At 36.3% G+C, this 64131-nt stretch overlaps 2 long non-coding RNA genes across 2 annotated transcripts; both read right to left on the bottom strand.

Moving 5' to 3' along the window:
* Positions 1-6410: 6410 nt before the first annotated feature.
* Positions 6411-15390, bottom strand: LOC150103834 (uncharacterized). The gene is made up of 3 exons (XR_016548729.1): positions 15256-15390; positions 13655-13982; positions 6411-6610 (listed from the first exon to the last, which is right to left on the bottom strand). It is a non-coding gene; the product is annotated as an uncharacterized LOC150103834 (long non-coding RNA).
* A 21309-nt stretch (positions 15391-36699) lies between these two features.
* LOC150103833 (uncharacterized) lies at positions 36700-49215 on the bottom strand. The gene is made up of 3 exons (XR_016548724.1): positions 49064-49215; positions 47856-48127; positions 36700-36876 (listed from the first exon to the last, which is right to left on the bottom strand). It is a non-coding gene; the product is annotated as an uncharacterized LOC150103833 (long non-coding RNA).
* Positions 49216-64131: the final 14916 nt, after the last annotated feature.

Raw genomic sequence — 64131 nt, 5'->3', positions numbered from 1 at the left:
CGGGATTCGTTGAATCTCTATAGAAATTTGTGTCAGAAATAGACTCTCCCCGTCATAGAATAAGGTCAAGAAGGCAGTTGCCTGCTTGACCTTACTCTATGAGGTGAGTGCTTACTATTTTCTTACAAGTTAAAATAAGGAAGGCAATTGCGCATTCATCGAGAAGGGTAGGTCGTTACACATGTTGCTTAGTGTCAAGAGGTCTTCTTAACTTCACTAGTGACGCAGTTCAGGTGATAGGCAACGAAAACAAGCAAACAAACAAAAATCAGCCTACAAATACACGAACCCAGCAGACACAAATAGTGTACTTACTGATTTCGTTACTTCAGCGGTAAAATCAACCTAAACCCGATTAATAGGTGAACAGGACCATCCTCGGCTCTGCTGGTAAACATCTTCCCCTCCTAGTGGATCAAGTGCAGATTATTTCTTCCGATGACAAATACCAACTGTTTTTTTTTAGGCTCCACTAATAATAAACAAAACGATTGGATTTTCTCTGAGGTTGTAATTAACACTCACAACACGTTTCATGTTAAAAGTGCTTCTACATTACTTGGCATGCGGTTCAGAAGTAGTTTTATTTTAGACAGACAAATTAGAGAGAGCGAATACCTAAAGAAAGTCCAAAGACGTTTAAAGACATTGGTGTTCGCCCCCCCCCCCCCCTTCCTTTGTACGTGCCACTCTATACCCAAAACTAAACTTCACTTTTGAGGCCATGACAGAGACCTCTGTACAAAAATCAACTTGAAATATTACTCTGCTGAACCATTGTGCTCATTAAGGAGAGGTGGCCACGCCTAGGTATTAAATAGTAGCTTTTTCTATTGTTTTCACAAACTCAAAAAAGGATATCGACATTAGAAATAACGTTTTCTCGTTCGGTTAATGTTTCTCTTTAATTAGAGTGTTATGAAAAAGGGTCGCTTAAAGAGAGGGCTGAGAGAGAGAGAGAGATTAGTGTTAGTCAAAAGGGATGCCCTGGGTTAACTGTTGAAATGTGGAGATATTCGTTTTTAGTACACTCTTACTGAAGAAAATGAAAAGTATAAAACATGTGTAAGGAGAATGAACACACTGACGTCATCTCGCATCCTAAACAGGGATGAACGTCATCTTCTTCTTCTGCAGCTTTTCCCACTTAAGCAAGGTCGCTGTTTGTGGTGAGTCTCCTCCACAACTTCCTGTCTTGGGCGGTAGCCACATCCAAGTTCTTCATCCTCAAGTCCTCCTCCACTATCTCCCTCCATCTCTTCTTTGGCCGTCCGCGCTTCTTTCTCCCCTACACATCCATCTGCATGACCTCATTTCCCACATAGTCTTCCTCCCTCCTCATCCCATGACCAAACCATCTCAACCTTGCCTCCTGTATCTTTGCACCTAAGTTCGTAACTTTAACCGTTCCCTTTACATTCATTTCTCAGACGATCCTTTCTGGCCACACCGCACATCCACCTAAGCATTCTCATCTCCGCTACCTCCATCCTGCTGATATTATGTTTCCTCAGGGCCACAGTTTCCAAAGCATACGTCATAGCTGCTCTCACTACTGTCCTGTAAATTTTGCCTTTTAGATTGATCGGCACCCTCTTATCACATAGCACACCAGCCGTCTCTCTCCAGTTCCTCCATCCTGCTTGTATCCTGATTCACACTTCCATCTCAGCCTCACCATCCTCTTTCATTGTTGAACCTAAGTATATAAAGTCACTGACCTTCCTGATGATATTTCCTTTCAGCTCTAGATCTGTCTCCTGGCTGCCATCCACTTTGCAACACATATACTCGGTTTTACTTCTGCTCAGTCTCATACCTCTCTCTTCCAGTACTTTCCTCCAACTTTCCAGTTTGGATGTACTTCTCTTGATTCTGCACACAGCACGATGTCATCTGCAAACAACATAGTCCTAGGCGCGTCTTCTCTCACTTCCCCCCTTCACCACCTACATCACAATATTAAAGAGGAAAGGACTTAATGCAGATCCTTGATGCATGCCAACTGTCACGAGAAAACCTTCTGTCACTCCCAGGCAGGTTCGAACACTTGTGTTCACATTTCTGTACATCTCCTGCACTAACCTGACATATTTCTACAGTACCTTCTTCTCCCTCAGACACCTCCAGACTTCTTGCTTTGGCATTCTATCATATGCTTTCTTCAGATCAATAAATACTAGAGTAGCTCCTGTTGCTTCTCTCGAAACTTTTCCATCAAATGTCGTATCTCAAAGATAGTATCTGTGGCCGTTCGACCAGGCATGAAGCCAAATTACTCCTTTGCAATCTCCACCTCCTTCCCGAGTTTTCCATCAACAACCCTTTGTAGGATTTTCATTGTGTGGGACATCAATTTTATTCCTCTGTAATTCTTACAGTCTTGTGCATCCCCTTTACCCTTGTAGAAGGGGACAAGAGTACTTTTCCTCCATTCATCGGGTATATTTTCTTGTTGGCAAACGTTCATGAACAGGTCCCACAGTCCTCTTCCCCCAGAGCCTTCCATGCCTCCACTGGAAGTCTGTCTGGGCCCACCGATTTTCCATTCTTCATCTTCTTCATGGCCTCCTTCACTTCCACTCTACTGATGTTCTGCACCATCCCCTCAGAAGGCTGCCCATCTTCTCTGTGAGTCTTCGCATTTCCTTCATTTAAAAGTCCCTCAAAGTATATTCTAAGAAACAGATGTTCCCATCCCTCCATAATATTCTTCCTTCAGCGTCTTTGATCTGCCTCATATGTACGATGTCCTTTGAAGCCTTATTTCTACATTTTGCCAATCGATAAATCTTCTCTGTCCTTTCTTTGTTTCTAATTGATCATAAAGATCTTGACCATAAAGGTCCTGTGCAACAACTCTCTTGGCTTCTCGCGTTTTCTCTCTGCATTCCTCTCTGTCCTCTTCCACTCTTGACTCGTCCCACTTCTGCTTTGCCTTCCTCATAGCCGTCATTGCTTCTTGTACATCATTATTCCACCACTCTGCTCTGTAATCTTTCCGGATGTTTCACCAAGCACCTCAATTGCACAGCTTAGAATTACTTTTGAATTATGTGTCCACCAGTCTTGTACACTTTCTAGGCCATCCTAAATCTTCTCTAACACCTTCTCCCTAAAACAGTTCCTCACACTCTCTTTTAAGCGAAACCACTTAATTTTCTTCTTCCCATGGCTTCCAAAGGTTCTTATCTTCGACTTTATTTCAAAGTCTGCACACAGCAGCCGGTGTTGCTGCTCCACTTGATCTGTGGATTACTTTACAATTTGTTAGTGCCTTAAGATGTTTTCTTCTAGTCAAAACGTAGTCAATCTGTGAACTATTGTAGCCACTTTTAAATGTTATGAAATGCACTTACCTCTTACAGAAGAAGGAGTTCACAATTGCCAGATCAAACGCTACTGCAAAGTCCAAAATACTCTCTCCTTCGTTGTTCATCATTTCCGCTCCATGGCCACCATGCACCCTTTCACAGTCCCTATTCTGTCTTCCCATGTGTCTGTTCAAGTCTCCTCTGACAATCACCATCTCGGTTTCTTCCAGTTCCCTCATTTCTTCATCTAGCACGTTCCAGAAATCATCTGGAACGTGCCAACTGGATGCATATCATCGCGTACAATAATGATTTCTAATAATGATTGTATCCAGAGAAGTTAATTACAAGTAGATTGCGTGTTTGTTATTATACATGGAGTGTGGATTGCAGACTGTAGGCATTCTCCTCTAGAAAGTAGACATTGCACCTTTTAAGCGACTTCAGCCACCCCCTACACACAGTGAACAGCATTGTGGTTTCATACAGAACAAGAAAAGGATGAAACGATCCATTCATGGAATCTCAAAAATGAAGGAATAAAGAATTTCTAATTTATTCAGGTGTCGGCAGATTTAAAGCAAAATAGAAAAATGGTGCTCACATTCATTGAGGAGATCCTATTAAGGAAGTGGGTTCACTAGGATTCTTTCCATCAAATAACATCGGCGCTGAAAATTTTACTACATTTATATCCAATCGTAGTGTGCATTATCGTTCTTAATGATCAACGCTTTGAGACATTATACCTTAAACCAAAACGTTCATAACTGAAGAGAAAAAATAGAAAAAATCACAGAGTTCCTGACATTAGGAACTCTGTGACTAAATACTACAAAGAAAAAGAGATCGATTCTGATAGCAGGCTTTTCCCAAATTAGTTTAAAGTAGACCACTTGAATGAAAATCTCTCCAAATGCATAACGGGACCAGAAGTGCCCTTTATGGCTAACCCATTGATTTCCTGTGTTAGAATTGTTGATGAGGTAGATCCGCCTTTCACTGCCTTATTCGATGAGACGTTCATCCGAGAATTGGCGAATAGTTCTCTACAAATATTCGACAGATTCTAATGTTCTTCTGGTGTTTTATCGTAGAGGATATCTTTAATTTTTATTTCCAGAGAACCAACCAAATATTGTTTTAATATGTGAAGAGCAGTTTTTCACGTAGCAAAACATGAAATTATATTTCAAAAGAAGAAATATAATTTCTTCTCTTGATTGAGAAATGAAGAGAAGAATATTTCTTTCTCTTGAGAAGGAAATCCTAAAAATGTGTACAAAAGTGAAGGTCTTTGTACATATTAATACACTTATGTAAAAGTAAATTTTCTATGGATCGCAGAATCCCAGTGGATATAACAACACCTTTTCTGGAAGGTTCTTTCAACAACACAAACTTTGTTTGTGTATCCAGTTTGCTTTTTCTGTTGATCACAGGGTAGATCTGTGCAATTACTTTGTATGTATTCGAGGCTGTGTCTTATATGATTGCTGAGTTAGAGTTTTTTTTTTAATCAAGTATCAGTCCAAGATGTTTGAATAGTAAATAGTATTTACCATTTACTATTCAAATAGTAAATAGTAAATACTATTTACTATTTGAATGCTGAGAAGTTCTTCTCGGTGACGGGGTGAGCGTGTCATCGAGTAGAACAACGCTGAGTTGGGGGTTCTTTCGGGATCGTCTTATTTTTAGAGTCCGCTTCAGCTATACATAAGGTTGAAACCGGTCTGGGTAGTGACCTTCTACTCATAATGTAGAACAGTAATACATCTCTTAGGAGCTAAATTAACATTATGGGTAAATATCAAGAATAGTGATCGGCGTTTGCTACACCCAGCTTGCACTACCTAAGGGATCAGGTGCTGTAGTATCCAGGTGTTTGCTCACGCTTGGAATCGCCGAATTTTATATAGTTTCTATATTCGGCCAAGAAACAATATGGGATGTAATATACCTTAACTTAAATAGGTAGCTTTTTCTATTGTTTTCACTATTCAAACTCAAAAAGGATATCGACATTACGATAACGTTTTCTCGTTCGGTTAATGTTTCTCTTTAATTAGAGTGTTATGAGAAAGAGTCGCTTAAAGAGAGGGCTGAGAGAGAGAGAGAGAGAGAGAGAGAGAGAGAGAGAGAGAGAGAGAGAGAGAGAGAGAGAGAGAGAGAGAGAGAGATTAGTGTTAGTCAAAAGGGATGCCCTGGGTTAACTGTTGAAGTGTGGAGATATTCATTTTTAGTACACTATTACTAGTGAAGAAAAGGAAAAGTATAAAAAATGTGTAAGTAGACTGAACACACTGACGTCATCTCGCATCCTAAATGAGGATGAACGTCATCTTCTTCTTCTGCAGCTTTTCCCACTTTAAGGACGCTGTTTGTGGTGAGTCTCCTCCACAACTTCCTGTCTTGGGCTGTAGCCACATCCAAATTCTTCATCCTCAAGTCCTCCTCCACTATCTCCCTCCATCTCTTCTTTGGCCGTCCGCGCTTCTTTCTCCCCTGCACATCCATCTGCATGACCTCATTTCCCACATAGTCTTCCTCCGTCCTCATCCCATGACCAAACCATCTCAACCTTGCCTCCTGTATCTTTGCACCTAAGTTCGTAACTTTAACCGTTCCCCTTACATTCATTTCTCAGACGATCCTTTCTGGTCACACCGCACATCTACCTAAGCATTCTCATCTCCGCTACCTCAATCCTGCTAATGTTATTTTTACTCAGGGCCAGAGTTTCCATAGCATACATCAATGCTGGTCTCACTACTGTCCTGTAAATTTTGCTATTTAGATTATTCGGCACCCTCTTATCACATAGCACTCCAGCCATCTCTCTCTCCAGTTCCTCCATCCTGCTTGTATCCTGCTTCCCACTTCCTTCTCAGCCTCACCACCCTCTTTCATTGTTGAAGCTAAGTATATAAAGTTACTGACCTTCCTGATGAGATTTCCTTCCAGCTCCAGATCTGTATCCTGGCTGCCATCCACTTTTCAACACATATACTCGCCTCCCTTCTGCTCAGTCTCATACCTCTCCTTTCCCTTTGTAAAATTTCCCTTTGTAAAAGATAATACGAATTCTCGAGATTCAGCACACGCTGTGTACTGATAATTAACTCAATGTAAAGAGTCACTTTATTTTGCATACAATACAATGTGGAATGCGGACAGACACGTTTAATGATGGTTTTCCAGAGTTGCTTAGCGGATGTGTGCTGATTACCCACAAAAACCACTCCTCTGGAACTATGAAAAGATGCGACGAAGTTTCTTTACTTTCTGCATTACTAGAAAAAACAAACAAACGGTAAAATAGATGTTTTAAGGAAAAACACAGTATTTATTTAAATTTAATAAAAAGTATCATTCTAACTTATGTAGGGACTATTTTAATATGTAATGAAGAAAGAACGCTGCGATAACATAAATACTCTCTTTCTCTATCACCCTCTCTCTATATACTCGTCCCATTTTTCACAATCCATAATATTGTCTGCATGTCCCACTGTTTATTTTTTCTTCATCTTTCTTTCTCATCAATTCTAGTCGCACTTCTTCTCAGCTGTTTATCATCTTATACATTGAGTGGTCTATTGAGCTCACCTCACCAGGAATATGAAGCATAGATTGATGAGTGGGTTATATCCTTTCTAAGAATAATGCACGACGAAGTACCATTGAATTAAATTCTAAGTTTTAGCCAGTATGTGTCTGACTGCAGAGCAAGTGCCCAAGGCAAATCTGATTATACAACCTTCGATATCGTTCTGTTGATTAAAGTGAAAATAAATTGAATACACTTAAACCATCTGTCACTTTCCATATGAAACGTCTACGGATCGACGATTCGAAACGTTTTATTTAAGAAGTATACAACGTACTATGCTTAATGACATCAATATTTGCGAAGATTAAAACAAATATCTTATTATCTTCTTGGCTTGATTTGATTTGACCTTTGAGTGAAGGTCGTTCTTAAGTCTCAGTTTAGTGTGCGTGATTTAACCATTAGACTTCAGGTGTGAACGTTCTCCATAGATAAGACTAATTACGTAGGGTCGATCCCGGTCTGTTTTCAATGTTAATGAAAAATCCATTCCTACCCGTATCCGGAAATGAAACCAGTGTTAGCAATAAATAATTAACTTTCATATCGAGAACTGTATACACTCTTTAACTGAGATCGTCGACTGGTATTTTTCAATTGTTTACGAAATATCAAAAATATAATAAAAAATGAATTTCTTCCATTGCCATTATCATGATTTTTATGAACGTCTTGCCAATGAAAGATTACCAACTCTAGTACGGTACATCCTTAAAGGATAGATAGTCCATAAACTGTTATCTACAAACAAAATACACAACAATCTCAAGGTCTCGTAACGATGAGGCTAGTGAGACAGAGAAAGAAATCGTTGCAACCTCTGATAGCAATTTTGATTGATGACTTTTCAGAAGATAGGGAAGATTTCTCGGGAGAGAAAGATGACGATAGTAAAACAACGATATCAGCAAGCACATTAGCGAAATTCGTTGGGCTAAAAAGATTTTCTTTTCTTCCAATAATGTAAAAATGTTGACATTTCGTTTAAAATATTGTTCGAAAGGTATAAATCTTTGAAAACTCACTGCATATTATTTAAGTATATCTGCTGTGGAGAATCACAAAAACTATGCAGTTTTCACTTCCAACAAGCGACAGAAATGTGAAGAGCAAAATGTCTTTCCACGAAAAGGTATCCTTATTGAATCAAAATCAAAAGCACAGTAAATTATTACCTCCCTCCTCTGACTACTTAAGTATATTTCGTTATATGGCACATAATTTAACGCAGAAGTTGTTAAAGAAACCAGCAATACATAGTATAGTGCATTATACCTTGTTTCGACATTATGTCGTTAGAGGGCGCTGTAATCGAACTAATGTTGAATTTTTTAAAAATTTGCATATCACCCGATTAAGTTCTTATTAGCCTAGTTTGATAGATATCACTTCCATATGCCTATATAAAAAGTTTCATATCGCTGGAATTATTTTCCAGCGAGTATCAGCCGATGCGTGCTGTAATGGTGAAAACAAGCAGTTTTTGACTAAAAAAACACGAAAAAATGCACTTTTTGCAAAATTTCACGGAAACGTTATTTTCATATTTTACACACACAAACGCTATCAAATGAAGCTATTTGAGTGTATTTAAGTATATTTCGTTATATGGCACATAATTTAACTGGAGCCTCTTAGCGTTTGTTTTCCCTGTGGTTAACTGCTGTTTCACCACCATCATAAAGTTGCATTGACCTAATGAATCTAGAAGGAACGGTCTTTATTTAAAATGATGATTACTCGATGAGTCTCCGTAGCTCAGTTAGAATAGACGAAGTCCTTTGGCCGAACGGCCTGAATTCGATTCCCGTCATTGACGCGAGGAACCTTTCTTGTTTCTTTCGATGAAAAGTGAGTTAGACGGACTCGTACGGAGGTAGGGAGGTTTGTCACCTGGAAAGTCGGGTTTTTTGTCCCCCAGAAAAGGCAAACCGGTCCTGTAAATACACACTGATTACAGTCAGGAATACGACCCAGCCATATGCCGGTCCTTTGCCCGAATAAATTTTTTTTGGGGGTGGGGGGGTTGGATAAAGCAACGGTGAACTACCGTTGCTTTATCCAACCCAATCCAATCATCTTAGGAAGAATGGAAATTATAGCCTCGTTCTAAATTAGCTTTAGTTCACGTAAAACAAAATTAACAGTACTACATTAATTACGGACGTTACTCAGAGCATATAAACAATTTCTTCTTCTTCTGCAGCTTGTCCCACTTAAGCGGGGTCGCTGTTCATGATGAGTTTCCTCCACATCCTCCTGTCTTCGGCTGTAACCACATCCAAGTTCTTCATCCTCAAGTCCTCCTCCACCATCCACCATCTCCCTTCATTTCGTCTTTGGCAGCCCGCGCTTCCTCCTCCCCTCAACATCCATCTGCATGATCTTTCTTCCCACATACTCTTCCTCCCTCCTCATCACATGACCAAACCATCTCAACCTTGCCTCCTGTATCTTCGCTCCTAAGTTCGTAACTTTCACTGTTCCCCTCACATAGTCATTTCTCAGACGATCCTCTCTGGTCACACCGCACATCCACCTAAGCATTCTGATCTCCGCTATCTTCATCCTGCTGATATTATTTTCCCGTAGCATACGTCATAGCTAGTATCACTACTGTCCTATAGATTTTATCTTTTAGATTGATCGGTAACCTCTTATCGCATAACACTCCAGCCATCTCTCTCCAGTTCCTCCAACCCGCTTGTATTCTGCATCCCACTTCCTTTCCAGCCACTCCATCTTCGTCCACTCTTGAACCTAAGTATCTAAAGTCCTTCACCTTCGTGATGACATTTCCTTTCAGCTCCAGATCTGTCCCCTGGCCGCCGTCCACTTTGCAACACAGGCACCCTGTCTTACTTCTGCTCAGTCTCATATCCCTCTCTTCCAGTACTTTCCTCCATCTTTCCAGCTTAGCTGCCACTTCCTTCTTGAATCTGCACACACCAAGATGTAACCTACATACAACATTGTCCCAGGCGAGTCTTCCCTCACCTCCTCCGTCACCACCTCCAACACAATTTAAACAGAAACGGACTTAATACTGACCCTTGATGCAAGCCAACTGTCACTTGAAAACTTTCTGTCTGTCACAGACAGTCCCGAACTCTTGTCTTCACATTTCTGTACATCTCCTGCGTAAACCTGACATATTTCTCCTGAACCTTCTTCTCCCTCAGACACCTCCAGACTTCTTGCCTTGGCATTCTATCGTATGCTTTCTCCAGATTAATAAACACCAGATGTAGCTATCGTTGTTTCTCTCGAAACGTTTCCATCATCTGCGTAACCCAAAGATAGCATCTGTCGTTGATCGACCAGGCATGAAGCCAACTTGTTCCTTTGCAATCTCCACCTCCTTAGTCAACCTTCCATCAAGAACTCTTCCTAGGATTTTCCTAGAGATTTCCTAGAATGTTTCTAGCGCATATAAACAATGAAGTATACATATTAAGTACGCAATACACTATCAGTTAGTACTTTTTAAACAGCGTTTCTAATTAACGTTGATGTTCTAAGATTTTTTTTTTCGTATGTGTTAAATTGATTAACAAGTTTCGTGTTTCAAAACTACGCCATACTTTATTAGAAAGATGTCGAATATTTAATTTCGACGTTGTCATACCAGTTTATTTTAACATGAATAATAACCATGTTCACTATCTTCAAAAATTCATAAAATTTATTCCACATCACTTAGCATCTTATTCAACTTCGACCAAGTCCAATATAACTTGATTTTTATCCTCTCAAGTTTGCGAACAACATTCTTTTTTCCATAACGTAGCCTCTGATACACTCTATCTCTCTTATTACTCTCCATTTTTACTTTATATCACGTCATTTCTCAGAAACAATTCCAAGAAAATGTCTAAATATAGTTTTTACTATTCCTGTTGTCATCCGTATAACACCAGGAGATGTTCGTCCAGATGACAACAGTATGAACTCTATTGCTCAGGTATAGCAGGAATTAGGAAACCTGAATATTTCCAATAATGCACATAATACATTTTGGTCAATTGCTTCAGATAAACGCCATATTTGAACACGTAATCTGTAGGAAGAATGAAATCCATTAGCAACAATTTTAAACCAGAAAAATAAATAAAATATCTGAAATATTCTTGAGGATAATATTAGATTCAAAGATATTATATATTACTAATAAGAAAAAAAAGGCTTATTTTTTATTTTGTTCAAACTATTACTAGCATATTCAGGCCGTTCGGACGATTGAATAAATTAAATTCGCTCAATATGAATTATTTATCATTTTCAGCTTAATGCAAATTATTTCTTTTATATAAAGCTATAATTCCATCACTGCTTTTATGTCACTTCCAACCAGAAATAGTTTTTTTTTTTTTGCAAACATATAGTTACATACTTACTCTCCTATGGTAAGAATATACTATTTCGTACCCTGGGGGGGTGGGGCTAAGTATTTTTAAACTTTTTTTCTTGCATTTATATATATATTTGCATATTTTACATGGTCTTGAAACCTCGCTCTAAAAACTAATTATTGAACTATTTCAAACCAGTTTCCGTTTTCAATCAGCGGGACAGTGGAATCATATCGTAGGGGGAAATTCATCTCCCCTAAAGACAATAACAAGCATTAATGCCCAAGGCAAGATCCTAACCCGTAACCTGTTAGTTGTTAGTTTGATATGTACTCGGAAAAAAGCTATCCTCTGCAGGTATGAAGCATCCTTAGCTCAAATGGTAAGAATTACTTTCTCTTAACCCTGCCCTCCCCAATAGTACGCGTAGCTGAGTCTTTTCTTGAATTGTGATCTAATGACCTAACAGGTTTTGGTACCAAATTCAAGAAAGTAATTTCAACACTTAATAAGTGAAAGAAAAGTCACCTTCATTTGTAAGTCCCTTATAGAGGTTCTTGTCCTCGTGTACACGCCATTCAGACTCAAATAATTCCGAAGAAAAGAATCAAGACATTCTGTATGATGAAACCAGCAAAACATTTCTGTAAAAAGCATCTCTAAGATGGTACGAAGAGTGTAGAGAATGTTTAAAAGAATTAAAAGTTTAATAAGATGGCACGATATAGCACTATTACTTGTTAATGCTAAATCGTGCTCCTTACAGATGAGAATCAGCTGACTTTTTTATTTTTTTTTTTTTTTGGTTTTCCACTATACACATACAAACCTGACTATGTAGGTTTAAAATCAGTCCAATAACCAGAAATTCATTTGTTATTCTTGAGGAGATCAAACAACTATTAGAAAAGCAAAAATAATAATAATACAAATCCTATGGATTACAATAATTTATTCCGAAATGTTTTTTTTTTTTAAATCCTCTTTGAAATTTTATTTTGATTCTTAAAATAAATAATAAACCAACGAAGATTTTACATATAACCCTTACAAATCATATTTCATTTGCTCTGTTGCTTAAGATGAATGCAGTTAATTGGGTTTAATAAAGTAAAATCAATCCATGAGTTCAAACCGAGTTTGAACAAAACTCAGAGATAGTCACGTTCGATTACGAACACCACATAACAGCGAAAATCTATCAACACTAATATGCTATTTATTTAACTGAAAAAAAAAGTTGTATCATCAAAGAATTTTAACATTCACTTAGGGAATTCTAATCCCGAAAAATTATATCCGTAAAATGGGGTTGCTTGTATTCACCAGCAAATTATGAACCGACCGAAAAGAAATAAAATTAAGTGTTTCGTTTTTTTCAAGAATTGAAAACCTTTCCTAAAGTGTGATGTTGAGGCAATAAATACTTCGGATATTTGGTAAGCGAATAGTATATCAACTTGCCGATGTTTGCAGTTAAGATTTGGTACTATTACAACATAACATCTAACTCATTAGCCGGATGTATTACACTTATAAACACTGTCTGTTCTATGGCTGATTTGTCTGTTTTACAACCGAAGTAACTTGAGTATCTTAATTTATTGTCTGTATGTTTAAAAGTAACACGAGTTTATTAAAACATACGAAATACGCAGGGAAATAGAAAACATGAAATTAAAATAAAGCCATAAAATATTTAGAAAAATCATCCATCTGGAGATTTGCACTCTACAGGGTGGCCCGTAAGTCATGAAGAAGATTACACATTTAATAACGTTTTTAGGTTTTAATTATTTTTATCCTTTTTTTTTAATAACGAAATACAGAGCCTGAATATATTTTTTTTGTTAGTTATGAAAAACCACATCACTTAAATGCTTTCCATTTTCGGTTTCGCAAAGATGGGCACTTTCTAAAGCATTTTCCATGACAGTTGTTAAGGTTTCTGGCTGCAGCGCCCTAATTTCTGTTTTTGGGGACCGTGATGAATAATTAATTGCGAATCTTTGCCAAAGTATCTGCTTTCTAAACACATGACTAATGTTCAAAATAAAATTTCACAATTTTGTTACGATTTTGGGTTGAGAACTTTCTCATAATTTCCATAGAAGATATTCTTAAGATAACCTTCTAAAAATAAATTGAAAAAATTAAAAATCAAGAAGGTCATTCATATTTTAACCCCTTCGTGATTTAATGCCACCCTGTATAAATCAGAGAAAGATGTGAAATAGTTGCCAAGGAAGGCTTAAAATTGCTTTTACCTGTCCTGGATAAGTCTAGGACTCTTAAACGTATTTTACCACTCTCAGCAATTACATTTTAGAACGAAAAAAAAAAAAAAAGATTTTTCACTCAAGTTCACCCACCTTTGTAAAAAATGTTATCTGTTCAGGAAACCATGGAGATCGCCTTTCTCAGTGTTCTGATTGAAGGCCTTTATTACTTTTATTACCATTATTATCATTCTGTGGGTTCGAAGATGAAGAAGGTTGGTTATGAACCGTGGAGTCCGCTGGCCTGTCGATCGGTGGACTATTATTAGCATCGTTTTGTTCATTAAAGTTGGAAAACCGATTTTCTCTTTGGACAACGAAGCGCCTGAAAACCATTACACGACTGAGTGCATCCGTAGAGGGTTGTTGTTGGTTTAGATCTGCAGGATTTGATTGTTTGTTTTCCATTTCGAAACACACCCTGAAAAGAAAGAAAAAATAAGATTGAAACGAATATGGTTTGATACAGAAAGGAAATCCTTTATAGGAAAGACATAAATAAGATAAATATTAAAATTCTTTCCTAGTGACGGTTGTAATTTATGTTGCGACACATGCTTCATGTTAAAAAAGAGGTATTAGGACAGCTTGCATTTCAGAGAAACAAATGGTAAACTTCTAACGTTCTTTGTTGTGTTGAAATCGAGACACTTTGCAGACCATTTAAAATTTTCCACGTCATTTTCTTCAAGGCGTGTAGTATCAGCATCTGCGGAACTCCGTGGTCAACTGTCGGGTTGATTTAGACCTAGGATCGTCAAGAAAAGACACCGCACTATGGGATGCATAACACTATCCAGAAGTAGATATCATGAGAATTCATCCATGGATAGCACAGTTCTTCGAATGGAAAGAAAGGTTAGCATCTAGCTGTCCTTCCTCTGCTGATTTGGCTTCATTAGCATACAACTGAATTTTACCTCCAAATCATCAAAGCAAAAACGAAATAATAGTGAACCAAGGAGAGAGAGAGAGTCTTGAAGCCTGTCAATTCTCATCTGCCCTCGCTTTGATTCTACTCCACCATATCTACTCTTTGATACCTGTCTGTCCATCAGCCACCCTCTTCTTGATGCCACATTCATCTTATTCATACGTATTTGCCTAAATTTGCTGAAATCCATGCAGAATCCTCTTAAAAGACTTTGTGAAGTTTAGCGGTATTATACTTAGTCATTTCTTCATCCATTTCCACTTTCACCTTATTATAGGAAGAAAATATTGTTAACGTAAGCCAAGGCATCCATTGCACAGCCTATTTTCGAGTTCATAACAAACTTTTCCTAATTGCTACCTCTATTCCTGAGATCATAAAATTTCTATAATTTGCCAACTACATTTTGGATCTCCCCCCCCCCCTATATAATGTGTCTCTGTAAGTTCCGAAAGGCTTAAACAGGGGTCAGTTGTGACACCTTACAAACGGTAGCACAAAGTCCGATATGGCTTCCGATTCCACAGCTATATTTCCTCTGAAATGTTCTAACATCCCAAGTTCCTCGAATTCATTTTCCTCAGTTGACACATCACTTTCTTTCACACGTATCATTAGATCTTTTATTTTAAATCGTATCATTTATTTCTTATTATGAAGCGCTAAAGGAACAATAAATTATTTATAAAAATGTAATTTCACTCCTCGCGCTTATTTTGTATTACCACTACGTCAGGATATTTCCTTTAAATCCACTTACCTTTTCAGTAATAGGTTCGATGACTAGTTCAAGGACGTTGTACACTAAAGTCCTTTGTATGCACTGCTCACGGTTTGCTATTTAATCTAAGAAAACAGTTTTAGAGCAAATTCCTTTCATACGTTTAAATCGTAGCTTACGTAGAGCAGATTCAACTGAACAGTACAAAACGAAAGTCCTGAGAAAAATGCTTCCAGTCGTATAAAATACTTCACAAAACTTCATCTGCTATTGGCTGCTGCTTTAATTACGTCAGCGAGTTTCGCGACTCTTGGTAACAAGCTGTAATCACACAAGGACATCCGGGAAACAGATAGACGCAGCGAAGGCGCATCGAAACGTGACGATCTTTGAAATCAACACTGGAGGACTTATGAGCAAAGGGTTGTTTTGAATTTTATCATATTTTTGTGGTGGTGTTTCGGAGCCACGCATACTGTCAATTTGTTTTTGAAATAAAGCCCGTTTTTATCGATTTTAAAATTCGGAATAAAATTTTGATATTATATCTGTAATATGACATAATATCATATCATAGATATGATATTATAAGCACTGATATTATCAGGTGACATAATATGTCATAATATCATATCATAGATAATATTATCTATGATATGATATTATGACATATTATGTCACCTGATAATATCAGTGCTTATAATATCATATCTATGATATGATATTATAACCTATATAAGGTGATAATATAATATATTATATTATCACCTTATATAGGTTATATCAGGTGATAATATAATATATTATATCAGGTGATAATATAATATATTATATTATCAGGTATCAGCTAACGCCTTTTTATTCCCGTATACGGGAGTAGGCGAGGCCATTTAGCCCTATCTAACTTTTGGAGACTGAGTGGGCAGTTCAATCTCCACTGACCCAATCGGAGATAGATGGTCCAAGGCTATCACTAATTAAGCGGTACGCAGTGAAGAGAGACGGCTCAAATGTGCCGCCATCTCGTGGTCCCTAACCCTAACACAATATATTTAATGTCTGAAATAATGTGGGTTCTACGGTCGATTTTCTTGAGTTTACAGGACGAAAAACCCGCTTGCCCGTGCCAGAGATCGACTAACTCGGGAACCGGTCGAAAAAGGCTTAGAAAAATTTCCTCTAGTCGCCGACTAGACTCGAAACCAAGTCTTCCTTCGTGCGGCCAAGCGCCGTGGTGTGCAAACGCCACATCCACTGAGCTACACAGGCTCTTGAAATAGAGTTTTACCTAACTTAATCCTTAAGTTAGGTAAAACTCTATGAAAAGATTAGTAACCAAAGGGATGATTTTGCATTTTTTTTTTAATTTTCTTTCTTTTTTATGCAAATTATAATCCTGAAATGCACATTTTATTGGAATTCGGTAGAAATTTATTAGAAATATTTTATTACAAATTTGACAGATAAGAGGGGAAAAGTTGTCTATTAAGTGAAGAAAACTGAACCTCGAGCACCCGGAGTGTGGGCAAATTGGGTGCATGGCGCTCACAATAATTATTACTCCCTTCTTGTTCTAGTTGGAGGTTCTCACAATAATTCTTCCCCACCAGAACAAATGCCCTTTTTTCCCCTAAATCCAAATACCACCCGGGGTTTAAGGTATGCAAAATTGATGGAAATTGATGTATCTGAAGATCCCTTAAAATCACTTTGTGGACACCTCGAAACCTTCAGAGGATTGTTCTTGGTTCAGATCTGCGGGATCGGATTGTTTCTTTCTTTTCCATTGCAAAACAAACCCTACAAAAAAGAATAAAACATTAGACGAATATGGTTTGATACAGAAGTGAAAACCTTTATTGGAAAGACATAAATAAGATAAACCTACACTTTGAATAGACCTAATCAGAAGTGAAAAAAGCATTTTAAACTATTACCTTCTAATATTAGTAAAATTTATCCTATTTTAGTACAGTTAAATTATTTCTTTATCTCTTTCAACCTGATGGTGGGTCAAGCATTGCTCCTTTACTAGAGAATAATAATAGCACGGTGATTTCCCATCGTCTTTCTGGAACAATAAATATTTTTGTATGTGGATACGTGTGTCTAATTAATTCTAAATCAGTTAATTAATGATAATTACGCTATATAAAGCATATGTACGTATGTTGTGCACATTCATTTGCACATACTATTTGGTTTGGGATTTGAAAAGCGACATCATACCAGATCAAGAAAGATCAGTTGAGCTTACTAATAACTCTCACACAAGAGCATATTTAATATCTCGCCATTTTATGAATACGAAGAATTGGAACAAAAATAAGTCATCTGGTGACATTAATCTAGCAATCTCTCTTCTTAAAGGACTTCGATTTCAGTGAGGTTTATCGTTAGCGACAGTGATCAAAGACAGAACTCGCCGTGTTCTGTCTTTTATGCTTCCTCAGTCGTATAGCTAAAAGAATATATTTTGAGAGTTTCCATGACTGACGCTAACTACGATGACTTTTCTTGGAAAGACCTAGGTTAAAATCCTTTCTTGCGAAAAATATTTATCAGAATTTTCCAACTGAAGGCGATTTAGCCAGTCTGATATGCAGGCGGTATGGCTTTTCATTCCGCAAAAAAATGGCAAACCAGCCACAGAAGACACGCGGGTGATAGGAGATAGCGGACGATGCAAATGGGATTAACCGAAGTATTCAAAAAGTAAAAAAATAAAATAAAAAAATAAATAAAATAAAATAAAAATAAGGCGGCTTATATGAAGGCAAGTTTATTGGCTGTGACAATCCATTGAATAACATTAAAGAAAGTATGATTGCGAGGTGAGTAATATCTTCTCAAAGAAATACCGAAAAAAATTAATAAAACATTTTTCGGTTGTTGATCATATTTCTAACTCGCAGAGCAAGAATTACTATTCCAAATTAATCTTTTCGTCCACTCCACTATTATCCTCGAATATTAAGACGTTTCTAAAAGGAATGCTTCTTTCTTTAATTCTGTGTGGTTATGAAAAACTCGTGAAGAATCGTAAAAAATTGTTGTAGACATCTAATCATTTTATTTATTTGTAAATTTTATTTACAAATTTTTATTTATAAATTTATGAAACTGCGAACATGAGTTCCCCAAAATAGTATTGATTTAAATAACATTAATCAGAGCTATAAAATAAAAATCCTTGTTAACTATAATAAAATAATCACTAAAGAAAACAATTGACATAAATAATTAAATTCAGCATTTAATATTAAATATATTAGGAACGGTTTGTATTTTTTTCGATATGGAATGAATAAATTAATTGTTCAAGTAAACAAATGGACTGCCTTTAGATATATATGTTTAGTAATCTATTTTAGCAACATCTCACCTCTTCATCATTCTATACTACTGAGGTTCTCATTGCCACAATACCGCACTTCAAACTATGCTCATCAACAAGAATAGACTCAAATTGGATTCAGTTGCATGTTTCTCAGCTGTATAAACATATTCCCAATCCTATGATGACCGATCAGATGTAGATCAATTATATAATGAATTTATTCAAATGACCATCTTCGCTAATGATAAATCCAGCTACTTTAAAACAAACAAAAATAAAAGGTTAAAATTGATCTATACCAATTCTGGATCAATGACGAATAAAAAATGTGAGATCGATGAAAGGATAACTTTACAATAAACATAAAAGGAATGCATGCGGTCAAGTCTATGAAAATAACTACAGAAATTTTATGCGAGCTTAAAGGAAAAGATATATTTCCAAATGGCAATGACGTCACAACAGCACTCAGTGAAATGACTCACCAGTTACGGTAGTTGTGACTTCGCTCCAGTGGACACGTAAGCCACACGAGTGACCTGCCCTGTGTAAGAAACCATGTACTTGAACACAGTCAACAGTGAAGACGTAAAGAGAATAACAAACAGCTTGAAAAGGTTAAAAAAGACGATATGATCATATTAACGACTTGAACCTACAATTATAAGCACAAGTTAAAATTTTTAATAAAAATCATAAATTAAAATAATTTTCAAGGTGTCTTGTCACTCTTTAAAAGCGCACCGTAATAATATTCGGAGATTACAAACCCATATCTGTACTGTCGACGTTCTCTAATTTCATTCAGATGTTAATTATAAAACATTTGAACTGAAGACTATCTTTTCATTCAACCAATCAGTTGGTTTTACATCCCGTCTAAGCACGGAAAAAGCACTGCGCAGTAACTTATTTGGCAAAATAATGATCTTTGCTGATAACACCCTTCTGATTTATAACGAAGTTAATATCGGCACATTAGAAGACCACAGAAACTTGCTGGTAGTTTCCAAACCAAGCAGAGAGAGAGAGAGAGAGAGAGTCTACAAATCCTTCTGATATACAACCGCCAGTAGTTATAATAATCTGCCTATGATAATATTTTTTTTTTCATTTATCACGTATCTAAATAGTACTTTTGGCAGCCTACTGCTGTACAGGGTGGACATAAATTAACTTTCTCTCTTTGGAGGTATTTAGCTAAAACTAATAATCAGAATGACATCACATTTTATATTGAGACTTTCGAAGGCATGGGAAGATCAATTTCGTGAAAAAAATATTTACCAAAAGTCACTGATAGGGGAATTTTTGGGGCTGGCGGAGCCGAAAGCAGTCAGATATCTGCAGTAAACGCAGGTAAAAAGGATTATGCAAATTTTATTGTGTGTACCTGACAGCAGCGCCTCCAATTCCACTTATAAAGGATTGGAACGTTCAGGCAGTTATTTGAATGACTTACGAATTGTGCTCAATATGCGTTCTACCTTGCCTCAGTGTGCTTTACTTGTTAAGTTGTTTTACCTTAAACAATGCAATGCCGTAGCGGCCCTTGGGAAATTTAGAAGGCTTCATGACCTGCATACAGGTCAGGTCCTATGTCAGCTGTAGGATCTGTACGCAGCTGTAATCATAGCACTGAGAGCTATGATTAAGAAGTTTGAAGAAACTGGATCACTAGGAGTTAGACCTGACAGAGGACGGAAAGCAGTGCAAGTGGAGACAATGAGAGACGTTGCTGCTGGTCCAAGTGCTCGTACCATAGCTCACAATCTTGATATGGCTTATATTACAGTCTGGAAAATCCTACGGAAAATGCTTCACTTCTATCCGTATAAGTTCAGTCGTGTGCAAGCAGATTATGATAAGCGCATGACCTTCGCGCTAACGTTTCTTACCCGAATGGAGGTCGACAATGACTGGCCTTGGAGAATATTGTGGGGTGATGAGGCTCATTTTTATCTGAACGGGTCGGTCAACACTCACAACTGCAGAATTTGGGCATCTGAACATCCTCAAGCGATCCGGTTAGTACCACTGCATTATCAAAACGTAACTGTGGGGGTGTGGCTTCACAGCCAATTTAATACTAGGACTATACATTTTTGAGTGTGTTACTCCTACAAGAACTGTGAGTTCAATCACTACATTAATTTCTGTGTCTCTCGCAAGTTGTTGGTTTAGTTTAATTATTATTATTATCATTGTAACTCATTCCACATATCCAGCTAGAACGAGTGACGAGACTGTCGCTTATACCGTCGAAATGTTATTATTCCATTTTATCTGCCTTTAATGTAATTATCCGCTTTTTTTCAGCTCTGCCAGTGCCAAAATTTCCACTATTGGCGACTTTTGGTACTAAATCTTTTTTCTTTTTTGTTTCGTGGAAATCATCTCCCCATGCCTTCGAAAGTCTCAATATAAAATTTCGTCTCATTCCGTTTATTGGTTTTACCTACAGATGCATCCAAAGAGGGAAAGTTATTTTATGGCCACCCTGTACATTTGATTTAGATGTTCCTACCATTTTTGTTTATTTACTCATATTTAGTAATAATAGTTACAAGATTGTAAAATGTCTTCATTTCATTTATGATTCCTTTTGGTATATCCAAGTGTTTTTCTAAGAAATTTCATTTCTACTGATCAAATCATTTTTCTTTGACTTCTTTCCAAGCAAGATCCATCGCGTCATGTAACGAGTCTCCTGTCTGCAGCCAGTATAAATTGGAGGAATATGATGCTCCTAACTTAGTGCAACTGTGTCCGCGTGAAATGGCTGCGGGAAGGGAACTGACGAAGTTTGAAAGAGGTGTTGTGATATGATGCCATATTGCAGGCCTATCTGCTCAGAAAAGTGTTGACAAATTCGTCCTCCAAGTCAACAATCAATCATTGATTCTATAGTGAGATGGAAGCGCATGGAGTCAACTGCAAGTGCTTCCCGCAGTGGACGACTCACCACACTCACGAACGTCACCGTAGGTTGCTACGAAGGATAATATTCAAAAAGCAGCCATTCCTCGGACCCCTTGAATGGGAGCTCCGGGCATTGATTAAAACATCAATCTGTATAAAAACATCCAGAACGGAGATACAACCTGAGTTTCCATGGAAGGACCGCAATATCTAAGCCACATTACCAACATACAGAGTCCTCTTCAGTGGTGTAAAGTGTTGTACAGTGGATATGGAAGCTCAAAAAAAAAAAAAAAAAGCTGTGCTATGTACCGAGGAATCACGCAACACCCGCTAACAAGATGATTCACGGGTGTGGAGGATGCCCGGTGAATGTCTCGTCCAGGTGAATGTCTCGTCGCAGGAACCCTTCTATGCAATTGGGAAGTAGAGGTGTCATAGTATGTTCCTATTTTTCCTAGTATGTCCTCTGGTGTTTGTTTACGGTGCCACAAACACCGAACCGAAAACGCAATGCAATGCTTTCTATTTTGTGGTGTTTTTACGGAACTGATCGTTGTCTCTTTCAGCAAGACAACGTCCCATGCCATAAGTGTGCTGCTGTAACTACGTCATTTATTGATATGATCGTCACTACACATGCATGGCCTCCACAGAACCCTGATCTCAACCCTATTGAACATTCGTATTATGAGCTGCAGCATCGGGTGAGGTCAAGGAACGTCCGACTCACAACAGCCCAGGACCTCATTACGTGCCAATAGGAAGAATGGTCCAAAATTTCCGTTCACCGCTATCATATGTGAAATGCATGCCGCACAGGATTGCTGCAGCCGTCGCCGTGAATGGAGGGTCTACATTTTATTAAAGTGGCCGCCATGAGTGTTTGTTCATCACATTATGGTGTCCGACGACCTGTTTCCAAACAGTGTATTATTATCATTATTATTATTATTACTTCATATCATTTGTACTGTTTTGTTTCGCAAATGCTATTTTTGAATTTTATTTTTTGAATTTTCAAATGATAGTGACCAAGGTGGGTTCAAGTCAGGCTCGTATTTTGTAGTATCGTTGAGTCTTCACCGGTCCAAATATTCGAATACGTCATTAGAATGGCATTTTTAAACCCGATAAAGAGACAATCACCATATTTGTTATTTTGTAATTAGCAAAAGTATACCAAAGATGCAGAATAATAAAAAATAAATAATAAAAACAATAATAATAGACATGCCATTGAACTTTGTATAATCCCTTCCTTTGGGCGAATTAAACTGTGACGTCGAACTTCAAAAATTACACTTCAAAAGTCGAAATTTAGAGCTGAACCACAAGGCTATGTTAATATAGGATTATGGAAATTGCCTCATTATAAATTAACAACAAAAAAAGGGAACTATCTAATGTTCATAATAAAATATTATTTCTCTTTCTCTCTATCTCTACCTGTTTCTCTTTCTTTCTTTCTTTGTGAAAGCAGTTACTTCGTAATGCAATCAGAACGACGCATTTGAATCGAAACATAGAAAAACTGATAAATTAACTCTCACAGTTATTTTCTGCATTCTTAACATGATTATTTCTGCTATTTTTTGGACACAAACAAAACATTTGGAACAGATTTCTGGGGATCTGAATGTCATTCGGATAACTCACTGAACTGTTATTAGCTCAGTGAGTTATCCGAAATGATATTCGGATGACAAAAGGTTTTGTCATCAGGAATGGCAACTTCTGTCATCTTCAAAAGGCACTTCTTATAATCCACAAATATGTGAGTTAAGTCTAGAACAGTGAAAACAAAAGCGTAATGTTAGAGTTGCACAGCTTATTCAATACATTTAATCACAGTTTACAAATGAATAAAAAAAAGTTAAAACCATCAACTTTGAAAATTCAACTAGTAGAAGATTATACGAATACCAAAGAATATCCCAAGCCCAAGAATATCATTCACTATTTGAATTTCCTTACCTGTCATTCACATTGTATTGACAAATCTTTCATCTTCCTTACGTCAATACTGCTTTATTAATGACTACAAATACTCACCATTGGCCATCAGAAAACTGCAAGAAAAAGTTAAACATTCTGCCATTGAAAAATCGTCATATTGCTTAAAAGTCTTGGTTAATTAAGTTATTAATTAATTATTAAATAGTTATGAGTTATTAAATCGTGGCATTTCTGTTGTTTTCACTATTCAAACTCAAAAAAGGAAATGGACATACATTAGGGAAACTTTTTCTTGTTTGGTTAATGTTTCTTTTTAATTAGAGTGTTATGAGAAAGGGTCTCTTAAAGAGAGAGGAGAGAGAGAGAGAGAGAGAGAGAGAGAGAGAGAGAGAGAGAGAGAGATTAGTGTTAGTCAAAATGGATACCCTGAGTTAGCTGTCAAAGTGTGGAGATATTCATTTTTAGTACACTCTTACTAGTGATGAAAAGAAAAAGTATAATATGTGTAAGTAGACTGAACAAACTGACGACATCTCGCATCCTAAATGAGGATGAACATGATCGTATAATAATGATTTTTGATAACAATTGTACACAGAGACGTTATATTCAAGTAGATTTGGTGTTTATTATTATGCATGGAGTGTGGATTACAACAAAATGTACGAATTCCCCTCTGAAAATAAACACGAAACCTTTTTATGCGACTTTATCCCCACTATCCCCCTACACACAGTTAACAGCATTGTGGTTTCATAAAAAACAAGAAAAGGGTGAAACGATCCATTGTGAAATCTTTAAAATGAAGAAATAAAGTATTTCTCATTTATTCAAATATCGGCAGATTTAAAACAAAATAGAAAAATTGTGCTCACATTCATTGAGGAGATCCTATTAAGGAAGTGGGTTCACTAGGATTCTTTCCATCAAATGACATCGTTTGCGCTGAAAATTTGATTACATTTATATTTAATTGTTGTGAGCGTTTGTTCTTAAAGGTCGACGCTTTGAGACATTATACCTTAAACCAAAAGATCATAACTGAGGAGATAAAGAGCGTAAGAAAACTGATATATGAGGAACCACTGTGTTCTAAATACTACAAAGAAAAGAGGTCGATTCTGATAGCAAGCGTTTCCTGAATTATTTTAAAGTAGACCACTAGACTCAAAATCTCTCCAAATGCGAAACATAACGTGACCAGAAGTGCCCTTTACAGCTAACCCATTGATTTCCTGTGTTAAAATTCTTGATGAGGTAGATCCACCTTTCACTGCCTTAATCGATAAGACGTTCATCCGAGAATTGGCGAATAGTTCTCTACAAATATTCGACAGATTCTAATGTTCTTCTGGTGTTTTATTGTAGAGCATACCTTTAATTTTTACTTCCAGACATTGCTTTACCAAATATTGTTTTAATATGTGAAGAGCAGTTTTTCACGTTGCAAATCATGAAATTATATTTCAAGAGAAGAAATATAATTTCTTCTCTTGATTGAGAAATGAAGAGAAGAATATTTCTTTCTCTTGACAGGGAAATCCTAAAAATGTGTTAACAGAATGTCACAAATACTACAGCATCGTGATCTATTTGCAAAGCGTTTTGTTTCCCCCTCCAGATTATCATTAGGCAGGAACCATTTTGCGGTTGACTCATTATTTTTCGTTCCCAAAACTTGGATGTTGGTTCGCAGCCTGATCAGTTGAAGTTCGTGCGATTTCCTTGAAACGTATTTCAAGGAAATTTTGAAATTCTCAGAAAGAATTTCAAAATTATCTCTAAATACAGTTTTTAATATTCTTGTTGTCATCGGCATATCAACCGGACAAGTTATTAGGAAACCTAATGTTTTCCTAATAACGTTGCAATAATGTACATAATAAATTTTGGTCAATGGCTTCAGATAATCGCCAGAATATTTGAGAACGTGATCTGTAGGAAGAATGAATTCCATTGGCAACAAAGGCAAAATAAACTTTTAAACCACCTTTTTTTTTTTCTGTTGAAATCTGACCTATTCGCAAGATCGCTAGACGTTGCTGACTATAAGGGTGAAGCAAAATGCTTTTAGAATCCCTGCTATCTGATAAGGTTGCTGTGTAAGGAAACGTTTATGAGCTCAGTGCTCTGCTTGAGTGGGTGCGATTTAAAGATCTTCATTTGGAAGTAGGATAGCCTTGGGTCTATCTATATTTGGAGAAGTCTATTTCATCATAATTTGCTGCTTGTTGCACTAATTCATTTGGATTTGAAGAGGATACTCAGAAGAACTTTACTGCTGAAGGCTGCAGGAAAGAGTAGATGTAGGGGATATTTGTATCCCGGTGGAGTTGGAGATTTCTGACATACCATGGCATTTCCATCGTTTAAGATCATACCTCCGCATGATCTTAAACGCATGACATACCATACGTTTAAGATCATGCGGAGACATTTGTTTTGCACTCTCTGTAGTTTGAGGATATTTGTGCTTAAGGTGTGACTCCACGCTGGGGATGCATAAGTAATAATGGGTCGAATCATCAACTGATAAAGTAGCAGTTTTATTTTGGTATCCAGCTTGCTATTCCTATTGATAAGAGGGTAAAGCTGTGCAATGCTTTTTGATGCTTTTGTACATGAGGCTTTCATATGTGGACTGAAGGTTAGTTTTCTGTCCAGCAGTACACCCAGATATTTGGCTACTGCTTTCCAGGGAATCTTGATATTAAATAGATGTCATCTTTGGGAGATATTGAGTTTTTAGTGAAGAGCATGGCGATACGCTTCTGAAGGTTTACTTGCAATCTCCATTCCGAGAACCAGTGCTCTAATCTCTGCAGGTTTTCTTGCAGTTTCTTGGTGACAAGGTGCGGTTTAATAGATCTGGTTAGTATAGCTGTGTTGTCTACATATAGGGCACTGATAGATGACATTGGATTGTGCGGAATGTCCGTCATGTAAATCGTGAAATGTATCGGTGCCAGTAGGGACCCTTGAGGCATTCCTGCCAAGATTCGTCGCTGGGTAGATAATATATCATTTAGTTTGACTTGCATTCGTCTGCCACTAAGAAATGACTTTATAATTTGGACTAGATCTATTGGAATGCCAGCTAAAATCAACTTGTATAGTAGTCCAAAGTGCCATAATTTGTCGAACGCCTTTTCTAAGTCAAGAAACACTGCTCCGGTGTATTGATGCCAATTGTAACTTGTGGTAATGAATTCAATTACTCTATGAATTTGTTGGGCGGTACTGTGAAACTGGCGAAAACCAAACTGTTCTGAAGGAAGGATGTTTAAATGTTTTTACTGAAAGTTGAATTCTGGAAAGGATAGCTTTTTCTGCTATTTTGCCCTAATTAGAAATCAGTCTTATGGGACGATAACTTTGAGGCTGCTGAGGATCCTTGCAGGGCTTGCATATAGGAACTACGTCTGCCAAACTCCATGCAAAGGGAAAGTACTTAAACCTGAACATAGCATTTATTATTGTTGTAAGATGCACGATGGTCTTTCGGGGTAGCAGTTTAATAACTTTGTTGGATATGCCGTCAAGCCCTGGAGCTTTTTTATCAGTGCTTATAATATCATATCTATGATATGATATTATAAGCACTGATAGTATTACCTCTGAAATATTAATCCTTAAGTTAGGTGTAAAACTCTATGAAAATATTAGTAACCAAAGGGATGATTTTTTTTTCTTTTTTTTTTTTTTGTAAATTATAATCCTGAAATGCTCATTTTATTGGAATTCGGTAGAAATTTATGAGAAACATTTTATTACAAATTTGACAGATAAGAGAGGAAAAGTTGTCTATTAAGTGAAGAAAACTGAACCTCGAGCACCCAGAGTGTGGGCAAATTTGGTGCATGGCCCTCACAATAATTATTACTCCCTTTTTGTTCTAGTTGGAGCTTCTCACAATAATTCTTCCCCACCAGAACAAATGCCCTGTTTTCCCCTAAATCCAAATACCACCCGGGGGTTAAGGTATGCTAGCCTTCTTCTCTCACAAAATGGATGGAAATTGATATACCTGAAGATCCCTGAAAATCACTTTGTGGACACCTCGAAACCTTCAGAGGATTGTTCTTGGTTCAGATCTGCGGAATCGGATTGTTTCTTTCTTTTCCATTGCAAAACAAACCCTACAAAAAAGAATAAAAAATTAGACGAATATGGTTTGATACAGAAGTGAAAACCTTTGTATCAAATTTTTTATCTTAACCCCTAAGATAAACCTACACTTTGAATAGACCTAATCAGAAGTGAAAAAGCATTTTAAACTATTACCTTCTAATGTTAGTAAAATTTATCCTATTTTAGTACAGTTAAATTATTTCTTTATCTCTTTCAACCTGATGGTGGGTCAAGCATTGCTCCTTTACTAGAGAATAATAATAGCACGGTGATTTCCCATCGTCTTTCTGGAACAATAAATATTTTTGTATGTGGATACGTGTGCCTAATTAATTCTAAATCAGTTAATTAATGATAATTACGCTATATAAAGCATATGTACGTATGTTTTGCACATTCATTGGCATATACTATTTGGTTTGGGATTTGAAAAACGACATCATACCAGAACAAGAAAGCTCAGTTTTGCTTCCTCAGCTAAAAGATTATATTTTGAGAGTTTCCATGACTGACTCTAACGACAATGCCTTTTCTTGGAAAGACCTAGGTTAAAATCCTTTCTTGCGTGAAAATATTTATGAGAATTTTCCAACTGAAGACCATTTAGCCAGTCTGATATGCAGGCGGTATGGCTTTTCATTCCGCAAAAAAAAGACAAACTAGCCACAGAACACACGCGGGTGATAGGAGATAGCAGACGATGCAAATGGGATTAACCGAAGTATTCAAAAAAATAAGGCGGCTTTTATGAAGGCAAGTTTATTGGCTGTGACAGGTCATTGAATAACATTAAAGAAAGTATGATTGTGAAGTGAGTAATATCTTCTCAAAGAAATACCGTAGAAATCAATAAAATATTTTTCGGTTGTTGATCATATTTCTAACTTGCAGAGCAAGAATTACTTTCCAAATTAATCTTTTCGTCCACTCTACTATTATCCTCGAATGTAAGACGTTTCTAAAAGGAATGCTTCTTTCTTTAATTCTGTGTGGTTATTACTCATAAAAAGCTCGTGAAGAATCGTGAAAAATCGTTGTAGACATCTAATCATTTTATTTATTTTAATTATAGAAGATTTTAATTATAAAACGCTTAAACTGAACAATAAGCAGGTGGTTTTACATCAGTCTAAGCACGGAAAAAGCACTGCGCAGTAACTTATTTGGCAAAATAAGTTACTGTGCAGTGACACCCTTCTGATTTACGACGAAGTTAATATCGGCATATTAGAAGACCACACAAACTTGCTGGTAGTTTCCAAAGCCAAGCAGAGAGAGAGAGAGAGAGAGAGAGAGAGAGAGAGAGAGAGAGAGAGAGCATCTACAAATCCTTTTGATATACAATCGCCAGAAGCTATAAAAATGGGCTTATAATAAACTTTTTTTTTATTATTTATTATATATCTAAATAGATGATAATTGATTTAGATGTTCCTACCACATTTGTTTATTTACTCATATATTATAATAGTTATGAGATTGTAAAATTTCTTCGTTTGTTTTATAGTCCCTCTTGGTATACCCAAGTGTTTTTCTAAGAAATTTCATTTCTGCTGATCAAATCCAATATTATTTGACTTCTTTCCAAGTAAGGTCCATCGCTTCAGGTAACAAATCTCCTGTTTTTTGTCCAGTATAAATTGGAGGAATATGATGCTCCTAACTTAGTACAACTGTGTCCGCGTGAAATGGCTTCGGGAAGGGAACTGGCGGAGTTTGAAAGAGGTGTTGTGATATGATGCCATATTGCAGGCCTATCTGCTCAGAAAAGTGTTGACAAATTCGTCCTCCAAGTCAACAATCAAGCATTGCTTCTATAGTGAGATGGAAGCGCATGGAGTCAACTGCAAGTGCTTCCCGCAGTGGACGACTCACCACACTCACGAACGTGACCGTAAGTTGCAACGAAGGATAATATTCAAAAAGCCTCCATTCCTCGACCTACACGTTGATTGCGGAGCCCCGGGCTTCGACTGCAACATCGGAGACACAACATGAGTTTCCAAGGAAGGACCACAATATCCAAGCCCCACATTACCAACATACAGATTATTCTTCAGTGGTGTAAAGAGCGTGTATACTGGATATGGAAGCTCGAAAAACAGCTGTGGACCGATATGGACCGAGGAATCATGCACCGCCCTCTAACGAGATGATTCACGGGTGTGGAGGATGCCCGGTGGATGTCTCGTCCCAGAGTGCGAGAATCCATCTATGAAATTCGGAAGTAGAGGTGTCATAGTATAGTCCTGGTTTTCCTAGTATGTCCTCTGGTGTTTGTTTACGGTGCCACAAACACCGAACCGCGAAGGTATTTGTACATTTTCCAAAATGTTCAAATGCTTCCTATTTTGTGGCGTTTTTATGGAAACTGAGCGTTGTCTCCTTCAGGAAGACAACGCACCATGCCATAAGTGTGCTGCGGTAACTACTTCGTTTATTGATATGACCGTCACTACACATGCATGGCCTCCACAGAACCCTGATGGTCCAAAATTCCCATTCACAGGTATCATATGCTTGTGAAATGTATGCCGCTTAGGATTGTTGCAGCCATCGCCGTTAATGGAGGTTCTACCTTTTATTAAAGTGGCCACCATGGTTGTTTGTTCATCACATTATGGTGTCCGAGGACTTGTTTACAAACCATGTATTATTATTATTAGTAGTAGTAGTAGTTGTAGTATTAATCCCACTCTCTTCATTAAAGCTAACTCAAGCTTCGAAGTAAGTGAGATTAACTCGCCTGACTCATCTTCATGTAATTCTTATAATAAAATAATGCAGATTATGTAATGAAACAGTCAGTAAACTATATAATAATGAAATACTGATAGCAAAAAAAAGTGTATATATGTAAATAGGCTGCATAATAATAAGCTATGATATTGTTATTAAAAAAGTACACTTATATTAAAAACAAATCACTGTACTCTACATTTGTATTGAACAGAAAATGAAATAGTATACTTTATTGTATATATGAAAATACTCTGTGAGATGATAAATAAAATGTTATCACAGTTTAAAAAAATTATTATTATTATTATTATTATTATACAAAAAATTGTATAACCTTCATTATTAATATTAGAAGAACATGTGTTGTAAATCCGTAATACAGAGGCAAAAAAGTATTATTAAAAGTTTTAATTGAAATCCAATGTAGGAATTACAGCACTTAGTGCTGAACTCTGTAAAATTATACGGTGCAATGTCACTCAAGATGTTTATTGTATATTTAAATATATTAGCAATCAATAAAATTATTATTATTATTTTATTCACATAATTGATGCACACAGTCAAAACAAGATATCATACAAACCAAAATTTGACTGGTGATACAGAACAATTCAGATTCTTCCCAAAAATCTAAGAATAGTCCGTCAGGTAGCGTCGTAAAATATGGACTGTTCCAAGTAATGCTGTTATTTGTAAGTGATATGGGGTCACTTCGTTGATGTTTAATTGCTGATAAATAGTTGGACAGCTTCTTTGAAGTTGCACCAAGTGCACCGATAACTATTGGGATGACTTGGGTGTGTTTAAGCCACAGTCGTCCAAATCCGATTGCCAGATCTCGATATTTAGTAATCTTTTCCAATTCTTTGTTGTTAATGTTGTTATCACTAGGTACTGCGATATCAATAATCCAATGTTATCGATGTTCGATAATTGTGATGTCAGGTCTATTGTGTTCCCAATGCCGATCAGTTTGTATTCGAAAGTCCCAGAGAATGTTTGCTGTTTCGTTTTCCAATACAGTCTCAATTTTATGCTGCCACCAGTTATCGGAAGTAGGAAAGCCATATTTTTTGCATACATGCCAATGAACTATTTTGGCCACTTTACCATGACGGTCTTTATAGTCATTTTGAGCTTTTTTGCTGCAGGCACTGATTAGATGTTCTACAGTCTCATCTTTCTGATCGCATAATCTGCATTTGCACTTATTATTAATGTTGAAAATTTTTGTTTGATTGCATTAGTTTGTAATGCCAGTTTCTTGAGCTGCTAGAATAAATCCTTCTGTTTCTTTTTAATGCATCTGTGTTGTAGCAATTGCCATGTCTTGTTCACGTCAATTTTGTCCTCAGCATCTCGAAGAAATTGGCCATGCAAGGGTTTATTTTTCCACCGCAATAAACGGTTATTTTGTTGTTCCTTTTTATAATCGGATTTGTTTCCTGTTGCTTTTAGAAGACCCTCTTGTGTAATTCCTTGAAGCATTGGCTCAGAGCTGTTGTCGATGTAATTTCTTAAACCACATTCTTCTTCTTCCACATGCTGTCCACTTGCAGCAGATCCCGTCCACCTATTCTCCACGGTAAGTACAACCGGTCAACATCACTTCGTGGATGTAATGCATCATGCAGAGTCATTAGTTTTGGGATCCAGTTTCTGCAGGTCTTCCTTTGTCCAATCTACTATACCAGCTGTGTATCGGATCACTGGTATAGCCTAAGAATTCATTGCTCTAATTGTGTTTAATCCATTTAGCTTTTTTTTTAGAATATTTTAACTCTTTTGATGTATTCTGATGCTGCATGTTGTTTAATATTCATAATATTCCCAGGTATTTATAGTGTTTGTCAGCTGAAATTGATTTTATATATTTCTCTTGAACAAAATTAAAACTGCTAGTGTCGTTAATATTTCCTTTTAATAAATAAAATTGCCCATTTATCTAAACCAAATTCTATTTCGATGTCCTGACTGAAAATACGAACTATGTTTAATAAAGAATCTATTTGCTGGGCCGATTTTCCATATAACTTGAAGTCATCCATATACAACAGACGGGAAATTTTAATATTACATTTAGGAATTTCATAACCAAGTTTTGTTTTCTTCAGAATCATAGATAAAGGTATCAAAGAAATGTTGAAGCGCAATGGTGACAAGGAATCACCTTGGAAAATTCCACGTTTATTGATATCTCCAAATCGTTCATTATTCACTATTAATGTTTGTTTCCATGATTTCTTAGCAGCAGTGAGAAAGGAACATATGTTTTTGCTAATTCCAAATATATATTAGAGAGAGAGAGAGAGAAAGAGAGAGAGAGAGAGCAAGTGAAAGGGAGATAGATAGATAGATAGAATAGATAGATAGATTTTTTTTTATTTTTTTTTATTTTTTTTATTTTTTAACCGGTTTTTGGTTCTCTGCAGTCAGACAGAGAGGTTACATGCTCATACTCTTGTTGAGGTATGTTACATCGAAGTCACTTATAAGGCTAATTACATTTTTTTTTTAAAATAATTTAAAGCCATTAAGAGTTATTTTAACATGATAACATGAGATCTTATTTTAACATAAGAACATAAATGTGGAAGAACATAGAAGTTACTATTGCACAATATTATCTATTAACATGAGAGTGCCAGCTGATTAACTTTCGCACTGTTAAGTACAACAATCCTTCTTTCTTCCCCCTTTCTTTTTTTTGGGGGGGGGGAGGGTAAAGGTGTTGAAGTATCTATCTATCTATATATCTATATATTTTTTTTTTTTAACTTGTTAAAATAAACATTACACGATAGGCAACAATGACTATTTACATATTATAAGTATATATTTACAGAGAAAGAAAAAAACATTTTCCTTTCTGGTGTACAATAGAGATATAAATGAATATTCAAAATTAACAGTTCAGTTTCAGTCTGAGTTATCATTCAGATGAAGCACATTGTCGTCGTCAATCCAGAAGAGGGTACCAGTTGGATTCCACTCCTATAGGAATTTCGCGACAGTTCTTGTTTCTTTGAAGTGCTCAAGTTCCAATAGAAGCCTGCTTTTTAGTTTCCGACGGAGGATGTGCATGAGGGTTTGTGCAGTTTCAGTGATGGATGGGTGCTGGTTACTTCTTGTCTGTTTTAGGTAAAAGCTGTAGATGACGGCCTTAGCGCAGATGAAGATGAAATTGCATGTTCTGTGTCTGTTTTCTTCTGTGTGGACTAAATTCCAGTAGTCTTCTTGGCTGTGTGTGTAGTTACAGGTGCTAGAGGCGGTATTCAGGGCATAGGTGATTATCACTTTGTTTGCAGGGCAGGTCAGATATGTGTGTTCCAAGGTGCCTGAAACGTCACAGAATGGACACAGATCCGTTTCTCTTAGCTTAAATTTGTAGAGCTTTGAAGGAGTTGGCAAGATGTTATGCCATAGTCTCCACTGTATTTCGGAATCTGGTTTGGCACATTTTGATTTATATGGCAGATCCCACTGAAAACTGTGTGGTATATGCAGCCTTGTAGATGAGAGTGTTAAGGCTAGATAGATAGATAGATAGATAGATAGAGAGAAAGAGAAAGAAACAAAGAAAGATAGATAGAGAGAGAGAGAGAGAGAGAGAGAGAGAGAAAGTGAGAGAGAGAGAGAGAGAGAGAGAGAGTGAGAGAGAGAGAGAGAATGAGAAAGAAAGAAAGAGGAAGAGAGAGAAAGAGAGAGAGAGAGAGAGAGAGAGAGAAAGAAAGAAAGAAGAAAGAGAGAGAGAGAGAGAATCCGATCATGTGGAAGAGTAAACCGCCGTTGTGGCTCTGTGGTTTAAGTCTAACTTCTTTGCATAAGAAAAGGAACAGCTTCAAATGTTGCATCCGAATACTAACATGGATACCACTGAACTCTGATCTCCTGGGTGACACGAGTATATGGATACTGAACTGTCAATATAGCTGCTGTTCTGGGCATTTTTTCTAATTTCTTCGAGGTTCTTCTGCATTATTTTCTACCTTCAATTACCAACAGCTAGGAATATTATTTTGCAGTTGATAAGTTTGGGTGATGGAGTCTTATTATTACCACCAACAGACTGGACCTCAAGATAACCTACGATATCACCTCTTTCTTAATCTAAGAAAGTCAACTGCATCTAACGTGTCTAAGCGACACGTTAGGTGCAGTTGACGCTTGAGTATCTGTTAGCCTTAGATAGTAATATTTATTATTCTGTGCCGGCATTCACGTAATTGCATTTAACTCTCTAAATACCAGATGGCATTATGTATTTCAACGTATAGCAGTTTTGCTTCTTAAGAAAATTAAAAACGTTACTCAATGTAACGTTTTTAATGCACCAATCGGTATTTCAGATGAAATTGAGGCCTTTTTGATTGAAAATTAAAAAAATAAATTTACTCAGACCTTAATTTATTTATTACAATCTCAAGAAAACTGAGACTAGTTAGGTACCATGTTTTCGCTGCTCTGATGGGGGAAGGAGTCGATTGCAGGGTGGACATTCACATCTCTACGAAACTAATCATTTTTCCATTCATGTGAAAAGTCCCTGTAAACTTTTGTCTCGAGCAGTGACTGCATTTAAATGAATGTTGTCAACCCAAAGTTGCTCTTATAAAAGAGAACATTTATCTGCCAGTGTGATCGAAATATATCGAACCAGTTGGGCAAAGAATTAAACCTTTAAAAAATAAAGGAAAGAAATCATAAATAAATTGTTTAGTGAACTCGCATTTTCCTGCGAACCACTTGTGGCCACAGTTGTACAGCTTTTAATAATCTGTATATTCTGGACATTATTTTCATCGATATATCGTAAAATATTTGATTCAAAGAGGCAGTTGCTTCCGCTATTTTATGAACCCCGCGGATATTTCAGAATTTTTGGTACAATTCACTCTCACACTCGTACCTGTTGCATCTTTCATGCTGTATGAATATGACGTGACGTTTTTCCATCTTTCAGTGGAGGGTAACTTGTTCAAAGTAAAAAGGTTTCGTAGTCCCTGCGAAGTACGTGAGATCAAGGCCGTACTTGACCACAAGTAACTTGCATGTAGTTGCTAGCATTTTTGTGCGATTAAACAAACCAGGAAGGCTGACCAACTGAAGAAAGCTGTTCATCCCAATAAGAAAGAATATTCTAGGCAATACACACCCGATAAATTTTCGCATTATTAGCACAATCTGGTTCTTTATTTACTGTGAATTAGCATTGATTGTGCTTGAATAACCCACCTGCAATGCAACCCTCTACTGGCCAAAATATAATCTATAAAAGATAACCTTTCCTTAAATACGTATAATCATTGTTTGTACATATAGGGGAAGACGTTATACCATTACAAGTTTTTTATGACTTTACCACCCAAAAATCGCATTTTTTTTTTCCATTGAGAATTTTAAAAGTATCAAAATATGCACTAGAAAAATTATCTATTCCATGTTTGTGCATGATAAAGTATCATTCAGCAATTAGGATTTTAATTTCAAAGCAGATGATTGCTTTATGTAACATAAAACAATCACCTGCATAAAAACGTTTCCAGTAAAAAGGAAAAAAGTGTCGGGTAAAAATTCAAAATTAAAGAAAAAAATTAAAACAGCTAATCGCTGTTATGTGGACGAAAGTGTAGAGAAGTTCTGTCTCTCTTCCCAACCTTGAACTCAACTAGAATGTGTCACGGATTCCATTGTAATATTCGACAATTTATGATTAAATATTAAAGATAAACAAAAGCAGAAGAAGGCAAAGTAGCTGGATAAAAAAAAAGTCCACTTCTCGGGATGTTTCATCTGAACTAATTTAGATTCTTCAGTTGTGATGCCTTTAATCAGATTTATTCTGAGGATGTAGAGAATTTACAAGATGTCACGCATATTATAGCATCATGATAAGAACAAAGCTTCCCCCACCTCCCAATTTATTATTAGGCAGCAGGCAGAACCAATTTTTGCTATTGGCCCATTATTTCTCGTTCCCAAAACTTGGATACTGGCACACAGCCTGATCAGTTGAAGTTCGTTCGATTTCGTAGCGTTTTACGTATTTCAAGGAAATGATGATTGCACTTGCACTTGGTGGCATGAAGACGTTTTGTCTGGTTCCTAAGAACTCTGTGCGTATTGTCAATAGCGTGAGAAGCAAGGCCACACTTGTCAGATTCCAAAAATTTAATACAGTCTTTGTTCCGAAGGGTTCGTTGCCAAATATTAGCGAACCCTTACCAATTTCTTCATTAATACCAATGGAATTAAACATTTCATTTAATAAAAAGAGCATATTTGCTCTATCGAATTTCTGTAGTTTTCAAACAGCATTCAAATGAATAGAGACCGCGATATCAATAATCAATCTCGAGAAATCTGTGTTGAAACTAATAATCAACTCGATGTAAAGAGTCACTTTATTTTGCATACAATACAATGTGGAATGCGGACGGACACGTTTAATGATGTTTTCCAGAGGTCCTTAGCGGATGTGTGCTGTTTACTCACAAAGGCTCATAGTACTACCTCTCTGAACTATAAAAAGATGCGACGAATAGTCTTTACTTTTCTGATTCCTAGAAAAAGAAAACAAACGATAAAATAAATGTTTTAAGAGAAAAAATCGAAAAATTTAAGAGAATAAAATTTTAATTTTATTAAAATTAAATAAATATTTATTTAATTTTAATAAAACATATCATTCTAACTTATGTAGGGACTATTTTAATATGTAATGAAGAAAGAACACTGCGATAACATAAATACTCTCTCTCTCTCTCTCTCTCTCTCTCTCTCTATCACTCTCTGTATATACCGTCATATTTTTCATAATCCCTAATGTTGTCTGCATGTCCCACTGTTTATTTTTTCTTCATCTTTTTCGCACTTCTTCTCAGCTCTTTCCCATCTTATAGTTTGAGTGGTCTATTGAGCTCACCTCACCAGGAATATGAAGCATAGATTGATGAGTGGGTTACATCCTTTCTAAGAGTAATACACCACGAAGTACCATTGCATTAAATCCTAATAGTTAGGCAGTATGTGTCTGACTGCAGATAGCAGGGGAAGTGGTGCCAATGCATATCTGATTATACAACCTTAGATATCTTTCTTTTGATTAAAGTGAAAGTAAATTGAATACACATAGGTCACTTGTCACTTTCAATATGGAAAGTCTACGGATGGATGATTCGAAACATTTTAGTTAAGAAGGATAAAACTTACTATGATTAATGACATCAATATCTGCGAAGATTTAAACAAGTGATTACCTTCTTGGTTAAAGCTTTGGGAATAATAATTTGACTTTTGAGTGAAGGTCGTTTTTAAGTGTCAGTTTAGTTTGTGTAATTTAACCATTAGACTTCAGGTGTGAACGTTCTCCGTAGATAATACTAATTTCTTACGGTCGATTCCAGTCTGTTTTCAATGTTAGTGAAAAATCCATTCCTCCCCGTATTAGCCATTAGCCGAAAATGAAACCATTGTGAGCAATGAATAATTAACTTTCATATAGAGAACTGTATACATTCTTTAACCGAGATCGTCGATTGGTATTTTCCCCTGTTTACAAAACATTAAAAATATAATGAAAAATGAATTTCTTCCATTGCCATCATATTTTTATGAATGCCGATCTGGTTGGTCGAGTGGTTAGCGTATTCGCTCTCCAGCTAAAAGGCTGCGGATTCGAATCCCGCTGTGGGCATGGATGTTTGTGATTGTCTGTGAAAATACTAGTGGTGGCCGGTAGATGGCGTTGGTGTAGATGAGGAAGTTAGTTGTGGTGGATGGATTGGTGGAGAGTTGTAGAGCATGTGCCCTCCCACGATGAGTCTTTGGACTCCCTGGAGGTGTTAGGTAATAATAATAAATAATAATAATACTATGTCGTGCCAATGAAAGTTTACCAACTCTAGAAATATACATGCCTTAAGGGGTAGATAGTCCATAAACTGTTATCTACAAACAAAATACACAACTATCTCAAGGTCTCGCAACGATGAGGCTAGTGAGACTGAGAAAGAAATCAGTTGCAACCTCTGATAGCAATTCATATTGGTGACTTTTCAGAAGATAGGAAAGGGTTCTGAGGAGAGAAAGAAGACGATAGTAAACAAAGATATCAGCAAACATTAGCGAAATTCGTTGGGCTAAAGAGATTTTCGTTTCTTCCAATAATGCAAAAAATGTTGACATTTCGTTTAAAACATTATTCGGAAGGTATAAATCTTTGAAAACCCACTGCGTATTATTTAATTATATCTACTGTGGAGAATTACAAAAGCTAAGCAGTTTTCACTTTTCACTTTCACAACACGCGACAGAAATGTGGAGAGCAAAATGTCTTTCCACGAAAAGGTATCCTTATTGAATCAAAATCACAGTAAATTATCACCTCCCCCCTCTGACTGGTTATCTGGAGCCTCTTAGCGTTGGTTTATCCTGTGGTTAACTCCTGTTTCACCACCACCATCATAAAATTGCATTGACCCTAATGAATCTAGAAGGAACGTAATTTAATTAACATGATGATTACTGGAAAGCGATTTTAGGGAATTTTGGTCAAGGGCTACAGGTGATCGCAGAGTATTAAAACGTCATCTTAGGAAGAAACAATTGAATTTCTTTTCTTCCTAAGATGACGAGGCTATGAAAAAAAATCATAGCCTCGTTCTAAATTAGCTTTAGTTCACTTATAACAAAATTAACAGTACTACATTAATTATGGACGTTACTCAGCGTATATAAACAATGAAGTATACATATTAAGTATGCAATACACTATCAGTTAGTACTTTTTAACAGCGTTTCTAATTAACGTTGATGTTCTAAGATTTATTTTGTTTTCAAATGTGTCAAATTGGTTAACAAACATCGTTTTCCAAAACTAAGCCATACTCTATAAGAAAGACGTCGAATATTTAATTTCGACATGGTCATGCCTGTTTATTTTAACATGAATAATAACCATGTTCGCCATCTTCAAAAATTCGTATAATTTATTCAAAATCACTTAACATCTTATTCAACTTCGACCAAGTCCAATCTAACTTATTTTTTATCCTCTCAAGTTTGGGATCAACAGTGTTTTTTCCATAATGTAGCCTCTGATATGCTTTATCTCTCTTATTACTCTTCTAGTTTTCTTTTCTATCACGTCTTTTCTTGTCTTATTAGGTCTTTTAGGTCTGAAGATAGTTTTTACTATTCCTGTTGTCATCGGTATAACACCAGGAGACGTCTGTCTAGATGACAACAGTATGACCTCTATTGCTCAGGTATATCAGGAATTAGGAAACCTGAAATTTTCCTAATAATCGTCCAATAATGTACATAATACATTTTGGTCAATGGCTTCTGATATTTGCCAGAATATTTGAAAATGTGATCTGTAGGAAGAATGAATTCCATTGGCAACAAAGGCAAAATAAATTTTTAAACCGCTCTTTTTTGTTGAATTCTGTTCTGACTTGTTCCTTATAGTTCTTATGAGGACTGGCTTAAAAGGGTGAAGCAAGAATATTTTTCGTATTCCCCGTTGTCTGTAGAGGACAGTGTAAGGATAAGTTGTTATTGAACTATAAAGCTCTGATCTTGGCAAGAGGGTAACAGCAATAGACTAGCCTCAGTTAGAACTTCATTGGCTACAGCATTACCCTCCCTGGGTACCCATTTTAGTCGCCTCGTACGACATGCATGATGAACTCTCTCTCTGACGTATACCTTCTATACCTTGTATTCTTAAAACAAACAATTTAATAAAATAAAAGGTGTATGAATAAATAAATAAAGTTTATAAATCAGAAATAATAAATAAAATATCTGAAATATTCTTGAGGATAATATTAGATTCAAAGATATTATATATTACTAATAAGGAAAAAAAAGACTTATTTTTTATTTTTTTCAAACTATTACTAGCATATTCAGGAAGTTCGGACGATTGAATAAATCAAATTCGCTCAATATGAATTATTTATCATTTTCAGCTTAATGCAAATTATTTCTTTTATATAAAGCTATAATTCCGTCAATGTTTTTATGTCACTTCCAACAAGAAATAGGTTTTTTTTTTTTTTTTTTTTGCAAGCATATACTTAATTACTCTCCTATGGTAAGAATATACTATTTCGTACCATGGCGGAGGGGCTAAATATTTTTTAAACATTTTTCTTGCATTTATATATATTTGCATATTTTACATGGTTCGGAAACTTCGCTCTAAAAAAAAAAAGCATGGAACTATTTCAATCCAGTTTCCGTGTTTAATCAGCGAGACAGTGGAATCATATCGTGAGGTGAAATTCATCTCCCACCTAAAGACAATAACATTAATGCCTAAGGCAAGATCCTATGCGGCAACATGTTAGTTGAAGAGCAGATATGCAAGCCACTCAGACAGCCAATCCGGCGGGTTTGCTTCCTAAGTTAATAGAAATCAAAGATAGGGAAGAGACAAATCAAAACATTGAAGATTACTACTCTGTGACTTCATCTGTGATGTGTCTCACATCCAGTGGTGGTTATCCTCAGCTAAATTGTCATATAGTCCGTAGTTAATCTATCGATCATTCTTTCTTTTTTTCTATCAATCCACTATCATTCAGGTTTTGAATCTCTAACTTGAAAGGAAATGGAGATCCTCAATTTGAAGGTGTACAGAAGATGTTTCAGCGACTTTTACATCAAGCTCAAGAGTGCTTTCTTCAATCAACTAGCTGTGGGATTAGGAGTGGCGCAATACTTGGTTTAATAAAAGCATTGGAAACCTGAGGATATCTATCAGGATAAATTTCTTTAAGAAAATGCAAAACTTATCGATTCATGAGGAAACATTTTTATACAAACGATACACAGAGAGTTGGATACAATAAGAAAAAAATATGTTCCATATTTCCTTGGCATTGTTTGTGGAATGAGAGTGATGCACATTCATTTGAAATGTGCTCGGAAAAAAGCTATCCTCAGCAGGTATGAAACATCCTTAGCTCAAATGGTAAGAATTACTTTCTCTTAACCCTGCCCTCCCCAATAGTACACGTAGCTGAGTCTTTTCTTGAATTGTGATCTAATGACCTAACAGGTTTTGGTACCAAATTCAAGAAAGTAATTTCAACACTTAATAAGTGAAAGAAAAGTCACCTTTATTTGTAAGTCCCTTATAGAGGTTCTTGTCGTCGTGTACGCGGCATTGGGACTCAGCTCATTCCGACGAAAGGAATCAAGACATTTTGTGAGATGAAACCAGCAAAAAAATTCTATAGAAGTTTTACTTAGCAGTTATATAGTTAGGAATGCATCTCTAAGATGGTACGAAGAGTGTAGAGAAGTGTTTAAAGGAATTAAAAGTTTAATAAGATGGTACGATTTAGCACTATTACTTATTAATGCTAAATCGTGCTCCATAAGGAGCACGATTTAGATGAGAATCAGCTGATTTTTTTTTTTTTTGGTTTTCCCACTACACACACAAACCTGACTATGTAGGTTTAAAATCAGTCCAGTAACCAAACATTGATTTGTTATTCTTGAGGAGATCAAACAACTATTAGAAAAGCAAAAATAATAATAATACAAATCCTATGGATTACAATAGTTTATTCAAAAATGTTTTTTTTTAAATCCTCTTACTTTGACATTTTAATTTGATTCTTAAAATAAATAATATACCAACGAAGGTTTTACATATAACTCTTACAAATCATATTTCATTTGCTCTGTTGCTTAAGATGAATGCAGTTAATTGGGTTTGTATTTATAACCGAGTTTGGACTCATGGATTGATTTTTCCAAGTGTGAAACTCACCTTTGGATTTTTTCCTTTATGACAAAATGGTTGAATTTTAAACAACCATTTTGTCATGAAGGAAATTGAAACTCCCAATTTGACTGCACAAAGCTATTTCCCACAATTTTAAACACTTCTCGTCACAATGATTTTGCAGCATTCTCGTTGTGCATAACAGAAATCTGTGAGATAGTCACGTTCGATTACCAACGCTACAGAACGGCAAACATTTATCAACAAAGAATTTTAACATTTACATAGGGAATTCTAATCCCGAAAAATTATATTTGTGAAATGGGGTTGCTCGTATACACCAGCAAATTATGAACCGACTGAAAAGAAATGAAATTAAGTGTATAGGTGTTTCGTTTTTTTCAAGAATTGAAAACCTTTCCTAAAGTGTGATATTGAGGCATTAAATACTTTGGATGTCTAGCAAGCGAATAGTGCATTAACTTGCTGATGTTTGCAGTTAAGATTTGGTATTATTGCAACATAACATCTAACTCATAAGCCGGATGTATTATACTTATAAACACTGTGTGTTCTATGGCTGATTTGTCTGTTTTTCAAAAGATATAACTTCAGTATCTTGGATTTGCTGTCTGTATGTTTAAAAGTAACACGAGCCTATTAAAATAAAGCGAAATAGGCAAGGAAATAGAAAACATAAAATTAAAATAAAGCCAGAAAATATTTAGAAAATGGCCCATAAGTCACGAAGGAGATTACATATTTAATAACGTTTTTATTTATTAATTATTTTTATCCTTTTTTTAATAATAAAATACAGAGCATGAATTTTTTTTTTTTTTCCATGACAGTTGTTAAGGTTTCTGGCTGCAGCGCCCTAATTTCTGTTCTTGGGGACCGTGATGAATAATTAATTGCGAATCTTTGATAAAATGTCTGCTCGCTAAACACGTCACTAATTTTCAAAATAAAATTTCACGATTTTGGGCTGTGAACGTTCTCATAATTCCCATAGAAGGTATTCTTAAGAACACCTTCTAAAAATAAAATGAAAAAATTAATAACACAGTCCAACACAATTTTTGCTGACATTTATATGATACTTGTTTTTTACTAATTTGGGTGCGCTGATTTCAAATATCAAACCCATTTTTCTCTATCACGTCAGGTTTTTCCACTATGGCATATTCTTTTTTGCTAATTTGTAAGTTTTTGATATTTTTAAGGAGGCAGTACTATTTAGAGGATCAAAAAAAATCGATTTTTTCATATTATTTTCTGAAAGTATGTACTTTTAAAAATCTGTTCCTAACTTTTTATCAAGAAATTCTAAAAGTTCCCAAAGATATAGCCTATTATTCAAAGCGGTGCGCAGATCAGAAACTGAACGCTCACCGCTCTCGCTTGTTAGTAAACGAATAAATGCGTAAGAACCTGCAACGGCACGTAGTAGAGCTTGAATGCGAGAGAGGCCGATAATTAGATACATAACTACTTAACAATATTCATTAAAAATTACAAGAATATTTATAAAAAAATAACAATTTTACTTACACATGAGTTTCAGGGAATAAATTTTTGTTTGTAGCAATTTCTGCTGTATGTTCTGTTTTGGCAATCCCTTTGAATACTCCAACAGTAGTCGGCCATCATGTGAGAATCCCATCTTCCTTGGTACCGATCTTCCATAGATTTTAAGTCTTGATGAAATCTTTCGCCTTGTTCATCGCTTACAGCACCTAAATTCTCAGGAAATCTATCAAGATGACTATAGGAAATAAAGCTTTATGCTCATGTTGCAACCTAGGCGCTGGAAATTTTCAAGCATTGTTTCCACTAGATCTTTGTAATTGCACGCTTTTTTGTTTCCAAGAAAATTATTCGCAACCATCGTAAATGAAGTCCAGGCCTCTTTCTCAATTTCGTTCATAGAATTGATGAAATTTGGGTCTCTCATTAAAGTTCTAATTTGCGGTCTATCAAATACACCGGCTTCAATTTTTTCATAACTAAGTCGTGGAAATTTTTCACATATGTATTGGAAACAGTCAGCTTGTAAATCTAAAGCTTTAACATACTGCTTCATAAGACCCAGGTTGATGTGTAGAGGTGGAAAAATGATTTTCTCTCTGTCGATTAAAGGTTGATTTATAACATTCTGTTCTCCAACATTTAAGGATATTCTAAGAGGCCAATGTTTCTGACTCCAGTATTGGTTTCTAGCTGGACTATCGCAGAAGCATAGAAAACACGGAAACTTTGTATATCCTCTTTGAAAGCCAAGTAAAAAGTTCACCATTTGAAGATCCACACAGATGATCCAGTTATGGTCTGTATATTTTAATAACTTCAGAACCTTTTTAATGTCCTCATATGTTTCCTTTAAGTGGACTGAATATCCGATAGGAATTGAGCCATATACATTCCCATTGTGTAGTAAGACACACTTGAGACTTCTGCTTGAACTGTCGATAAATAAACGCCACTCATTTGAATGATATTGTACAACACTCATTTCAGTTAGTAAACCTGACACATTGTTACAGTAAACAAACCCACACTCGTGTTTAAAATATTGTACAAGATTACTTTCCCTGCTACGATAAAAAGTTATCTTCGTATCTTGCTCCAGTAAGTTTTTTCATTTAATCTTGAAGCTAACAATTCCGATGATGCCTTTGATAGGCCCAAATCTCTTACTAAGTCATTCAATTCCGCTTGAGTAAAACGTTGCGGTCCAGAACTAAAAATTAAATTTTCATTGTCTAAATCAACATCCGGGTCTTTCTCCTCAAGAACATCTGTAATATCCCGATCATGCTCGTTCTCAAGTAAAGGAAGTCCTTTATAAATTGACACGGCTATTTCATTGGAATGAGCAACTGGCCGAATTGCTGAGTCGAGATTTGGATACACAATTTTTTTCTTATTCTTCTTATTATAACCAGAAGTCTGAACTAAACAAAAATAGCAATCATCTACGTGATTTTTCGGTTCACGCCAAATCATTGGAATGCCAAAATCTAATTTTTGGCGTTTTCCCTTGCTCCACTGTCGTAAATTTTCTACACATGACTTACACACTTTATTTGGAACCCATGACTTGTCCTGATCTGCAATTTTTACGTCCAAGTATGCAAAGTACACTTTCTTAACGAAATCAGTGATATTTGTCCTTTGACTGGGAACAGTAACGCTACCACAAATGTAGCAGAAGGAATCTACACTATTGACACACTTTCGAGTAGTAGACATGATGTATTTTCTTCACTGCCGACTAACATGCAATTAACAAGACAAAAAAAAACAGAGACTTTATTGAAACGTTATAAGCGCTCATCATACTTTCACGATCGATTAACGATTGACTGATTTCGATCGTTCTTTATCCGCTATGACGCATATAGCATTCATTTGTTTTAGGCAGTTGTCATCGCCTACTTTTCATCACCTAAATGTATTAGGTCGGTTATCGGCCTCTCTCGCATTCAAAGCGCCAGTACGTACCGTTGCAGGTTCTTACGCATTTATTCGTTTACTAACAAGCGAGAGCGGTGAGCTCTCCGATTCTGATCTATGCACCGCTTTGAATAATAGGCTATATCTTCGGGAATTTTTCGAATGTCTTGATAAAAAGTTAGGAACAGATTTTTAAAAGTACATACTTTTAGAAAATAATATTAAAAAATCGATTTTTTTGATCCTCTAAATAGTACTTCCTCCTAAAAACTATCAAAAACTTACAAATTAGCAAAATTAAAATGCCATAGAGGAAAAACCTGACGTGATAGAGAAAAATGGGTTTGATATTTGAAATCAGCGCACCCAAATTAGTAAAAAACAAGTGTCAGATCATAATCAGCAGAATTTTTTTTTTTTTTTTTTTTTGTTGGCCAGTGTAATCAAGAAGGTCATTCATATTTTAACCCCTACGTGATTTAATGGCACCTGTATAAATTAGAGAAAGATGTGAAATAATTGCGAAGGAAGGCTTGAAATTGCTTTTTCCTGTTCTGGATAAGTCTAGGCCTCTTCAGTGGCGAATTCTCCATGCTTGCTATGCAAGCTCATTAATTGAGAAAGAAGTAATATTTATTTGTTAATAAATGCATGCATTTATAAGCATTCCATTTAGGCTTTTATTTTTGTAAACAGAAAACGTGTTTTAAGCTTGCGCGGCAATAATTGAGCTTTGCGTTGGGTATCGAAGGTCGACGCTAGTCAAGCTACTTTGGCTTGCTCGGTTGTGGGAGTATCTAGGTCCTCGCTTCAGCACTGTGATTTCATGCGCGCGCATAGCCATTTCTACCCCCCCCCCCCCACACACACCTCATCTCACCCTGTTGCTTAAACACGGGCCATACGCAGTCAAAGTAGTTCTCGCCGTGAGCTTCAGCCAGCCTTTACAAGTGTGCATGTTGCTTGGGAAAATGAAGTTACAACCAACTTTTTATGACGATGTTATTGACCATTCATAAAGAAGAACCGTAGGGTAGAATTTGTATTCAAGTAGCTAAATTGAAAAACATACAATACCATTTGTAAAATAAATGATATTCTATCATATTTAATCATATTTGTATGATTAAATGTACATAAATTTCTAAATACAGGTACCCCTCGTATTTAGAAAAAAGATAAAGGGTTACTACAAATTGTAGTAACCCTTTATCTTTTCATATGTTTTTCACCGCGCGACTTAAAAATCAAATTTTATCTTCGTTAAATTTGTGTCTGCCTGTATCCCGCATGTAATTATAAATAGCGAATTTATATTAGGGGAAATACCCTTTAGCATGCATGTATACCTCAATTGTTTACCTTATAAAAAGTTTATTGTTGAAAATTGTCCTCGTTTCTGCCAGGAAAGTGCATTAAAAATCATAACTATGTTATCTCAAGCTGAGCACTTTATTTTCTGGTGAGTTACATACAATATATGTAATGCTTGCTTTTTTGCGTAAGAAATCTTCAGGGGTAAAAGGTAACTTTTACCCCTGAAGATGTTTACCTTTAAAATTTAAAACACAAAGAAAATATAAATTATTAGTATTAGTTCGTACTATACAGTTGTAGCCGTCTGATTATTCATAAAATTAAAAATCAGAATGCAGATTCAAAGCAGTGCTGAGTTTAAACAATGCTGGATGATGCCACGTTCTGTTATTCACGTTCATAATGTCCGAGGTCTGACTGAGGTATATTTTTTTTATTAAAGCTGACCAAACTTGGTGGAGAATTAATCCTTGATTTTTATTGCATTGTGTTGGTAATTTAAGCATGTTTACAGCTTCTTTAAATTTCCTTATGTAACAGTTTTTTTCTAGTTACGACATGTTTGTTTTCTGCCTGAGTACATTGTGGCCGGTGGAAGTGGAATGGAAAGCTAGTCCTGATTTGTGTTCTCTTCTGTTTTTCATTTTTTTTTTTTTTGTTGGATATGTCATTGTTGTTTATATAATTTCAAAAAAAAAAAAAAGATTTCAGAACATAACCCTACTTTTTCTATGTGATCTGAGACTCGCATAACGCGATTTATATAACGCGGCATTTCTGCGGAACCTAACATCCGCGTTATACGAGAGTTACCTGTACATAGTTTTAAGTGGTCAGTAATTCATTATTCCGCTAATCAGACTTCAATCACACCTCTCACTCCCTGAGTGATAACAAGAGCAAGCGTGAATTTCAAGACAAGTATTCACCCCTGGACCTCTTAAACATATTTTACCACTCTCGGCAATTACATTTTAGAAGAAAAAAAAAAGATTTTCTCTCAAGTGCACCCACCTTTGTTGAAAATGTTATCTGTTCAGGAAACCATGGAGATCGACTTTCTCATTGTTTTGATTGAGGACCTTTATTACCATTCTGTGGGTTCGAAGATGAGGAAGATTGTCCTTTATTATTAACATCGTTTTGTCCTTTAAAGTTGGAAAACCGATCTTCTCTGTCGACAACGAAGCGCTTTGTAAATACATTACGATTGTGTATATCCGAAGAGGGTTGAGCTTGGTTTTGATCTGCGGGATTGGATTGTTTGTTTTCCATTGCAAAATAGCCTAAAAAGAAAGAAAAAATAATTGAGACAAATATGATTTGAGGCAGAAGGGAAAACCTTTTTAGAAAAGACATAAATAAGATAAATATTAAATTTCTCTCCGACTGATTGATAATTATGTTGTGACACATGCTTTATGTTAAAAAAAAGAGGCACTAGGACAGCCTACATTTCAGAGAAACAAATTGTAAACTTATAACGTTTTTTGTTGTGTTGAAATCGAGACACTTTGCAGACCATTTACAAAAACAGAGTCTTGAAGCCTGTCGCTTCTCGTCTGCCTTCACTTTGATTCTACTCCACCATATCTACGCTTTGATATCTGTCTGTCCATCAGCCACCCTCTTCTCGATGCCACATTCATCTTATTCATACGTATTTGCCTAAATATGCTGAAATCCATGGGGAATCCTCTTAAAAGACTTTTGTGAAGTTTAGCAGTATCATAGTGGAGTCATTTCTTCACCCATTTCCACTTTATCATAGGAAGAAAATATTGTTAAGGTAAGCCAAGACTGAACAGCCTATTTTCGAATTCATTACAAACTTTTCCTAATCCCTACCTCTACTCCTAAGATCGTAAAGTTTCTATAATTTGCCAACTATATCTTGGATCTACCCCTACATAATACGCCTCTGTAAGTTCCGAAAGGCTAACAGGGGTCAGTTTAGACATTACAGAGTGTAGCACCAAGTCTGATATGACATCCGATTCCACGCCTAAATTTCATTTGAAAATTTCTAACATCCGAAGTGCGTCGAATTCATTTTACTCATTTTCACAAATATATTGGATTTATTTTTTTAAATCGTATCATTTTTTTTTCTTATTATGAAGATCTAATCAATAATGAATTATTTTTCAAAATGCAATTTCACTCCTCGCGCTTATTCTGTATTTCCACTACGTAAACATATTTCCTTTAAATCTACTTACCTTTTCAGTAATAGATTTCAATGACCTCTTCAAGGAATTTTGTACACCAAAGTCCTTTGTATGCACTGCTCACGATTTGCTATTTAATCTAAGAAAACAGTTTTAGAGCAAATTCCTTTCATACGTTGAGATCGTAGCATGAGTAGAGCAGATTCAACTCAACAGTACAAAACGAATGTGCTGAGAAAAATACTTCCAGTCGTATTAAATACTTCACACAATTTCATCTGCTATTGGCTGCTGCTTAATGACGTCAGGATATTTCGCAACATTTGGTAACAAGCTGTAATCACACAAGGACATCCGGGAAACTGGTGGGCGCAGCGCAGGCGCATTAAAAAGTCACGATCTTTGAAATCAACACGATCTTTGAATTTTATTATATTTTTGTGGTGTTTTTGGCAGCCACGAGCATTGCCAAATTGCTTTTGAAACAAAGCCCATTTTTATCAGTTATAAAGTTCGGAATAAAATGTTGATATTATATCTATGAAATGATATTATAATCAGTGATATTACTAACTCTCAAATATTAATCCCTAGGAAAGGTATAAAACTGTTTATATGAAAAGATTACTAACCAAACGGATAATTTTTTTTTTACAAATAAATTGCATATTTTATTGTAATTCGGTAGAAATTTATTAGAAACATTTTATTACAAATTTGACAGATAAGAGAAGCAAAGTTGTCTATTAACTGAAGAAAACTGAAACTCGAGTACCACACTGTCGGCAACTTCGGTGCATGGTCCTCGCAATATTACTCCGCCCTTTTTGTTCTAGTTGCAGCTTCTCACAATAATTCTTCCCAGAAGAAATGCTCCTGTTTTCCCCTAAATACAAATACAACCTGGGGTTCAAGGTATGCTAACTTTCTTCCCTCACAATACGAATGGGAATTGGTGTGCCTGAAGATCCCTGAAAATCACTTTGTGGGCCAAAGAAACCTCCTTAAGAAAACTTGAAACTTAAGAAACATGGAATTTTTTTCCAGTCTTCTAATAAACTTGCTAGTGATATCGCACCCAGCGATGAATTTTGTTGGTCACCTAAAGACATCCAGAAGCATGATGCCATGTAGCATACATGCGTCTGGATGCATGTAAGCTACAGTTGGGTTGCACCCACCGCTGGTCAAACTGTTGGCTGGTGAGCAAAGCGAAATCCTCTTGTTCAACCATGCTGGTTGAACAAGTGGATGCCCAAAGAGCCCTTTCGTACTTCAGAAATATTCATAGTTATATTACGGTTATAGGGGGTCTACGTATGGTCATATAATGATGGAAAGTTGTGTACAAGGAAACCGGTTCCCTCTTTGTGGGCGGTGTGTTTGAATATATTTCTTCTCCCATTAAATGATCCCACTGTTTTTTTTACTTTCGTACATAGATACACTAAAGGATAAGTTATTCAAATGCTTTCGTATAGTTTTTCTTTTACGGATCACTTAAAATCTCCAACAAAAATTATTCCCAAAAACATAGAATCTATTTAAATCCAATTTAAAAGGCAGAAATTAATAATCCTTACAAAATGATTATATCTGGTTTGCGAGCAGCAATATAAACCATGTGCCCCCCCACCAGCAATCATCAAAAGCAGACTTTTGATTCCTAAGGAAACCTCGGCTGTCGATTTCAAACTACTATGCAAAATTCTTTGCACACTCAATTTTGTTCACACCCTTGACGTTTTTCTAACAAATTCTTTTTAAATACCAGGTGGTCTCTCAGTTCCTTTCTTGAAAATGCAAGCCACTACCTCATGCAAGTTTTCTTCTCTTGAGAATAATCCACACTCATTTATTTTCAGTAACGTGTCCACTAGCATTTTTGGGTGTCGAATGGAACGATGGTGAATTCTGCTCTTCCATTCCATAGACTGATTATTGCTGCAGTTCTCTTCTTCCAAACATCTCTTCAGACTGAATAAGGGAACTTATTCTAACTAGAATAAACTTCATCATCTCTCACTCACCCAATATTTTCGACCACTGTCCAAGTCTTGGTTTTCTTTAGCCACTTTTCCAAGGCAGTCAATGAAATATATTCAGTATCGCAGGCTGGAGAATAAACTTTCAGTATTATCAGTCTACACTGCAGCTCTAAACCAGTGTAGTAACTCAAGAGAAGAAAACTTGCATGAGGTAGTGGCTTGAATCAGATTTATAGCTACAAAAGTGACTATAAATCTGATTTTGAAAGGAGAAAACGTCACCAACGTGCCTCCTGTTCTAATGGTAGTTGATACGTCTGGTCCTTCCTAGCCAACGCCATCGGGTTCAAGTATGACCCATCCCCATTTCTACAACTCTCACATTCAGATATTTATGAACATTTTCATTATCCTCCTCCTCCAATCGTCTTTTATCTAATACTTACATTAATCTAATATTAATCTAATATTTTATCTAATATTTACATTAAACTAGAAAAATTATACTGAAAGACTGGGTCACCTAAATCTTCCACCAGAGTTCGCTGTTTGTTAAATACTGTGTTTATTATTAACTCTACAAAACATATACAGTAATAAACTAATTTTGCATTATCATTAAACTATATGTAAACAGCTGCGTTTAAACACAAAATATTAATTAAAAAATCCATATGTGATACAAAGTACATAAATAAAAAAAGCTTGACATTAGTATTGTCCTGTTGCACCATGTTATCAGCTTGACACAAACTGAATTGTGTGTCGCGTATTGGTTTTGTCGCAGTGCTTAATTAGTTTTAAAAAAATCTCAGTTTACATTATGATCTGCTGATCTTCGTTATAGGCTCATCTCGTTCCTGTGATAACATAAGGGACAGTTACACCAATGAGTATTTAATTCCAGTAAAAATGGAACTTAACTCTACGACGGAATATCTTTAAAGAGTTCTGTTTAATAAGCATGAACTCCGTTTTCTTCTGGTTTGGTGAATGTATAGCGCTACCGATCTGCAACATATAAACCATAGGCTAGAATCCCACAGCGAGACGAAATGTTGTGAATGGCTTTAAGGCAGTATATTAAGCTCATTGATCAAGTGAGATCATCAGCATCTTTATTGAATGGCACTAGCACGAACATGTTCCATCATTCATCTTTAGAGCCAATTTCTCAGTTCAGAAAACACTTAAGGCAACCCATCAAAGAAAAAATTATAAAAGTGTGAACAAAAGTTCTAAGCTATTAAATATAGATCATTTAATTACTTCTATTTAAAATCCTGTTAATCACTCCATCGTTAATTAGAAATATAAATTAACTAAAAGGTAGTTTTATAGCATAAATTGGAGAATTACGTAACAGCTCATATTAGTAGTGTTACAGAAATAGTTATAGAAAAACTCATTCCGAATCGTATTAACAATATTCTGGACTTACAATACTTATTATTCAGGTAATATTATTATCCTATCGTTCACGTGACAGTTTGAAATTATGCAACAAAGAATAGAACTTTGATTTTTATTAGATTAAGGTAAACACGATATACACAAAGATCTTGCATAATTCCTTGTAAACAACACTCCTTCATAAAAATGAAAGGCATATTAGGAACTTTATATTAACACAATCATTCATTAGTTTTTTATTTTATTATTTTTTTAAATAGTTCTTCATTAATAAAGAACAAAAATGTTTTTTAATAGTAGTTAACAGAAATCGCTTATTAAGTAGGAACTCATCGAATTTCTTTGAAAATAACTTATGTTCAGGTGTGATAAATCTTAGTTCTTATGCATAGTTGATGGCGAAAATAAGCCAATGCAAATACCAACAACACCAGTGTTTATTTGGATTTTAATAAAACTTGTGATAGCGTTTTTTCACTAACGTTTTTTAAAATCTACTGATTAAAATGCGGTAGTGATGAAGCGGTTAAGAAACTGGAAAGATGCTTCTTCGAAGACTCTGGAAGTCCTTACGTTATTTACAAGATGAATTAAAAGAAATTCATCGATCGTCAGAACAAGTCAAAATGTAACTGACGCCATCGCTCACAGAAGAAATTGAAAATATAAATCAGCATGCAGAATATATCAATGAAGATTCGCTAACTACGCTGAGGAACCGAATCATTCTAATTATGAGAACCGGTTGGGTGCGATCTGATGTATTTATTTAACAAGAAATGGAGAGGATTTTGAATTGAAATTTTTAACTTTTGTTCATGGCATGTATATGGAAAAGCAACATGAGTTTCTGCCACCACTTGAACCTCGAATAAAGGCATAATAAAAACATTGGAAAAAAATGATATTCATGTTTCATTGACAATTTTAAATGGCCTTCGTAAGCCTATTATAACAGCTTTGAATTTATGTACTTGGAAGGGGACAAAAATGTAATAGATTGCGGAGAGATTAATTAAAATGTTCTCATGGTGATTATTTAATATGTAATTAAAATATTTAAAAAAAACGGCTCTATATATAGTACAGAGTGAGTCGTTCTCGCTGTCTGTGGATGCTTTTCTTAGATATGCTTTGAATTTCCTCTGTCAAACAAAACAGTAAACATTTTCATGCTGTTGATATATTTCGCAGGTAGAAATATAAGTTGGGTACTTCGTAGAGTTCATTCTGGTATTATTCCACATCAAATTCTGTTACTACTCTAGATCTCGTTTTCTGACCAAAAGAGTTTGGTTTCCAAACTCTTACTATATTACTTTAATAAGAAACTACACAACAAATTGAATAATGCACGCCCAAAGAGTGCGCAACGAAAATATCTAGTGACACTAGAAATAGTACGGAAGTATGAAGACAGCAATGGTAGTAACAGGAAACCGAGCACGACCGATTGAAGCAAAATATGCTCTGAAACGATTCATTTATGTTTTCAAGGGTGCACAGTTGTGCTACGAATTGCAAGCGGATAAGCCACTTTGCTGACAGCCCAAGTTAACGACTTGTTTCGTTACTATTTATAGATTTATCTTTGTGACGAAATATTTTCTTTAAAGACCTCTGCACTAGCTTTACTGGAACTAAAAGCGCCACCCCCCCCCTCCTCAAACTTGCCCAAAGAACCCACTCCCTCAGGTCACTTTGGGAAACCGTGCTCTAGATTGATGTATTTCTCCTGTTGAAGGTCCATAATCAGAATTTGTATTAAAAACATGAACTTGATAATATTTGGAATGGAGAATTTAAAATTTGAAAATTAAAAACCAATAAAATTATAATAAGCAGTTATACACAATAAACTAAAAATTACAAATTAAAACATACAATAGTATAATTGGAAAAAAAAAATATATATATATTTTTAATATTATTATTATTATTTCGGGCAACTCCAAGGAGTCGACAGACTTATCGAGGGAGGCCCTATCATCATGTCAAGAATAACTATTCAACATTCACACAGTATCTATCATACCATGCCTTGAACTCATTCACGGTCGTACCATCCACAACAGACTCTGGCAGCTTATTCCACTCATTCACCACTCTCCAAGTAAAAAATCGAGCTCCAACACCCCTGCTAACCACATTCTTGCCCAGCTTCCATGAATGGCCCCTAGTCCTCCCACCACCAGTCCTACTCTCAAAAATATCTTCTGGATTAATCCTATAGAAACCCTTCAGTAATTTGAATGTCTCAATCATATCACCCCCTTTCCGCCTATCAACCAATTTTTGCAACCCACAAATCTTCAACCTGTTCTCATAAGGTTCATTCCACAGACCTGCTATCATCTTAGTCACTCGTCTCTGGATCCTCTCCACCTCCTCCCCATTAAGAAGAAACCCTGGCGCCCATATCTGGGCATAGTAGTCTAGATGGGGTCTTATCAAGGCTCGATATAGTGGAACAATAACTTGTTTGTCTCTGCTTGTTAAAGTATTTTTCAGCAACCAGGTGATTTGATGAGCTGATTTAGCAACTTTTGCAATGTTCCCCCTAAACTTCAACTCCCTATCCACCAACACTCTCAAATCCCTGGCCTCATCAATCTCCTGGAATACGGTTCCACCAATGTGATATACTGCTGCTAATCTTTTCACTCCAAAATGCATAACCTTACACTTTGCCACATTAAATTGACATCCATTTTCCCTAGCCCAGTCCTCCAAACTATCCAAATCATCCTGCAAAATTTTGACATCCTGTGCACTCACAATTGCTCTACCCAACTTCCCATCATCAGCAAACAAGTGACCACTTCCTCTAAGATCCTTTTCTATATCGTTAATGAACAAATTGAAAAGTATAGGTCCAAGAACAGAACCCTGCAGTACATCACTAGTCACAAGCCATCTTTTGGACTCCACTCCTGAATTAACCACTCTCTGGTATCTCTCCATCACCCATCCTCCTATTCATCTCACCAACCCTATATCCATCCCCATCTGCTGCAGTTTACTGATTCGAGTTCCATGTGGTATCCTATCGAAGGCTTTGGCAAGGTCCAGTAGAATCACTGTAAACCCATTACTCTTATCCAGTTCAGCCGTCACTGTGTAATAAAACGTTAGCAAGTTACTGAAGCATGATCTACCCTTCACAAAACCATGTTGTCCCCCATACAGTATCCCATTTTTATCTATCCAATCCTGTATTCTTCTCTTGACTAATTTCTCCAAGACCTTGACAACGATTCCTGATATGCTAATCGGTCGGTAATTTTAAACAGCAGTCTTGGAACCTCCTTTATGCAGTGGAACTATTTCCCCCTCTTTCCACCCCCTCGGGACTAACTCAGACCCGAGACTCAAATTAAACAAAATGGTCAAGGGCACTGACAATTCTTTAGCCGCTTCACGTACGACACGAGCTGGTATACCATCCAATCCCACAGATGTATTGACATTGAGGTTTTGCAATAGACTTCTCACTTCCACTTCATTCACCACAATTCACGTATAATCTATTGGTTCATTTATTTATGCAATGTCACCACCTGGAAGATATATTCTTGCAAAGTTCTCGCTCATTAATTCAACTATATCGACTGATTCGATTACCTCCCTACCATCGGCATTCTTTAAAATCATTCTGCCATGTACATTTTTCCTTTTACTTGCTACATATCGAAAAAACTGTTTAGGATTCTCTTTAGCCTGCATGGCCAATATTCTTTCGTAATTCTTTTTTGCTTTTCTTACCACACTCGTTACCCTTCTGGCCTGCGCTTTATACCGTTCATGTGTCTGCCAGTCACCTTTCTCTTTAAATTCCCTCCACAGTTGTTTCTTTTTTTGCAGCTCAAGCTTAATGGTGTTATTCATCCATTTAACCCCTACTTGATTTACTATTCGGACTCTAGGTATACAGTCAGCTGTTAGATCCTGAATACAGAGCTTTACAAGTAAATTCTTTATTCAGGATTTAACATGACAAACTGTTACTTATTAAGGAGATATCTGCACATCGGCTAATAATTATAAAGTGTTGTTTTATGTCTTGTAATAATGTATAGTCCATGTGTGCGATATAGTGAGAGTTATTGCTAGGTTATTTGTAATTCCCAAGTAAGCTGTCTATAGTACTTTGCGAAATTCCGAGAAAAGTTTATAATAGTAATCCGGAATAATCGCGTATAATCGGTACGAGTCGAGCGTAGCGATGGAGGCTATACCTACGCGGATAATGACGTCAGAGCACCTACCTAGAATAATGTAACCGGACAGGTTAGCGAGAGTGTAGGATCACCCAAGGGGCATGAACGATGGGGTTGGTGGGTGAAAACCGCATTGAATAGAGGGCGCCCGAATAGGGCGAATAAAGGACGAAGCACGCCGTTTTACTGGTTTTTTTTTTTTTTTTTTTGACCTTTTGATCTTCGAGTGCGGGATTCGAGTTTTGGGGGGAGTTTGTTGGAGGATTCGTGAGAGAGCGGCGAGTTGATTACGGGAATGACGGACGGCAGGTTCTTTTCTTGAGAATTCTCGAAGATTTTCAAGCAGAGCTGACGGCCCATGTGGAATCGAGCCTTAGCAGAATGTCCCATTGGAGAAAGTTTCCTGCGGAGCGGTAGACAGCACGCAACAGTCGGAAACGATTAGAAGAAAAAGCGTAGTATATCGCCAGGCGCAAAGACGGCCGAAGAATATGCAGTACAGTAATCCAGACTTACATGAGATGGCGGCAAAAAAAATCTGAAAAGATCCGATAATGTAAGAGTTTTCGTTCTATATTAAAATTCGTTTAGAAGAACATGAAATTTGTGTGCATTGTAACTAAAGGACACTAGTAGAGAACTTTTAGCGAGAATTTGATTGAATTAATTAAGCCCTTGAGGAACAAAGAGGAGTTGTTAAATAGGCAGTAATTTGTGAATGACTAGACTTGCTTAAAATGAAATTTAGAATTAAGATAATCATTGATAGAGTATTAATGAAAGTGTTCAATATGTATTCTGTGAGTAACTTGTGAAAGGAGTTATATAGTAGTAGTATTTTGCTTAAACCTAATCCTTTCATAATTGAAGGATTTAACTTGCTCTGATTCATTGTGATTTAGTAGTAACCCTTAACTTAGAGTGAATTTTGATTCATTGAGTATTTAAACTTACATAACTGTAAATGTTTTATGTTTTTCCAATAAACGTGCTTTGTACTTTATACCTGAGTTATGCCTGATTACGAATTCAAACCACCACTTATGAAATTGAACCTTTTTGGCAGGAAGGAATTTAGATATAATTGTTTAAGTGAGATTCGGTCTACGACTGCTAACTGAATCTGCACAGCGCTAGCGTGAGATAAATTATTGTGTGTATCCTTTTAAATTTTGAATTATTTCCCTGAACAAGAGTCTCTTCTGTTAGAGACTGATTGGCTGGAGCAGCGAAATATAAATTTTGCCAATATCCGAAGAGGAAATAAATCTGAATTAGTATTTTAGGAGCACGACAATAGATTAGAAGGAGAGTTATTATAGAGGTAGAACAAGATATAATATAGAGAGATAGCGACATAACAATAGAGCAGCCGGAAGGACTTTGATTGTACACAGTTTTGAGTAAGCAAAAGGATAGATTCTAGAGACAGTAAATTAATGTATAATAAGATTGAACTTACGACTTACGAAATAATATTATATGAAAGTAAGGATATAACAATAACACAGCCGACAAATTACAGATTTAACAATGGCGCAGCCGGTAAGATGTGTTAGGGGGCCCTAGAATTAAAGTTTACACATCCTTAATCAATGTAAGTTGGTTTTGATATCGTATCAGGCAATCAGGCATTTATTGGAATAATTAAAATTTAAGAAGATTACATTGTGTTGAATTGTAAGATGAATGCAGATATGTCCCTACTTACAAGCTCAGAGTTAGATGACTCAGAGTTTTTTAAAACGATTAATCGCCAACAGGTATTCCCTCAGTTTTCGGGTGATGAATCTGATGACGTGATTGCATTCTTCGAGTACATTGAGGAATTGAGAAGAATTGGTCGGTGGAGTGAATTCCAAGTGCTCATTCTGCTATGCAGCAAGCTAGTTGGAAAGGCTAAGACCTATTTCCATTCCTCACCGGTTCTGAAAGACACCCGGAGTTATGTAAAATTTAAAGAAGTACTTATTTCACAGTTCTCAAGGGTAAAGAACCTGTGACCGAATATGTGGAAGCTCCAAAAAATGGTACAGAAGGACAAAGAAAGCGTGTCCGATTACCATAACAGGCTGTTAGATCATGCCAACACACTAAGTGTTTCGGACAATGACAGGGACCATCTAAACTGGGCCATCTTCCAGCACTTTAGGGCAGGATTGAAACAAGATCTTAAGGAGACAGCATACGGAAAGGATATATCAAATCGAAATAACAATATATGAAATTACAGCCATTTAACACAGCCATTGCTTCATGCAAACACTTCTTAACCGCCTCCCATGCACTATCAACTTCCAGTCCTTGCAGTTGTACATGCCATGGCACTGAACCAATCAATCTCCTAAGCTTGTTATACTTACCAGCCCGATAATTCCACATGTACCTTGTCTTAATTGTAAATTCCATACCTTTAGCCACCTCCCAAGTCAAGACTCTATGATCACTCTCACCAATTGGTGGCAACGTGGTCATATACAGCCAAATTCTCAGATGCAATTACTAGGTCAAGCACTCTCTGACCCCTAGTATTTTCCATTACATGCTGTAGCAGAGAGTTATCCCTTAATAACCCCATAAAATCCAATTCCTTCCTCCCATGTGTCCTCTCTTCCCTCCAATCAATGCTACCATAGTTGAAATCTCCCATAATAATTACCCTCCTTCCACTCATTTCTTCTATTTGCTTATGCATACTATCTCCAGCATCTTTTCCATCACCTGGTCTATAGCAGCACCCAATTGTATATTTTGTTCTGCTAGTTTCAATCTCACACCAAACAGCCTCAAATGTGCTCTTTTCTCTATCCTGCAGTTCCACTTCTATTCTCCTTGGCTGTAGCTCATCAGCTATCATCAATAACACTCCTCACCCCCATTTTATTCTCCCTGTCACTCCTGAACACACCATACCCCTGGCATTCAATCCCACTAGCTGTGTCATCTTCTGTCAGCCATGTTTCACTAATGCCAATAACCTGTGGTCTGTCTGGAAGTGCCAACCAAGGCCAAAAATTCTCCCTTCTTGTTCCTAATACTTATGGCATTTGTATACATGAATTGCAGAAGCCGATTTGTCCCATCCCTATTTTGATGCCTTGAAATATATACAGCCTTGAAAGACTGTATTCCTTAAATTTGGAATAAAAAAAAGATAGCAGAATGGAGGATATCATAGATCCAGAGATATTTCATATATAAATTTCGGCATACGAATTGATTGGATCGATCCATCCGAATAAAATATAGTCGTATCCATAATAAACTGTTCTTTTTTATTATTTATACCAAACTGAAGTTCTTTGGCTATATAGTTTTTATTTCTGCAACTATCAACAGTTCACTTACGATGAATTCCACTTTCTGATAGTTTGCGATGATATTGGGAGAGTTTTTATTCTCTCGGTTTCAATTGCACATTCAACTCCACACAAATATTTTAATCATCGCTCTCAAGAGTAAAACAACCGTATACAGTATTCATATAAAAACGCAGAATACTTAAGAGCAAATTCTCTGACAATTACCATATTACATATTAATGAATAGCGATCAGTGTATTATTATTATTATTATTATTATCATTATTATTATTATTATTTTTTTTTTTCCCGTTTCTTATCCGCAGTGTCTTTAAACATTTCGGAAGGTTTATTCGATGGCCTTACCGGCCATTATGGATCAAATCGCATCCTCATACGCTTCGTATCCATCATATATTTCAATGTAATATCAATGGTTTTACAATTTTAATATGCACTTCGCATCCATGATAACTTGGACGTATATATACGTCTTGGCCGGTAGCGTGGTTAAAATATGATGTTAAGCCTAACTGACCAATAGTAAACTTTAATTATGTAATTTGGGTCCACCACCACGCGTAAAAATATTCCTGCAATTCAACCCCTTAACGGTCTATTACACTTCAGCCTAGTTCTTCATTATTCCTTTTGCCTCTCTGTATCTCATTCTACAAAGCAAACTGTTCTCAGAGGGTAGCCTCTTATACCGGTTGTTAATGGCACTCTCCTTACTGCGATCTCTTTAGACTCGGACTTACAGTTTGGCGCCTACGTCAGCACGTACACCGAGGTATTCCTTATATTGCTTTAGGGATTTATGTCATAAAAGACGCGATATTTATTTATTTATTTATTTTGTTTTTCGAAATTAGAAAACAGGTCCCTAGTTAAAATCACCTTGTTCACCTTATTACAGGACACGGTGAATGCTCGCTAAGTTTCTAGAAGTCAATAAAAGGAAGGTGATTGCGCAATCATTGGAAATGTTAATGCTATTGCACCTGTTGGTTGACACTCAGTCCACAACAAACTATTTCAGAGACGGAACTCAAAATTATATAAAATTCCGTGTTACCATTAATGACAGAATCCAGATGGCAAGCAGCCAAACTGGAAAATCCATCATGAAAGAGGAAATCCCCCTTTCTTTAATCGAACCAAAATTATAGATTATGTAAAAACAGTCTTGAAGCGTATCAAACACCGAGAATAGTTAATACAATTTGATTCTTCTTCTTCTGGTTTCATTTTCGAAGTTAAACCTTCTTTCATCTCAATATTCAGTTTTATTTCTTAAAAAAATATTCTGTCGCTATTTTCAATAGAAATCTCCCTCCTGAAGATTGAATACTCTAAGAAAGTGTTTCATCAAATTATATACACTTCTACAAAAGTTATTTTCCTTATGCAACCTTCTGTGAATAGCTACATACTGAAATTCGTGTTGATTGATTGAAAATGTTGTAGAAAAGGTTGACTTCTGTTTATAGAGATTTCTTCTTCAAAATTAGAATCCACTCAGTTCTCACAGATCATCACAGAATCTGAATCTGGACAATGTTTGTGCATCCAATCTAAATAATAAAAATCTCTGAGATCTCTAGATGCATCGCGAATTACGCAGACCTAAAAGGAAAGAAATTAGAGGCAAGAATTTAAAAAAGGCTGGTAAAGTAGAAAAATGTTTTAATATTTGCTACCTACATATGTACATTATCTTTCCACATAATGGCCATTGACTTCCAGGCATTTTTGGTATCGTGGTAGGAGCTTCTTCATATCCCTGTCAAAAAACTATGAATCCAGTGAGCTCAACCACTGAGTCATGCTGTTCCTCAGTTGCTCTCTTCTTCTTCAAAGCGCTGAGATGGGAGTCACTGCTTCGTACGCAACAACAGGAGTCAGCCACTTGGCTTGAGGTCCGGATTGTAAGGTGGATGGTCGAAGAGTTCCCACCCAAACCTCTCAATTTGTAGAATTGCTCGTCTGAGTTTCTTCAGCGTTCTACAGCCGTTCCACAATACGAGTGAACAATACCTGTGGTTCTTCTCTGAAGAAAATCGACAAACAAGATCCCTTTTCGTTTCCAGAAAACAGTGGGCAGCATGGTTTAACCTGAACTGATGACTGGGTGCTTCTGCATTGATTATTGTTTTGACTCGACGTTTGTTGACCAAAATGAATGTTTTGTCTCCAGTCAAGAAAAACGTTCATCTCCTTCATGCTATTTATGCGCATCGGTCAGCATTTTGGGGGCCCATCTGGCACAGAGTTTCTTATACCCCAGCTTTTCTGTTACAATTTCATGAATGATTGAGCGCGAAACTCTTAGGAAATCCAAAAGAAAGTTCCGTAATTGTGGAGCGACGATTTTCACGAATTTTCGTATTCATTCTTTCCACCAATTCGTCTGTCGCCGCACTTGGCGAGCCACTGCACTCTTCATCGTGAACATTGTTGCACTCTTATTTAAACAAACGACACCATTGACAGGGCCGCATTTACACTTTTCCAGTGCCGGGCTAGACTGAGGCGCTAGAGTACTCCGCGGACCTTCCTTCATTGTTTGCGTCCCTTAAACTTTCCATAATTTTTTAGGGCCTCTACTTTGAACGTCATTTGTGCATAAGTACGTCCCTTACCATTGCCTAACTTTACTGTCACTCATTACGTTAGGCCCGTAATTCTTACAAAGTCGTTGGTGAGTTTCTGCAGTACTGTTGTTTTCCGCCAAAAAAAGGCAAAAAAAATCAGGCAGGATTTTTTATCAGATCACTCAAATTATTCTTAGAAGGCAACAAACGATAACGCAGCCAAAAGTCAACAGCAAAACACAAACGGCCAGAGGAACACGCAGTTAACAGATATAATATATATATATACAGTATATATATATATATATATATATATATATATATATATTAAATTTTGTATTCATAAATTACACATATCGAAACCTTTTGGGAAAAGTGTATTTTTGTGGTTTGATGGCCATAACATCACTTATTTTGGGGTTTTGGGGAAGGAAAATTTAATCAATAATGTGATGCAACAAACGTTGTTCAATTTTCTCTATTTCATGAAAAGTTATAGCCAAATAACCAGAGAAAAGAAGCACAACTTGCTTTGGTTGATATGAAGTAGCTTTCCTTCATTTGAATGCAGCCAATGAGCATGAGTGTTTAGAGAGCCAATCAGGTGTCATGGCAATTGTTTTGGCAATGAGCCAAAAGTCACATTAGGATTCAGCTATTGATGTCATGTATTGGAGCTGAGAGGAGGACTTTTGTCAGTGTGTTATGTGATTGCTATCAAGTTGGTTGGTTTTTTATTTGTGTTCTTTCATTTAGTGAGCTTGTAAAACGTGATAAATTAAAGAAATAGCACAAAGAGTTGACTAGTGACGCAGAAAGCAATGTAAAATAGTACTATTAAGTGAACAAGGCTACAGGTATGAAGAAATTAGAAGAAAAATTGGTGGAAACTTAACCAAAGGTGGCATTTCTAAATTTTTGAAGAGGTATAAGGAGACTCAGTCACTACAAAACCAGACTGGTAAAGGCAGGAAAAGGTGCACAACAGCAAGTGATGATAGAAGAATTGAGAGACTGTACCTACGTGACAGAAGAAAATCATCTGGGTGTATACAAGATGAAATGGCGCAATCAATACAATGTGAAGTTGAGTTCAAGGACTGTTCGGCACAGACTACAGGAATTTGGTCTAAATGCTAGAATTCCACGAAAAACGCCATTTTTATCTCTCAGACAAAGGTTGAAAAGATTAAACTGGGCTAAAATACATGTTAACTGGACAGCGGAACAATGGGACAGTGTTATTTGGAGTGATGAGACCAAAATCTAATCGTTTGGTAGTGATGGCATAAAATACGTAAGGAAGAGAATCGGAGAAGATTTGCACCGTGATTGCATTACACCTACCGTGAAACACCCACTTAGTGTTTTTATCTAGGGTTGTATGACATCATAAGGTCATAAGGTGTGGGCAGAATTTACATGATTAATGGGAATATAAATGACTAAAATTACATAAATGAAATACTTGAACCCAAACTGAAGTTGTCCGCACGTGATCCTTTCCAAGATAATGAAGCATTTATATTTCAACAGGATTCAGCTCCATGTCATGTTGCTGCTGTGTGCAAAAAGTGGTTTCAAGGTAATCATATTCCA

Source organism: Typopeltis vanoorti, chromosome 8 (assembly GCF_054136105.1).
Source record: "Typopeltis vanoorti isolate ZY-2024b chromosome 8, IOZ_Tvanoo_1.0, whole genome shotgun sequence".
In the NCBI taxonomy this organism is placed as follows: Eukaryota; Metazoa; Arthropoda; class Arachnida; order Uropygi; family Thelyphonidae; genus Typopeltis; species Typopeltis vanoorti.
This window is presented reverse-complemented; position numbering and strand designations above follow the sequence as displayed.